Below are 53028 nucleotides of genomic sequence, written 5' to 3'. Positions count from 1 at the left end.
CTCCAACCTGGCAATTTGTCTGTCCATTCTTATAGACTGTATAAAAACAGGTGGGCTGGATTTGGCCCACAGCAGGGGTGGGTTCCTGCCAGTTCTAACCTCTTCTATAGAAGAGGTTCCACAAATCTACAGTGCCATTTAGAACCGGTTCCAGCTCCCTCCCCCCTGCCTGTCCGCACATCATCAAGATGAAGAGCGAGAGGAGGAATTCTGGGAGTTGAAGTCCACAAGTCTTAAAGCTGTCAAGTTTGAACACCCCTGGGTTTTTTTTTTTTTCTAAAGGGTTATTGGTGCAAGGGCCTTGTAACTTGACAGTTTTAAGACTTGCACACTTTAATGCCAGAGTTTCTGAGCCAACATGACTGGAAGAAGAATTCTGGGAGTTGAAGTCCCCAAATCTTAAAGCTGTCAAGTTTGAACACCCCTGGGGATTTTTTTTTTCTAAAGGGTTAGGGGTGCAAGGGTCTTGTAACTTGACAGCTTTAAGACTTGCGTGCTTCAAATGCCAGAGTTTCTGAGCCAACATTTTGGTTGCTAAGCAAGTGCGTTGTTAAGTAAGTTTCACCACATTTTACAAGTTGGCCACACCCACCCAGTCACATGGCTCGCAAGCCACTCCTACCCAGTCACATGGCTCGCAGGCCACTTCCACAAAACAGGCCACACCTACAGAAGAGGTTCTAAAAATTTTTGAAATCCACCACTGGTCCACAGGTTGTAGTTTGCTGATCCCTGGAATAGACAATCTGAATAATGCCCTTTAAAAACTTACAGAGGGAGAATCAGTGTATGTTATATCATACATGATGATATAACATATGTATGTTATATGATGTACGTTATAAGCCCCAGGAAAAAATGAGAAAATCTTAGTTAAACAACTCCAAAGAATCAATTCTATGGAACTACTCATTCGTTTGCAACATTACATCCCGAGATGGTGATAGGAGCAACATGATCTGCTCTCCTTTAAGCAGTCAGAGCTGGTACTGGAAAGGGGAGGCTTAAGATGTGGAAGAAACTCTATGGTGCTTATGCTGACCAAGAATATTGGTAAGAGCAGGGATCTGTATATTAACCCTGCATAACAAGTAAACAAACTTGATTATTATAGAAGCATAATTTCAATAACTTCCTTCCAAGGTTATGGAAATCCAATAAGCACTGGATTCCCTGAAACTTTCCATTGCTTGAAAATGAAATGCAGTTTCTCACCGTGTTCATTGGTAAGTGTCAAGTACCAGGAAAATCAAAAGATCCCAACAGTTCACAAGATTTATTACAAGTTTAAGCTGTCTACAAGACCGCCTGCTGCCAATTACCTCCCAAAGACCCATTAGATCCCACAGATTAGGCCTCCTCCGGATTCCATCTACAGGCCAATGTCGTTTGGCGACCACCCGGAGGAGGGCCTTCTCTGTGGCTGCTCCGGCCCTCTGGAACGAACTCCCCGCGGAGATTCGGACCCTCACCTCCCTTCAGGCTTTCCGTAAAGCCGTTAAAACCTGGCTGTTCCGGCAGGCCTGGGGTTGACGAGTTCCCTTCCCTGCTCGAATTGTATGACTGTTGATTGTTTTTAAACTTTTCTCTGTATTTTGTTTGTTGTGTTACCTTGTGTGTACTACCCCCCCCCCCGGTTTGTTAGCCGCCCTGAGTCCCTCCGGGAATAGGGCAGCATATAAATGCAATAAACCTTTAACCTTTACAAGAATCTGAACTACTAACAGGCCAAGGAAAATTAGCAGGAGATAAGAATAGAAGGAACTCAAGCTAAGCTAGATTTAGATCTCTTGAGGGCCCAAAGAGATTCATGACTGATGATGCATTTGACTCCTCCCTCGGGCTCAGCCTGGTCATCTACATCGAGAATGTGCCCAAAATAGTACATGGATGGTGACAAATTGTGGATTTATGTTTTAAAATATTACTGTAGGTTCTCTTCCTTACAGGCAGAAGAATTCTCTGTGCGATGATGTAATTAGAATTTCCTCTAATCCTAATTCATTCCCATCTTCACTTCAAATTAATTAAAACCATGAAACATGGTTACAGGAAATACAAGAACAGAACAAAATTTTAAATAGACTTAAAATAAATAACCCTGCATATTTTCCATGAAAATATATTTAAAAAGATAACACTGCAGGTGGTTGTTGTGAGTTGCATCCTGTTTTACAACCTTTTTGCCACAGTTGTTAAGCAAATCCGTGTAGTTATTAAGTGAATCATGCAATCATTAAGGAAATCTGGCTTCCCCATTGATTTTGTTTGCAGGAAATCAGCTGGGGAGATTGCAGAGGGTGATCACATGATCCTGGGACATTGCAGCTGTCATAAATACATTCCGGTTGTCAAGCACCTGAATCATGATCACGAGACCGTGGGATCACGAGACTATAAGAGTTGTAAGTGTGAAAACTGGCCATAAGTAACTTTTTTTCTGTAACTTCAAACTATCACTAAGTGATTGCTTATAAGTTGAGGACTACCTGTATTTCTACCTGTGTGTATGAGGTGTTTGGCTCCACCCAATTTGCATCAGCCCTCCAGCCACTGTAAAAACCACCCCAAAAATTAAGACCTTCCAAAACTTGCCCTGCAAAATAATTTTCTACTTCTAAATCACAGCTTCCTGAAACCATGCAAATTGCTTGGCAATGATGAAGAAATGATTTGTCATTGCCTTTTTTCCGGGATATTTTTCAATTCAGATAAAAATTGTAAAATGAAAAATGATCATAGGCCTCTGGGATGTGAAATGCTACTGATCTCATCCTTAAGGCTCATCCTAATACCTCTATATCCACCCCAAATGATCCAGAAGTTCTTACTGATATTTTATCATTGCTTTAAGGTTTCCATAGCTCAGTGGCTGGTTTGGGTATGTTTAAAGAACACCCTGTCCTCAAGAAAGTAGAATATATAAGCTTGGGATCAGTGTAGGAAGTTGCTCTCTCTCCCATGCCTGACAAATAAGCTTCTGGAATTGGCTGATCACTAAGAAGGTCTCTTCTATGGACCTTAGATCCCAAAAATGTTCCTATTAACGTAGGCAATCTTTCAAATAATCAGGTACTAAACTCTGTAAGCTTTAAAGAGGAAACTATTGGCAGCCTTCCAAACTGCTTCTATGGGGATGCATTGCTTTGGAAGGAGGGATGGTTATTTTAATGTTAATAATTCAGTGTATTAAAAATGATATAACATTTTAAAAATGCAACATTAAAAAAGATAGCCGTGAACACTGGAATCATTGAAAATATGTTAGGTTTCTTGCTAAATTATTCTAATTATACTGTTATAAACTTTTATCAGTTGAATGAAAATTAAATCGATATTATTTCAGTGCAGTCTCTTTTGAATAATGCTTGATTTGTGATAACGTCATGGACACGTTTAGGGAATGGCTGGGGGATGGGGGGCCGATTTGAAATAGTTTTATTTTTTTACTTTTAAGTACTACTGGGTATTTCTTAATGGTCTCCTGTCCAGGAGTTAACCACTTCCAATACTGCTTAATTTTTCAGGATCGGCTAAGCTTGATAAAGCGCTGTCACCAACACATACATTTTAAGACTGCCTTTTCTTATGAAGTCCATGGGACGCTCTTCTCTGTTACTCTTTTCAGAGGATATATCACTCAGTTACAGGTGGTCCTTGACATTCAACAATTCATTTAGTTGGAGAGACACAGGCTGATAGATGGAAGAATACAATTCAAAATTAGCTAAACCTAATTAATTTTATTTGTAATAGACATAGTTGAATAATAATTGATAATGATAGTAATGTATATAATGTGGAGTTGATATGATAAATAATAATTGGATATGAGAAGGGAACGTTAGAAATATTTTGGACCATATACAAAGGTTATTAATCACAATAATTATCACTATTAAAAAATAAAATAAAACTATATACAGTTAAATGTTAACTAATATGGGGAAAATGTTATGATATACGATATAATTACATAAAGAAAGGAGAATGATAATAAACTATATACATGGAGGATGGAATTTTTGGTATTAAATATTATGGATGTTTAGCTAAAACAGGATATGAGGATTTGATGTTAATGGAGGATTTTATAAACAAGTAAATGAAATGCTAGCATGTGGTTATGGATTAAATCTTTGGCATAGTTAAGGATGAAATATGTTTAAACAACTGTAGTCAACTAAAAGTGGAGGTATGATGATGTCAATATGGTAAACATTTGAGTTAAGATATTTGAATTAATATGAATTAATGGAAGAGATGCACAAAAACATGTTGTAACCAGCTGATATACTTTTTTTTAATATATACTTGTGTTCTTTTTTTCCCCTGTTTTTTCTTTTTTTCCCCCTGCCTTGTTTTCTGTTTTTTGTCTTTTTTGTGTTTTGATTTTTTTTCCCCCACTAGTGTGGGTATGTGTTATTTATGTAACAAAATAAATAATAATAATAATAATAATAATAATAATAATAATAATAATAATAAACAATTCATTTAGTGAACATTCAAAGCTACAACAGCACAGAAAAAAAGTTACTTACGACCATATTTTCACGTTTACGACTTGCAGTTCCCCCGTGGTCATCTGATTTACATTGGGATATTTGACAACTAATTTATATTTATGGCAGTTGCAGTATTTCAGGGTCATGTGATTCCCTTCTGATGAGCAAAGTCAATGGGGAAACCAGGTTCACTTAATAACTTATTTACTAATTTAAGAACTGCAGTGATTCACTTGACAACTATGGTAATAAGCCATTAAATGGGGCAAAACTCTCTTAACAAATTTCTCACTTAGCAACATAAATTTTGGTTATAAGTCAATTATGGTTGTAAGTTGAGAACTACCTGAATAGTTTTCTGGGGGTGAAATTAGATTGCTCTTGAAATTAATACAGGTACAGTAGACCTCGATTTACGACGGATTATTTAATGATTGTTAGAAGTTTACAATGGCCTCAGAAAGTGTGCCTTATGGTCCATTAACTTTCTGGCCCATAAAACAGTTCCAGCAATTGTAAAATATCACACTCCTCCCTGTGGTCGTATTACTACATTTTAGGCACTTAGCAATTTGCTCACATTTAGGACCAATTGCTGCATCCTATGAACTCATGACCACAATTTGTGACATTTTTGCCAGTTCCCAGTCCCAGTTGTAGGATGAATTGAGGACCGCCTGTAGCATTATATTTGTTTGTCACTATCCAGCTACAACATCCCTTCTACATATTTTTTTGTGTATGATTTCTACGAGTTCACGTTTTCCTTCTGTGGGCAGAAGGTTATGTTTATTTGTGGATAAAGGGACTGGACTATTTTTTCCAATGGAAGGCGACCTCTGGTAATCCTTCTGAACCCTAGTACTGTCCCTTGTCTGCCTCCAAATCTAATTTCAGTGTGAGGATGCCATGTTACCATGCCAGGAACGCTGCAAAATGAATAGGAAGCCTACTAATTGTTGTCTCTCCTGCATTCTTTCTAGGCAGTTTTCCTGTATTTCCTAGAGATAGAGTGAGTACACATTTTGTAACATTTAAATAATACAAACTTTCCAGGAGTCCTCCAATCTGGAAAAATACATTCCTGAAGTGTATCTGCACTTCAGTCAGACAGCTAATTGTGTTATCATTTCTGTCAAATATACTAGATGATCTCATTTGAAAATACAAGGTGCTATGTCCTAGTATTTTGTTTCTTTAAACATGGCTGACTTACAGTTTTCCACATGACATTTCTTATTAATAGAATCCTGCATGTAGTGATGGATTCAGAGTCCAGACATCACAGGGTTCATTTCAAAATGCCTCCCTGCCTTTGCAGGGTTTATTCTTTTTATACAGTTTTTACAAGCAAAGTAATGAGCATATAGCAACAGCATTGTAATTGGCATATTCTCCTTGTCAATCTCTAAGAACATCCCACCCAGGGTAGAGTCTCACATAACTCAATAGTTCCTGGTAGTGCCTGGTGAAGCTAATTAAGTGAGCTCATAGGTTAAGAGGTGAACAGCCACCGAGATCATGGCAGTGTGGTGCACATGTCTTTACGTAATCTTTCCTCTATCCCTACAATGTAGCACCTGATAGTTAACAACGCTGCAAGTTCATGTAGAAGGTGTGCGGTTTTGCTTTATTAACACAATTATACATAACAAGCAATTGTCAACCTGGTGTTCAATTCATTTTGGGTACTTTTAATGAAATGTCCACATAGCTTCTTGGCAGCAATATGGAAATCCTATTTCCTTCCTCCAGGAGATGATAGATAGATGGATGGATGGATGGATGGATGGATGGATGGATGGATGGATGGATGGATGGATGGATGGATAGATAGATAGATGATAGATAGATAGATGATAGATAGATAGATAGATACACTATATTGCCAAAAGCGTTCGCTCACCCGTCCAAATAATCAGAACCAGGTGTTCCAATCACTTCCATGGCCACAGTTGTATAAAATCAAGTACCTAGGCATGCAGACTGTTTCTGCAAACATTTGTGAAAGAATGGGTTGGTTAAGGACTGTTTAATTAGGGAGTTATTCTCACCATCTCTTTGCGCATGTGGGAGTTTCCCGCCAAGGCTAACTGTCCATTCCATCCTGATGATGATTTTTGAAGATGTCTCCCACCTGACAGTTGGGTGAAATATGATTGGACTATGGACTGGGGTACCAAGGGGAGGGGATTGAATTTTGTATTGATATCTATTGCTTTCGCGCCTTTTATTCAGATTCAGCTTTGCTTCGCTTTTTTTTTGTTTGTAGCCAGGAAAAGTACACTTAATTCTGAAATAAGGAGTTGAGTGGTTTCTTTCTTGGTTATTAAATGAAGGGGCAGTGACAATAACACACACACATACACACACACACACACATACACACACACGAACATTTTAAACTTTGGAATCTGTTAATTTTAAGGATTGTTGGTTTTATTTAAATTTCTGAGTTTTATTATTGTAAATCACTTTTAACTATTCTGGGAGAAACCGCAAGTACAGTATGCTTGCAGTATGAAAATAAAATAACAGCACACCTAAATTATACAGTAAATAATCAGTGAACTAAGACATTATTTTAAATTCCTAAATACATAATGAGAGAAAAATGAAACCTATTTCAAACAACTCTAAGAATACTTTTAGTAAAACAGCTCCTAGTGTTTTCTCTCTGTTTCCTAAGTTCCACCTCAACTCTGAAAAGCCTTTCACGTTTTAGCGAAGGATAGATAATAACTATGATGAATAATTACACTGAGGTGATTTGTTTTGTAATGAAACTGCATATTAAAAAAATTACACCTAGATATACATAGCATCAGTCCCTTCAATTTTACCTCTTTTGATACTGTAGCACAGTGGTTCCCAAACTTGGCAACTTTAAGACTTGTGGACTTCAACTCCCAGAATTCTCTGGGAGAATTCTAGCAGAGCTGGCTGGAGAATTCTGGGAGTTGAAGTCCACAAGTCTTAAAGTTACCAAGTTTGGGAACCACTGCTGTAGCACAAGGGATGTAATCTTGGAATGTGGGATCATGTGAATACACACAGATCTGTGGCCATTTCTTTAGAACAGTGATCTTCAATCTCCAACTGGGGGCCGTGGGAGGGAGGGGATAGGGGATGGTTTCACATGTGCGTGCCGCTTTCAGAAGTGCAGCATCACACGCTCGCCCACCGCTTCCACAGCCCAGTTGCGAATGGGCTGCAGCCCAGCATGGACCAATGGTTGAGGACCCCTGATTTAGAAAATGTTTAATTTCTGTCTGCCCCAATAAGACGCTCAGAAGAGTGTGCATATTATTTCAATAAGGTGCACACTATTTTGAAATTGCAAAGACAAAACAAATTTATATTCTTTCTAAATGAGAACAGATTTTTTTTTAATGGATTTATAGGCCTGATTCCAATTTTTAGAGCAGTGGTTCCCAAACTTGGCAACTTTAAGACTTGTGGACTTCAACTCCCAGAATTCTCCAGCCAGCAGAGCTGGGAGTTGAAGTCCACAAGTCTTAAAGTTGCCAAGTTTGGGAACCACTGTTTTAGAGGAATAGCATGCTGATATTCCACAACTTAATTATGCACTGCATTGTTATAGCACTTGTTTAAAATTTAATTTGACAGCACTGCATAAATAAAGGCAAAGTAAGTAACATTTCATTTGTCTCAATCAACCTTTTTAAAACCATGAACCATCTGTTTACTCAATAGGGGAACTCTGAAATGCATTTCAAGATGTCTTGATGCATTAAGAAACTTATTTTGTGTACAACTGTAAAAGGTTTGGATTCAATGACATTTTTATTATTTTAATACAAGTGTGTAGATTAGAAGATCTGAAACATTATAAAGCAATATACATAATAAATAACATGCACAGTAGTCATGTTATATAACACTGGCTAGTATTCAAAATAAATCCAGTGACATTGGAGAAATCCATAAAAATGCTATCCTGTCTTCCCTTTTATGAAATTGTTCAAGTATAAAAAGATTCCCATACAGTCCAAAATATTAAATTTCTTTTTAGGTCAAGAATAAAAATTACAAATTATTGCAGTTTCACAGGACAAATGAAAGCAGCATTTCCTAGCTAAGGAACAATAGTTTATCTATGTAGAGATGAAACTGAAAAATGACCCCTTTTCATAGCAGAAAATACCAATAACCCACTCTAAAGGCATGATGAGTATTCCTTTATGGTGTTTGCACATACTGTGTTTAAGATTGGGGCTTCAGACTTATCATTAATATACCCGGTTGAGGAAAAAGTCCCAACAAGATCAGAAGGGCTTAAGATTCAACTCTGGATTACTGTTATGGTACTGGAGCTATTTATCTGAAACTCGGTCACCACATGAACAAACAAAAGGGTTTACAGGGAACTCATGGGCTGGACAAATATTGTGTTTCTCCGAAAATAAGACAGGGTCTTATTTTCTTTTGACCCCCGAAATAAGCACTTGGCTTTATTTTTGGGGAGGTCTTATTATTTTTGAGGTGCAGGAGGCGGCAAGCATGATCACCTCGTTGCTGCTGCTGTATTGCAATATTTTCGCGGAGGGCTTATTTTCGGGGGAGGGCTTATTTTAGCGCATGTGCTCAAAAGCCCGATTGGGCTTATTATCCTGGGAGGTCTTATTTTCAGGGAAACAGGGTACCATTGCTTTCCCCCCCATATTGTTCAGCCAATTCACATGGTTTCCCTATGCAGACGTTATTATGGATGTGTGTGGCCAATGATATAAATATAGCTCCTATTATACAGCACAGTAATGTTTAAATTGAGTCTTATTCCTCAATTGGTATGTGTAGTATTTTAACGTCTTTCAGAGTAAGTTAAGTTTTACTGAAAAACAGTAAAGTTTTCATCCAAGAAAACAGATATTCAGTCAGTGAAACAGCGGGAAAATCATGAAACTAGCATTTTAAAGATCAAAACTTTTCCAAAAGTTTTAAAATACCCTTACAAAGGTATGCTTATTGAAGGCAATAAGCCTATGTCAGCATCTTTAATTGCTTAGGTTATTATTTTATATTCTACTCCTAAACCTGCTAAATAACTTACACTATGAGATGAATACAATATTTTACAGTTTCACATCTAAAGTGGGTTTCTTTAGAATGCAGCATCGTACAACTTTCAAAATAAATATATCTTTAAATAGCATTACAATTAAGGCACAATATAGCTCACATAGAATTAACCTTTGAAGAATTGCAGTCTCAACAAGTAGCCGCATGGAAGAGGCCTATGTTTTGCAAATAAATACTTAAATAGGAATTAACTTGAGTACAAATCATTTTAAAATGCATTCCCTAGTACAGTTCTTAAATATTTAAATTCAGCAAATTTCTTCCTGCCTTTATTCACAAGCCATGAATAGATACAGTAAATAAAAGGAGAAAGCTGTTGTAGGAGAGAGCTGATCCTGTTTTAGAATCAGAATAGCTGACTGTAGCAGTCAAATTTCCCTAAAAGTGAAACAGGATGGGGAGAGGGATTAGAATGTGACAACCTCATCAAATGAGAACAAGTGATGTGTTCTTTCCAGAACGGGCTGTGTCATGGATTGTCTGTACAGCTGTTACACCCTTTAATTCCACGCCACTTGCTCCATAGTCCCATTCATAGAGAGGACAGATGAGAAAATAACTTTGATGCTGTCTACCCTTCCCCCCACCTCCCAAGGGTCATCTTCCTTAGTTTGTTCGACGCCCAATATGAGATTGTCAAAAAATATTTTTCTACTCATTCACACAAAATAGGCCTTACTGAAAAGTTGTAATGATAGCCAGCACTTTCAATATTTAAGTAATAATAATCTTCCACTTGATCATTTATGTATTGCTCACCTGAACTTTTTACCTGGATACTGTAAAATGCACCTTATTTTTTTTAAAAAAAAACAGCTTGCTTTTTTTTTTTTTTTTTTTGGTTACTTCAGCTATGCTTTTCATGATAAGATGATGCTTAGAAATTCTTACAATACCTTATCCCACAATATTATTCATTCTACGGGAGGTATAATGCTTTAAAAGACAGTGGTATTTGTTCCTATACTATTCTGTTGCATTGTAGCGTTTTTTTGTTTTGTTTTGTTTTTAAAGCTGGATAACTTAAAAGTTAATTATTTCTACCGAAAGGCTTGAAGGTAAATTGATAGGAATAATAACAAAGGGTGCTTTCTTGCAACGTCCGTCTGCTATTGCATACGATCTGTTTGCAGTTGCTGTGGCTGGTATTGGCCGAAAGCAGCTGCTGCAGCTGCAGCTGTTCCAGGCGCTGCTGCGGTGATAGGTTGCTGGACCGCGTAGCCGTATCCCCCAGCGGTGACATATCCTGCAGCAGCTGGCGAAGCTGCATAGGGATACTGGTCATAGGCTGCTGCTGCTGCAGCGGCCGCCGCCGCCGAATACTGAGCATACGCAGCTCCCGTGTAGTCAAGGTATGGTGTGGTGGAAGTAGCAGCTGTAGGCTGGACGTGTGGAATAACCACCCCAGGTTGCACAAAAGCCTGCGGATATACATAATGAGCAGGGATCCTGTTGAAAAACAGAAGATAAAGTTAGACCACTGGGAAACCTCACTCCCCCGGTTCAGAACTAAAAAACCAAACTCAAATTTAGTTGTTGTTATACGCATAGGGTTGCCACAATAACTAATTTCAGCGATCACCTAACAAGCTAAAAAGGAGACACACCGATGAAAATGGTTTGTTTTTTTTAAATAGTGTCACAGTGTTAATGCCAACTTAACAACACTGATCAGAATCGCTATAAAGGAACACAGCTAATTTTAAAATACTGATAATCTTAAAATGTACATTGGTTAAAAGAAAAATGAAAGAATCCTGGTTTGGGGCTGGAAGACGGGGTGCATAGCCACAGAGAAGTGACTAGTTTCCCCCCCCCCCCAAGAATTGTAATATACTGAGAGTTCATATGACTCTTTCCTTAGTATATATATTTTGGTAGCCTGCATGTTTAGTTCCATGGTCCAATACTGATGGTTTCCACCCGGCTTCTTACTTGTTTCATTGCATTACCCACATTATTCAAAAGTATTAGGGTAATAACTGTTTTGTATTGTGGCAATCCTACTTGAATTGCTATGCACACATTAATTCCTCTGCAACTTCAGTCATCCTTATTAAAAAAAATAAATAAATACATAAATAAAACACAGGCGACAAAAGGAGTTTAAATAGAAGTTCACAGGTGTGGTAAACACAGCAAGAATCACACTTGTCAAACGAACTATAGTGCAATTCACTCCGTCACAAAAGGCTATTGAGGGGAAAGCTACACAGATGCCATTAAAAATACATGACAGTGACCTCTCGGTAGATGTGGGTAGATGTGCATCACACTTCTGAAGAGGCCATGAAAGTCAAACCTGTTAAGACATATCAGGCCACGGAATCCTGTGCCAGTTCCCTTATTTCTATATAAGGCATAGCTTTGGAAGGAAATAGGGAGAGCTGGAGTGGAATTATGTTCAGGTAGATCTAGTGTTTAATAAAAAAAAAAAAAGGAGAAACATATTTTGAGGAACAACCTTGCTGTTATTACATACATACTTCTCCTTACTATTAAACATTACCTTTTTTTTTGTACCATTAGAAGCACAAGCAGGGCATTGTTGATATTTGTAATAAATATCATAAATATATATAGATAACAATACTTCAGCTGTGCTTTCAACACCCAAAAGCTTCAGGTTTACTTACAAACGGCTTGGTAATGGAGACTGTGGTTATTACGCATTAGAAGGGTGAAGCTGAAAAACAATGTTTTGCCTAAAAATCTCTAAATAAATCTGCATGGCTTAAAATAAACTCTGCTTGTTGCTACAGCTAAACAAATTGCTAATTCCCCATCTATATGTACATGGATTGATCTCTTGTATCTTATGTATCCAACCTATTACTCTCTTTGGAATAAACAGAATCTTCTCCAAAGTTTTAACTTGCAGCTAAAACTTTTATCAGGAAATCAAACTTTCCCTCCTGCATAATTCTGATAAAATCCAGGGAACACGCACGCGCGCGCGCACACACACACAGCTTCAGATGCAGAATGAAAGCTTTCAGCTTCTCATGCAATGTTGTAAGTTTCCTTTTCCTCTATTGCCCAGATTACGTCCGCTTGATCATCCTGTTATAACCAAATTAATACAGGTGCGTTGAAATGAAGAATATTTTCAATGTTCATACGATGTTGCCAAGCAAAAATTGTTTTTAGTTATATAGCATTACTGCATTGGAAAGTAATTTTTTGGACTTGAAATCCATACAGCTTTGCTTTGAAACTGATCACTGCCCCTTCAATGCCTACAATTCGATATTAAAGCTCTAACTAACAAAAATGTATCATTAGTTTCCTACTGTCCTGGGTGGGAAAACAGCGACACACATATATAAGAAGAGGTTATTGAACAGAATAATGACAGTCACTTAAGATTTTTTTTAAAAAAAATACAGCAAAACTGATTAATCTCTTATATTAAGGGTTCTGTAAAGAAATCTGTGGTATTAAAGTCAATAACAACTTTTGTTTTTATATGGTTTTAAATAGATATAAACCGTACATCAAGTAATTTGATCATAATGCTCATTTAAAAACAGATCAATTGCCAAGGATGATTTCTATCACATGCAGATCACTTTATTATATAGTTAAGTCATAGCTCTGTTCTGACAGAAGCATCATCATGGATTCTAAAGTTGTTTCCTTGTTAGATATCATGATGAATATATGTATTCAAGCTCTCGTAATTTGTTTCTATTAAGTCAAGAAACTAACAGGTGGGAGAATTATGAAACTTTACCCCTTTAGAACTCTGTAGCCTACAATGTGCATGCACTCTCTCCAGGCGCCCACTGTTATGCCATATCTCACATGATTGACAGCACAAGCTGCAGTGGGTCTATTTTTGATCATCTGTCATGCGACAAGAGCTTCCAGCTGAGTAAAATGGCTTTATAAGGCCAAAGTAAACGTCCATCTGTTGGAAACGCCAGCATGCAGAGATTGTCATGATACTAAAATGCTAGCTCCTTTTATGTTCTTCAAGGTCAAGAGGTTAAAGAGCAGCTTCTCATTAGGTTGTTGAGGCATCTTTGCACAATAGATTGAAAGATGTTCTTCTGAACTTACTTTTGGGAGAAATGCTGGTTTCCGCACTTTTTTTCCAGATTTTTTAAAGGTAATTTTCTTTGGTACATTAGAAATAGGCACTGAAACTAATCAATTTTCCTTCAAGATTACTATAAATACACACTAACATGCAAGTAACTCTATTGAACAGAGAGTTTTCTTACTTCTATCAAGCATAAATAAGATTTTTGATTTAGGTTGTATATATTGTGCTGGGTCCTCGTGGCATTACGTTGCATTTGATCTCCAACAAATACCCGAGGAGGCCTTAATTTATCTTTAGCTGTACTGGAATTAAAACAATATTTCCCCTCATAAAAAGCTTATCAGAGATACAGCTGCAGGCACTTCACTAACCAAGAGAATGTGGTGAACTCACTACGTATCAGTAACTGAAGCTGGCATGGGCAGGCCATTCTCCCTTCAGTCTTTGCATTCTGTCTTCTAGGGCCATTTTTTCCCCTAGGAAATAGGCTACCCCATTTTTTTTTCCCAAACCGGGGTCTCCCCGGACCAGAGTCGTGAATAACAGCTGACCGACAGTAGTGGTGGAACAGCTGCATGGTGGCAAGAGACAGCTCTCTTTCTGTTTCTTTTCCCACACCTGTTAGCTGTAGTTTAAATATGGGTTTCGTGTTCTTTGGAGCAGTTCTCAAACCATGTCTAGGAGTCTGGCAGCCCATTACAGGTTTAAGAAGTGTTCTGGAATGGCACTATTCTGTAAGAATGCTAAACTACTATGTTCAAAAGGAGTCTAGCAGACAATTTTCAGGCTCATTTTGAATTCACTTGTAGAGCAGAAAGGCAAAAACAGAGTTTTGATGGATTGCTAAAAATTATCTATCCAGCCATTGTCAGAACTTGCTGCCTCCCCAGGTTCTTTCCTATCCCAATGTATAATAAAGAGAATAACTGATGGGCACTTTCATACCTATGGGTGACGTGGTGGAATGGGTACTAGGAGGTGGGGGAAACAAAGCTGGAAGGACTTCCAACTCTTAACATAAACTCTGAACCATCAATATGGATAGAATCATTTTCCAGTTTAATGTCTATATCAGGATAAGCTCTGTCAGTGAGGACATCATATTTTATGCCAGCATATATATATATTTTGCTGGTTCAAGGACTAGTATGTCAGCTATAAAAAAAAACCTTAATGGGTCTCACTTTTGAGAAATCATGCATATTACAATATATTACTGTAAAATCTGGATTTATTCCTGTCAAAATAACTCACTTTTATGTGTGTGCTGAACTTATATATCTTATGCATTTTTATTCAGAATTCAACCCCTACTGATTTCAATGATTAATTATATTGATCTAAATATTTTTTGCGTGTATGAATACTATCACAAAGTTAATACTTTGGGCTAACTTACAACAGGCTAATACAAGTAATCTTCAACTTGCAAACTTTTGTTTAGTGATCAAAGTTACACCGGCACTGAAAAAAGTTACTTATGGCCATTTTTCACACCTATGACTGTTGCAGCATCCTGCCAGTCACATGTTCAAAATCCGGATGTTTAGAAATTGGTCCATATTTATCACAGTTGCCGTGTCCCGGGTTCATGTGATCACCTGTTGTGACCTTCTGACAAGCTAAGTTAATAGGATACCAGATTCACTTTACAACAGGGTTATTAATACAACAACTGCAGTGATTCATTTAACAACTGTAGCAAGAAAAGTCATAACATGGGGCAAAACCAGTGGTGGGTTTCAAAAATTTTTGGAACCTCTTCTGTAGGTGTGGCCTGCTTTCCGGGTCCACTGGTGGAACCTCTTCTAACGGGTTCGGTAGATTTGACGAACCGGTTCTACCGAATAGGTGCGAACTGGTAGGAACCCACCTCTGGGCAAAACTCACTATTTTGTTTAGCAATAAAAAATTGGGGTTCAGTTTTAAGTTGAGCACTACCTTTAAAGCATTTAGCATTTCCACAGAAACTGCAGTGGAATCAGACTATTTTAAGTGATAACAGATTTCCAGTAGAGTATAGACAGTCATGTATAAAAGCAGTAACATCACAGTAAGCTAAGATTTATTATGATAAGAATGACCTAGCCCCTTTCCAGAATTTTGGATTTTGCCTTTTGAATTTGACAGGGCATAAGGAAAATTTTGGAAACATTTACTTCTAGTATTCTTTTAATTAATTGCTACTCATTTCACGATATAAACCTAATTAAAAATAAGTTTGGTACTTTATTTTTACTTTTGAATGTATTATTTGCAGAAGAATTGGATGAAGGTTCCAACCTGTTTTCAAATGAGTCAAATTTAATTAACCCAATTAAGCATCAAATAACTGAATTTCATTGACTTGGAGCCTGCTTGAATGCCCAATTCTGTAAGTTGCACTGGGAGATTATGAAGTCCACAGCGTTTCAAAGTTAGAGATGATTACCTCTAATTTTATTATTTGATTTTGGTGATAGTTAACAAGATGTTTCTGTTTGCTATGTGCTACCGAGAATCGTTCAATGTGGGCAACATATAAATAATGTAAAATAAATAATAAAGTCTACCAGCAAGCACATAATCTGACTCATTCAGTGAATAAATCTGAGTCATTCTAACTGTGTTTTCCTCCAAATAAACCTGTCTTGATTCTAGCAATGTGTGAGACACAAAAAGCAGAGCAGGAATCTCCCTGGCACTCTTATAGACAATACTCATGCCAGTCAACACCCCTTCCCTGCTTTGCCCATATATGAAAAGGAACCTGTGTCAATATTTGAAGCTCAACAAAGCAGAAAGCCTTATCAAATCTGTTGAACTCAATCACCTATTCACAATCATGCCACTGTCCTGCTTTAGATTTAACAGCCACTGAAAAACTAGCAAGGCTGCAGGGGTAGCCCCCAAATTGTTGCTTCAGTTTTATCTCTGTTGCTCTGGTTTGTTTCCTATCCCTTCAGGGCTGGCAGGAAGTTATTTTGGGAAACAAAGAACACCGGGGGAGAATTACACTTCTCCCATCCTGCTTTCAGCAGTTCTGATTCCATTCAGGGTACAGGATGTCTGCATTTGGGTTTTTTTTGTTTTTACAAAAATGTAATCTATCTATCTATCTATCTATCTATCTATCTATCTATCTATCTATCTATCCATCCATCCATCTATCTATCTATCGTTGAGCAACCTCTGGAAAGGTAACCAGGATAATTACTGGTGATGGAAGAAAAAAAATGCAAACTGTTTATATATCATCATTGGCTATATAATCTGAGGTGACCACAGTGGATAATTTTCTTATTGCTTGTAAACACCGTTTAGTGGTTATTGAGTTAATGCAGCCAACTTGGGTACTTGACAGACCACCTACTGCCAATCACCTCCACACGACCTATTAGATCTCATCGATTAGGCCTCCTCCGAGTTCCATCCGCTGGTCAATGACGACTGGCAACCACGCGGAGGAGAGCCTTCTCGGTGGTAGCTCCAACCCAATGGAACGATCTCCCCGTGGAGATTCGTACCCTCACCACCCTCCAGACCTTCCGCACAGCCCTCAGAATCTGGCTATCCCGTCAGGCCTGGGGCTAAAGATTGTAACCCGCACGAATGGGTTGAATGTTGTGTTTTAACCATGTATTGTTTTATATGTAAAAGTCTGTTTTCCCCCCTTCCTTTGGATTGTGAGCTGCCCTGAGTCCCCCCAGGGAAAAGGGCGGCATATAAATAAACCTCTAAACCAGTGGTCCCCAACCTTTTTATCGCTGCGGACCAGTCAGCCTTTGATAATTTTACCGTGGCCCGCTGAGCGCGCGCAGGGGTGGGGGGGCGAAAATGGGGGAATACAAACATACTTTTTAAATCCACCTTCCCAATTCAACACCTGAATCATATCCCACCTTCCATTTTGTATGTAGATTTTAAGGAATAAACAGCTGAATTAATCAAGGTCAAAGATAAAAAGAGCAAGGGCAAAATTAAATAAGCCAGAGGATAGCAATGTAAAAAGAATACAGTATTAAGCCCATTCACTCTATCTAAGCCCCCCCACCTCACAAGGTTGTGGTGGGGGAAATAGGGGGTGGGAGTATTAGGTATCTTCACTACGATATATAAAAGGAGATACTATCTTAAATAACAAAGTGGGCCCCCACCTCCAAAATATACTAAAAGAAAAAAGATTCCATGTGCTCAACTAATTTTTTTTTAAATCATCACTATATTATGGACTACAGACATATATATATATATATATATATATATATATATATATATATATATATATATATATATATATATATATATATATATATATACACACACACACACACATATATATACATACATGCATATATACATACCGTACGTACGTACGTATATATATATAATGTCCAAATAACAGGAAAAGCGCTTCAAGGACCAAAGTATATTCCTTTTTTGCAGCCTTAAGAGAACTCTCGTTTTTTGAGGCTCAGAACCAGGCATTCTCATGGGCTGCAAAAAGGAAACACGACCCGGGAGCGCAGCCTCCAAGAGTGCATATCGCCAATAACTACGCGTGGGGGGAAAGGAAATGTGTTTTGTGAGGAAGAGAAAGAGCGCGCTTCACCGATGCCCGTTGGCGAAATTTTGGAAGAGAGGCAAGAGACTTCAGGCACCGAGCCCCCACCCACAACTGGAGCGGGCGGGAGGCAGGGAAGGGGTGGGCAAGACCGCCGTTTTTCCACTGTGCGCTGCAATAGCGGCAGCGGCGGCCTGAATCTGGCGCCAAAATCGCGCACCCCCCATCTCCCCTCAAAAGACCCCCCCCGCCCTCGGCTGCCCGACGTTCTCGCTCTCTCTCTCTCTCTACCTCTCCCGCCGTTCCTTCTCACAAGCCAAGGCCGGGCGGGAAAAAGAAGAGAGCAGCCTCCAAGGGCTCCGCTTCCAACGCATGGTCCGCCCCCTCCTCGCCTCGCTTCCAGGCGAGCCGACTGAGGCGAGAAAGGAGAAAGAGGCGGAGGCGTTCACTGAGGGGACGGCTGACTCGGGGAGGGGGCGGAGGTGGTGTAGTAGCGGGGGATTCTTCCTCCTCGCCTCACTTGCTCCTGTGCTTCCGCGCAGCTCCCCCCCTCCGGCGACGGCACTGCATGAGTGAAGTCGGCCGTTGCATGGCCCCCGGCCGCTGCGCGGCCCAGTGCCAGGTACTCCGCGGCCCGGCACCGGTCCGCGGACCGGGGGTTGGGGATCACTGCTCTAAACCTCTAAACTTCTCACCGGCTCAAGGTTGACTCAGCCTTCCATATGAGCCATATGCTGACTCTGTAAACCACTTAGAGAGGACTGTAAAAGCACTAGGAAGCGGTATATAAGTCTAAGTGCTATTGCTACTTCCATGAAGTTAATGTTAACACAGATTCATATAGTTTAAAGTATTATTTTTATCACAAGGTACCATGTACTTCTGTAACATCCAAATGTAGGCATTAAATGAAGAAATCAGAAAGATAAAAGAAAACCACTGGATTTAAAAAAAATCATCTTGAATTTTAAAAATATTTCAGTCCCTAGTAAAGTTATTTTAAAAAAATCAGCTTAAGACTCAGGTAAAGGATATATTATTTTCCAAAATAAAGTAACCCTAAATTACAGTAGCTAAACTTTATTACCATTTTTTATTATTAACATCTCCGCGAACACCCAGAAGGGATGAGGGAGGCTGTTTGAACAGCTCATATTATATTCAAGTAAATCCAACAAGCCATCATGTGGAGCAATTACAATTTTGCACATATATTCCAAGAAATAATAAATTCTGAGCAAATAAAGTTTTATATATTTAAAAGTTCCTAGACTAAAATAGGATTATTTTTTAGTGATGAAACAGCAAGATAAAACTGAATAAATAAAGATTTTATGAATATATGGCTAGCATCAACTGTTATGACAAGAACAATGGACTGGAGAACATATATGCAAAATAGGGCTACTATATCCATCTGGAGTCATCTTGGTGACGATTAGGTGATAACAAAGAGTTTGGGGTTTTTATATTTCTTTGCTGTCATCTGGATATTTGCAACCCAGATCCTTCATCTTATCAGAAAAAAGGTATTGTACCAAGATCCATCATTATCTCTGCATACTAGAATACCACATAGACAGCAGATGTTTTGAAATTTATCTTAAAAACAGTCTCTGAACTACTCATTATATCATAAAATCTTTATTGAGGTTTACCCTATCCTACAAATTTTTATAATATTGTTTTTCTTTATTATTATACTGTAATGCTTGCAATCTGACAGTTATTTTGGAGCACAGCAACATTAGTTGGTATGCAAAAAAAATCCTGAGGCCACATATCGCCATGCCATTCAGTTCAATGGTTCTGGAAATATGAAATCATATATTCTATAGCTGGAACTATTTCATTCTCTTTACTCGATGAACACACAATATTCAAGAATGCTGACTTTGACACCACTATTTATGCCACTAAATCAATGTAAGCATCTATAACATTTGCCTAATGTAGATGAACTGTAGAAAAGTGAACAAATGGACAAAACAGAAGATCTTGCCTTATCTTACATAAGTTGATGGGCTGCAACTTAGCTAAAATATCACTTTGAGATATTTGAAGTATTTATTTACTTACTTATTTACTAAGGAGCAATTTCTATTAAATTTAGAGGACTTAACTTTTGATACGGAAGTATGCAACTGTGTTACTTAAAGTAGTTTCTTTGACTAAGTAGTTTTTGGCTTTCAATCTCCATGGCTGCATGCCAAACTATACTTGTTGAATTTGCCTCTTTTACAAAACACCAGCCTTTTGCATATGGTTATCCTTCTCAATAGACTGGCTTAGCGCCAAACCACGTTTCAGGGAAGAGAAATCAACCTTTCCTCCCATACTATGATCCCAGCATGAATGGTCTTCCTGAAGCTGCAATTTCACAAAATAGCAAGTGTCAGGAGAACCAATGTGGGAGAAAAAAAAAATCCTCTTTTTTTGCACACTTCAATCCTGGTTGGGGGGGGAGGGGCTTCTCTAGTTGTAAAGAGAAGATAAAGGATCTTGTGACAACTGTCAGGATGATAGAAAATAATTTTCCTCTCACTCTATTTAAATAAAATTAGTTGCTTTGGTGAATTGTACTGTATAAATATTTGATTTAGAACAGTGACACCTCTTAAGGAAATAGGTAGGTGTTTATTTTGGTGAATAGCTAAAACATGTTTTGTATTTAAGAGAAACGAAAAAGCCAATTTAAGACATGGTTACACTATGAAGTTTTTAAAATATCACAGGTTTTTTTTGGGGAAAACCCTTGTGGTTTTTTTGTATGGTTGCTTATTGGTATTCAAGAAGAAAAATGGGCTTAAGATTTAGAATAAGAGTTTGTATGATTATAAATCTATTTAGCTTGGTATCTTGAAGCCTTTATCTTGCTTATCCACTCCAGGGGTGGGGTTCTCGCCCTGTTCCAACCGGTTCGGTTGGAACGGGGCCGGCGGCGTCCTCGTGCACGCGCGCGGTGCACGCATGCGTACTAGCATCTGCGTGACGCTCCAGCTGCTCCTGGAGGATCGCGCAGGCGCTGTATGCGTCCTGCGCATGTGTGGAAGCGCAGAACTCGTCAAAACCGGGTAAGGACCGCGGGCGGGCGGGCGGACCCTTCGCCGTTCCCGGAAGTTACTTACTTCCAGGTTCGCCGACCAACCGGTTCGCAGGGACCGCCGCGAACCGGTTGAAACCCACCCCTGATCCACTCCCTTGTTCTTCCTATATAGGCAGTTAGCTTTTCTGTTAATGGCAGACAGATTTAACATTTCTACATCTTTGCTTCCCCTAAGTTGACAAATAGTTGGGGAAATTAAAGCATTTTATAAAATATCAAGAAAATTACATATAATCACAGGCAATGAACTGGATCCAGTGTTGCATCAAGTGAAACTCCAAAAACTATGATCAATGGATGAAAGGCCAGCAAATATCACCTTTCCCAACAGTCTCTGGTGTTCCACTCCCCAAACCTGCAAATATGTCAATTTATCTGGGGACACCAAATTGGTGAAAATCGCTATCTGAAAAGGCACAACATTTTGCACTTCTCTCTCTCCTTTTTCCATTATAGCCCAAGCCCCTATCATGAGAATTCCTCTGTAGGGCATCAACTTACAGGTTGGAGTTACACGTCACACCAAATCATAATGTCGTTCATTATAAATAAACTCAGCAATTATAGTTTGTAAACCATGTTTTATGATTGTGACTAAAAAGTGGTTGGGTAGTTTATAGCTCAGCGCCTTGTGCAAACACAGTAACATGTAAATCTGGATGTTGTCTTTTTCAGTCTTCAGCTGGCTAAATACAATTATTGCTGCTAGTATTTCATGGTAGCAAGTTATAGTATTTCAAAACTGTTCTCCAGTTTCACCATGAGTTTTACTTAGCAAGGATTAGCAAGGAGAAAAGAGCGCAGAGAGAGTTCAAGCAGATTCCTTTTCTAGTTTCATCGTTGAATTAAAAAAAAAACCATAAGCTCTATTAAAAGTAGCACATGTTTAAAGAATACTGCAAGTTAAAGCTGATGAAAACAAAATCATTAATGGGAAAGTGCAAGTGGATGCGTATTGTTAATAACACAAAAGCTCCACATCCTTCCCAAAGTACAAAAAATAAAGTAACATGCAAGCAATGTTGAGCTTTCTTTTTTTAAAAAAAAAGAAAATAAAACGGTATCACACAAATTTAGCAATCACTACAAAATATGGTTAAAAAGAAGATAAATAAGTCGCAGGCTACAGCTTGAAAGCAAGAGGGGGGGAAAGAGGATTTGTTTTTTTTTTGTGCTCCCCTTCGCAAAGTCAACACTCCTCAACAAAAAAACCAAAATGGAAAAGCCACCAAAAACTTTCACTACAGCTCTTTCAATTAAACAAAAGCACACAGTTTAGCTATCAACACCACTTCATTACTGTAATCAATAAATAAATAAATAAATAAAAAAACCACACTGATATCTATGGACTATAGAAAGAAAACATACATGCATCGTTAATCACCATTTTAGCTTGTTTGTGTGTGTTTTGAGTCTACTGGTTACAGAGTTTAATTCCAAACAGAACTATTCCACCTCATATCCTTCTCATCAGTTATCTTAACTGTAAACGATCCCTGTCAGATTAGAAAGAGATAAATAACATTGAGTTTAGCTTAAGAAAGAAAAATATATTGTTGGGGGGTACACTGGAGTGTTGATTACAGGCAGACCTGGTTTCCCCACATTAACTTATCAGCACAGGACTGCTTCGCAGTGCAAGGTGCTGGGCACCCATCCCCCCCAGCTTTAACGCTTATTGGAAAACCATTAAGGAAGCGAGGGCATTTTAAATCTGCATATTTGGGAAAAAAAAGTAATAATTTTATTGCCAGAAGTCACATTACAGGACATTAACAAGTATACACTATTTGTTTCCCACAGCTAAAAAACCACAACAACAGGTTTAGAGACGACTTACCCAAAGGGTCTCTGGATTAAGGCTGGATGGAGCTGTTGAACCCCAAAGGCAAAACCTAACAACAAAACAAAGCACATTCTGTATACTGATACTCCTTCTGTTGCATTGTGTTGGCAATCTTTTACCTCTCTATGGAGAATTAAAGTCTATGAAATTAAATGGGACTTCCACATCAATAACCAAAGCGTTGCAGATTTATACTCTTAATAAATACTATCCTGGGATTGTTCTTAAAGAAAAGCAGGTAAAATGTCACTTACCTTTCATGAAAATGTTTTATACATGAATGCATTTTGTTTCATTTAATTAATAAATAATCCTGGTTTTCGAGGCACAGAGGCCAGACAATAATTATGTTATTTAGCTGCTTCCAATATTAAAAATACATGATTGAACATGACCCAAAAATTATTAATATGGCTGGTATATACCACAGAGTGTAAAATAGTAACAAGACTCTTGCATAAAGGATCCTTAGTGTTCTCTGAACGTGGTTGCTTTCTTGCAGATGTTTCTTGTAACTCTTGAGTTACAAATATTCTCCTTTACTGAGTCTTTGCATAGTTTGAAAATTATTTGTAAGAACAACTTTCCAGCTTGTGCAAGTAGATCCTCACTTTTATTTGCTGCTTAGAGTCGCCTCGAACCACAAGGTGGGCAGCAAATAAATGGGTAGCAATAATTCACTGAAACTCAAACCTTTTTTCATGTGTGAAATAAAGCCTGTAATTTTAACTAGTCAGCTTATTAAAGTTAATACACTCTTACAACAACAGCAGTCATTTTTGGGGGGAAGCCCACATACATAAAAAATAAGAGTCCCTGCGGATTTTACTCCTACTCATTGCCGACTATAGGGGGTGTGTGTACTCATTTCAAGGTCATTGAGCCAGTGGTGTCTGAAGACATTTCCATAGTCATGTGGCCAGCATGACGTTATGGAATGCTGTTACCTTCCCACTGAAGGGGTACCTATTTATCTACTCACAGTTGCATGTATTCGAAGTGCTAAGTTGGAAGAAGCTAAGGTAAGGATGGGAGCTCACCCTATCCTGTGGTGCTGGGCTCTCGAACCTAGGCTGCCAGTGTTCTAACCGACAAGCTCAGCATGAGTCAACCACACCGAATCCCGCCCCATATTTAAAAAACGGGGGGAAATCAGGCTGCTTTACCAAATAGCAGAAAGGTACTGCGCTGCTTCTGAATCATTTTTGAAGCATTCACAGCCTTAATAGTAATCTTTCCTTTCAGCAATATTAATAATATTATACCTCAAGATAAAAGACTTGTTATTTCTCATAGATCATTACATTTTGGGGCAGACATAATGTTCACAGTCTCCTAAACTTGGTCTTTGTATTTGATTATTTTTGTATGGATGTTTTTGTATAAGTTTATGCTACCCTTTTTAGGAATTGCTTTAAATATGATAAAGGGAGTAAGTTAACAATTTTGTCAGATGGCTGGCAGCCCTGGGAACTCTTGCCTACCTTCCCCAAAACTTTTCTTTCAAAACATTTCTACTGAAATTTCATGAGCCTGCAGCAGCCAAGTGTGAAATCTCACAAGATCATCTGCTGGAATGCAGAATTTTTGGGGTGCATTGATGCTATTTTGGGCTGTTGTGCATGACTCTTGTGTAATTGGGAGTTGCACTGGTATGATCTATGTTGTCTTTTTCTAACTAAAGGAAGTTTTGCAAAATAACTGATTGAGCCTGAATTATATTATGTGTTAATCTGGTTACTTGTTGACTGTGAAGAGGCAATGCCATATCATAGTTAAAACCAATGATGGAAGGACAAGATAAAAAAGGGATATTCATGTTCCCAATCTCTTAGTTGAGGCTGGAAGATTGGGAACCTTTATCTGTACCAAATTGGTTTGATCCTAGTTTGTTTTAATAAACCATTAACTAAACCAGAAGTAAAAAACTTTTTTCCAAGCTAATGCTATATTTGAATGGCCCAGACCTGTGTTAATAGGATAAAAAGCAAATTTAAATTAATGTCATTTGCATTTATTTAACTGTAATATACTACAGTTTATTATTCCCTCAATTTAGGCAATTTTGTTTCATAAAAATTACTTGGTAATTCACCATGCCAAATCATACTTTGCAGAAACCATGGCTTGCAAATGTGTATCAAATGAATGGGTTCTAATTCTGTTTTAGCAATTCATGGAATCAATTACTCCAGATTGAGAACTGTGGTATAGAATGAGCAACATACTAGCAAAAAAATGAACAAGGGGTTGAATTAAAGTCTGAACTGAATCAATGCTAAAAGCTGATACACATACAATACTATATATTCCCATAATAGTTGAAGGCATTTCTTAGTTTAGAACTTAAATATAAAGACAAAATAAGGGACTATTTTTAGCTTTCATGTAGTTTTAGTATTCATAATAAAAGTCTTTAACTTTGCATTTTTGTTTTATTTATTCATTAAATTTGCATGAAGCCCATTTCACTGTCAAGCAATTTTGGATTACTTATAGCATAAAAAAGCAAAAATAGAAAATATTAAAACATTATATATATATTACTTATAGCATAAAAAAGCAAAAATAGAAAATATTAAAACATTATATATATATATATATATATATATATATATATATATATATATATATATATAATATTGCCAATTACCTCCACTAGACCCATTAGATCCCACAGATTAGGCCTCCTCCGAATTCCATCCGCCGGCCAGTGTCGACTGGCGACTACCCGGAGGAGAGCCTTCTCTGTGGCTGCTCCGACCCTCTGGAACGAACTCCCCGTGGAGATTCGAACCCTCACCACCCTCCAGGCCTTCCGCAAAGCCCTTAAAACCTGGCTGTTCCGACAGGCCTGGGGCTAAAGAGCTGCTGCCCCCGTCTCGAATGGTATGACTGTCATGTGTTTTTAAATTATGCATTGTTATGTGTCGTTTTTAATTTTTTGTCTGTATCCCCCTTCCCTGGTTTGAGTTGTGAGCCGCCCTGAGTCCCCTTCGGGAGAGAAGGGCGGCATATAAATATAATAAATATAATAAACAAACAATTAAAATTAACAGAAATGAGGTAAGTTAGAAAGCAGAAGGCAACAGGGTGGCCATCTTGTGAACGCATTCATCCTATGTGATTTCTAGACAATTCCGTAATATTTTTATAGTGAATAACTATAACCAAAAGGATTAATCGATGCAAAAGAATTAAACCTGTAATTTTCTACGTAAGTGGGGATGACTTTGTGCTTTCAGTAGGAGATGTCTCCAATAAGAGGCTTAATGAGTTAAAGCAGGGGTCAGCAACTTGTGGCTCTTTCATCCCTCTGCTGTGGCTCCCTGTGGCCGGTCAATTCCACAATTGATAGGGCTTTCAGTTAGGACACATAGAGGAAAAAGGACGCCGTGCTAAGAGGAGACTCTATGGTGGGTGTAAATAAGTGTTTAAGGTTGCGACCCCTGGTTTAAAGAGAACATACATGTGCCTTTATTAAAAAGTCTATACCCTCTGAATTTTAGTGATAATTTGTTCATTTTCCTGACAGATCCCTAAACTCCACTATTTAATTTCAAATCGTTTATCTTGAGTTTAAACGTATAAATGTGGGGTAGAGGTTGACCATGGTTATTCCTAGTTACCTCAATGATGAACAGAAAACATGTTGATCTTGTTTGGAGGCTGATTTTAGTAATGAAAAAAAAACCTTCCATAAATAAGTTGGCTGGGAAAAAAAGAGCATAGTATTTCAGGAATACAACGTTGATAAAAAAAGAAATATCAAATAATAAGCAACTAAAATAACTCAGGAAGTTAGCCTTGGCAACACAGAAATGACACACACCAATGATGTCTGTTGCTCCACAAATTAATATAAACTTATGAATCAAAAATCATTGCAATTAGGCAAATTATTGATTTTTACATAATTTAGTTGGTTTCTGAAGTGCCTACGAGACATTACGGTGTTATATATGGTGCCAGAACATGTTGCTGACTATTATTGTAAATACAAAATAAAAATCTGGAAGCTATTCCAAGTTTCATTTTGAAGCATTTTGCTTTTGATGATTCTTAGAAATCAAAAGTTGACTACTGATGCTGGCAAATATTGTACTAGGAATATTAAATTTGATATTAAAAGAAAATTTATATTCTGAGTGACATAAAACAAAATGATTCTCCATTTAATTAGAATCTCTGATCAATTAAATAATTAGTCCCATTAATAAATTAGACTCTTCAATTAAAGGAGGACATCACATGTAGCTGACTCACCAAAAAGGAAGAATGTTGAATATTTGAAAGAACTGCTATATACATTAATCTCTCCCTGTAATATATAGAGGGAGACCATAATCGTTTGTACATTATTTTTAGAGCAGGTACATATACCTTGGGAAGAAGTAACTTATCCCCCTTTCATCTTCTGCTCCAAATGTCTTATGTCAGCTCTAGGAAGCTCTGGCCCACATTCTGCAAATCACATGACATTATGACTCTTGGACATAATTCTTACATTTGAACCAGTAATACCTATTGCGTTGACACAAAGTATCCTTAACATGAATTGGCCATAATTAAAATCACAGAATCGGGTGACGATAAAATGCTTCAGGACTATGTTCTTCGAGAACTTTTGGCTGTTCATTTGCCAAACCACTCATTCTAAAATTAGAAGGTAATAATCACAGCGATTACCTGGCTGCATAATTCTTGGTTTTGCTCCCAGGTAGGCAAGATTCACGTTAGCTTTTCTGCCATCAATGATTGGATTAGGATCTTTGCAGGCCCTTTCGGCAGCAGCTCGATCAGCCATGGTTACCTTGATAATAAACAGCAAAGGGTATCAAAAAAACGGTGACCCTCAAAACAACCTTCCAGATATTGTAAAACAATAGTCTTTCTGGTGGACTCTTTCAGATTAGAATGGTCAGGGATTCCCTTTTTGTTTTGTTCTGGTTTTGTTTCGGTATTTTTGCTTTATAGTTGGTTGTACTCTTTTATATATTGGCTGTTTAGTTGTAAGTTGCCCGCAGGTGTTTGGGTGGCCTATTAAATAAACAAACAAATAAACTCCCGGCATCCAAATGAAAATACAACTAGGCAGTATTTTTCAGTGTCGGAATTTTGGAGTCTCTCTCTCTCTCTCTCTGTCTCTCACTCTCTCTCTGTCTCTCTCTGTCTCTGTCTCACTGTCTCTCTCGCTGTCTCTCTCTCTCTCTGTGTCTCACTCTCTCTCTGTCTCTCTCTCTGTCTCTCTGTCTCTCTCTCTATCTCTCTCTGTCTCTCTGTGTCTCTGTCTCTGTCTTTCTTTCTCTCTCTCTCTCTGTCTCTCACTCTCTCTCTCTCTCTCTCTCTCTCTCTGTAATTAATACAATAAACACTTTTTAAAAACCCAGTTCTATTCGAAGCATTCTGTTTCCCGAAACAGAGGCACAGAAAGTTTGCAGTGACACAGTAGCATGTGCCAGCGTAGATAAAAATATGAACATGTCCCTATCAGTCTGCAGCCAGCTGGCTTCATCCAATGCCAAAACTTTATTAGCAAGTTTTCTTATACAGGCATGAAGCAAAATATCCATAGCACGCAGCAGGCACAGCAAACTCTTCAAAGAAGAAAGTATGCCCACCCCCCCACCCTCTAAATATCCCAGCAACATTGTAGTCGGTCTGTATTCATTGTGGGACACCCCCCCCCTACATAGGTTGTTTTTCCAGTGCCTTCTTTACACGTTGCTTAAGTTTGGAGGAAATTTACCGTTGGTAACTTTGCCTTCTGTACCTTTCAACCGAATAATCACAATTTTTTCAAGCCCCCTTTTGGAGGGGGGAAGAGAGACCGAGGCTGCGGGATTACTGTCCTCTCCACTCCCTGTCTCTGTCTTCCCTCCCGCCCTTGTTCAGCGATCACCCCCACCATCCCATTTACCCCATCCACCCCCGGCGGTCCCTTCTAACTTACAAATCCGTATCCCCGGGATTTGCCCGTCTGCCGGTCGGTGATGACCACGGCTTCTTCGATGTCGCCGAAGACCTCGAAATACTTCCGGAGGCTGGAGTCCGTGGTGTGGTAGGGCAGACCCCCGACGAAGATCTTGGTATACGTGGTGTCCTTCTGCGTCGTGTGCATCTTTTCCCCCCGAGAGAGAGAGAGAGAGAGACGGAGGGAGAGAGGGGGGAGCGAGAGAGAGAGAATCTCTCCCCGGCTACAAGACCAGCAACAAAAGGAAGGAAAAGAAAGTCAGGGGGAGAGAGAAGGGAGGGGAGGGGAAAGCCTCTTTCCTCCGGCTGCTAAAGGCGCCAACTGCCCGCTTCCAAGCAACTTCTCTCTCACCGTCCAGAGTCCGCTTTGCCCAGCCGCGCAGCAGCAAGTCCCTTTCGCCGAACAGGAAACCTGCCTTTCTCCCGCGCCGAGCGGCTCTGAGGGCAAACCGGGAAGCCTCGTCGGACGATGCCCTTGAGGTAGACGGTGCGGGGGGCCGAGGAAAGTGCCGGGAAGTCTTCCGCCGGCGGAGGCTCTCTGGCCAAATGTCACACGCGCGCGTCAGCTCCCCGTTCCGCTGCCGCCCCTCTCCAGCACGCCGCTCCCGCTTCCCCGCCCCGCTCGGAGGGGGCGGGTAAGCCAAGGCGGAGTCCCCTCCGGTTATTGGTCCCTTCTGTGGGAGAGAAGCCGGCAGGGTTATAAAAACCCCGGGTTGCGGGGACTTGGGGGGGGGGGGGAAAAAGAGAGCGAGGAAGCGGCCGGACGGCCTGGCCACCTGCGCGCTGAGCGGCGCCCTGGGGGGAGGAAAAGCGCGCGCCTCACGGGTCGTTCCCGTCGCTTGGCTGAGGGCGCTGCCAAACGGGAGCTCTGCCTCGCCTTCTCTCCGCCTTCCCTGTGAAAGCTCACGCGGCGTAGCCTTCTTTGGGCGTCCGTGGCGGAGTCCTCAGGTCCCCCCCTCCCCGCGCCCCGCTTCGCTTAAGAGCGAGCGTCGAAAGGCGCATGGCGGGGCGCAGAAGTTCGACCTCGGGCAGCCCTGAGGAGGAGGAGGAGGAGAAGGAGGCGGGGATTACGCCGTCTGCTGCCGTGCCTAGGGCCACCCTTCGCCTATCTGGTGCCCAACAGGCGCGCTGGGCTCCCAATTTCCCCGTTGGTTGGTTGCCTGGCTCAGCGTTGGCCGGCAACTCTCTTCCAACGGGGCCTACGAATTCTTCAGCCTTAGCCGACAGAGAGAAGCCGAGCTGCCCTTCTCGGGGCGCTCCTTGGAGTGTGAGTGGGCAGAGATGGCAATTTGGGTAAAGAGCCTTTACCTACTATCCTACTCCTACTATCCTGCCCCCCCCTCTCTCTCTCCCAGGGAAGGAGAGCGGAGAAGGCTGTGCAATGGCTAAGGAGGAGGGTTCCGCCACAAAACCGCGGGTGACAAAACCGTGCCGTCAAAATCGCGTGACAACAGCACTCCGACAGAAGCGCGCTGTAACATAACCCTAAAAATAACCCTAAACCTAACCCTAAACCTAACCCTAAACCTAACCCTAAACCTAACCCTAAACCTAACCCTAAACCTTACCTTAAGTTAAATCGCGCTTCTGTTGGCGCGCTGTTGTCGGCGTGCTTTTGACATTGCGGTTGTAGCGCAGCGGTGTCGGCGCGCTTTTGACGTTCGCGGTTATGTCGTGCCATGAAGGAGGAGCAGGCAGAATCGGTAGCAGCTTTCCCCACCCGCGTCCTAATCTTAAGGAGACGCTTCTTGCCCTTTCCTACCCCCCCCCACCTGTCAAAGAGGAAAGGGAAATGGACACATCCAGCAAGTGAAAAAGTGAGGCAACCTGCAATGGCCTTTCCCAATGGGAAACATCAGTTTCAGCCCTTGTCCAAGCCCATTAGATGCGCTAAAGACAGAGAATAGCAATAGCAATAGCAGTAGACTTATATACCGCTTCATAGGCCTTTCAGGTCTCTCTAAGCGGTTTACAGAGAGTCAGCATATTGCCCCCAACAATCTGGGTCCTCATTTTACCCACCTCGGAAGGATGGAAGGCTGAGTCAACCCTGAGCCGGTGAGATTTGAACCGCTGACCTGCTGATCTAGCAGTAGCCTGCAGTGCTGCATTTAACCACTGCGCCACCTTGGCTCCTTAGAGAAGGAAGAGGAAGCCCATTTCTCTTAATGTCTATGGCAGTGTTTCTCAACGTTGGCAACTTGAAGATGTCTGGACTTCAACTCCCAGAATTCCCCAGCCAGCATTCGCTTTCCCAATGGGAAACATCAGTTTCAGCCCTTGTCCAAGCCCATTAGATGCGCTAAAGACAGAGAAGGAAGAGGAAGCCCGTTTCTCTTAATGTCTATGGCAGTGTTTCTCAACGTTGGCAACGTGAAGATGTCTGGACTTCAACTCCCAGAATTCCCCAGCCAGCGAATGCATTCGCTGGCTGGGGAATTCTGGGAGTTGAAGTCCAGACATCTTCACGTTGCCAACGTTGAGAAACACTGGTCTATGGAGATTCTCAGCCATCCAGGTCATGCTTGTTCCAAAAATGCTGCTTCAAGAGGCAACTGGGCTTTCTGGCTTTTCTTTGAAGACATCTCGCTTTTCCTCCAAGAAGGCTGAAGAGGCTTCTTGGATGAGAAGCAAGATGCTTTGCCTCTTGGAGAAGCACCTTCGGGGACTCATTTCTCTTACCTGCCCCAACTCATCCTGTGATCTGGGCAGTGCAGAGAACTCAGCATAGCTCCCAAACTGTAGGCCAGCTTTCTGGAAAACACTGCAGATCATGCTGTGCTCCAGGCATGCTATGATCCAGACCCAACCAGCCCTTTGAAAAGCAACCCATGTAAGATGCATTTCAGTAGTGAAGCACAATGTGTAAAGTAAGCAGGAGTTTTCCAAGAAGAGATACACAAGAAGGGCTAACAACCCGTGGCACGACAAAACCACGCTCCACTAAAGCGCGCCCAATTAAACCGTGTCGCTGACGTCATCAGCAGCGCGACAACAGCGACCGCGGAGAAAAAAGCGCTTTGAAAGCAAGCCGATTCAAGTTAAGGTAAGGGTTAGGTTTAGGTTAGGGTTAGGTTTAGGGTTAGGTTAAGGGTTAGGATTAGGGTTAGGTTAAGGGTTAGGGTTAGGTTTAGGGTTAGGTTAAGGGTTAAGTTTAGGGTTAGGGTTAGGGTTAGGATTAGGTTTCGGGGGGTTAGGTTTAGGTTTAGGGGGTTAATTTTAGCTTTAGCGTTCACAGCGTGCTTTTTTCGTCGCGCTGTGATGACGTCAGCTACGCGGTTTCGTCGAGCGCGCTTTAGTCGAACGCGGTTTTGTGGTGGAACCCTAACAACCACTGGAATATCTAAAGTAGATGGGTGGACTTTTTTCAGAACAAGCTCTTGATATAAGTGGAACATCAGGGACCTAAATTAAAAAGCGGACAAGGACAAAATATTTATTAAAAGTTTAATTAAAAATTACATAAGCACAATTAATATGAGTTATTCCCATACCTTTTCCTTTGTCACAAAGAAAAGTCACAATCCACAGCAATTTTAAAACACATTAGGTAGGCCACACCCAAAGTTTTGGGATGTGCATCTAAGCTTCAACCAGCAGATTGTCTAAAAGCATCTCTGTATCATGGAATTGCCTGCCTCTCTCATGCCGAACCAAATGGTTGAGGGGAAATGCTGCTCTATTCAGCAGAATCAACATCCCAGATCAGATATTTATTTATCCACAGTGACTACATTTCATTGTTTTTCATTCATCACCATTTTCACTTAATACCTAGCCAGTGTTTAAAATGAGAGCTAGTTGCAAAATAATTATTTCTCTGGGAATGTCATCCAGAAAGGAGAAGACACACATGTGCAATTCGCCCTCCAGCCTGACACCATTCATAGTTGAGTTAGTAATAAGTGGTTGAGTTAGTGATAAATGGTTGGAAATGTATTGATTTCTGTGATGGTTTTAATATAAAACTTAGTAGCTTCTACTAAGAGCCAAGGTGGCGCAGTGGTTAAATGCAGCACTGCAGGCTACTGCTAGATCAGCAGTTCAGCGGTTCAAATCTCACCGGCTCACGGTTGACTCAGCCTTCCATCCTTCCGAGGTGGGTAAAATGAGGACCCAGATTGTTGGGGGCAATATGCTGACTCTCTGTAAACCGCTTAGAGAGGCCTGAAAGGCCTATGAAGCGGTATATAAGTCTACTGCTATTGCTATTGCTATTGCTTCTATCCGCTTGGGCAAAATTGGGGGTTGCTATTGGGAATTCTTGATCCAGCAGTTATGGATGAATTCCCCAAGCCTCAAAATCCATAGGAACTCACTCACTTTAACAAGAAAGTTCAAAATGTCAAGTGTAGCTTTTGTGCCAAAATAGGTCCTTGAGTGCCAGCTGAAAAGAGATCTACAGATGCAGAACTCCAAGCAATATCAACCAAATAATAAAACTTGAAAATTATTGACAATTCTCTTTCAGTTACCGTATGTTTATAACATTCGATAAAACAAGTGTCTTGTTTTATTTTTCTTGCCCACATTCGATGGATTTTTTTTTTTTAATAATTGTGATATTATTTCTATTTTACAATACAGTATAAAATGATCCTTCGGGATTCATCAGTCTACCAAATCTTGCAGATTCATGTTCAAGTGTAATCTAGTTTCTGTTGGAATGTACAGGCAGTCCTCGACTTACAACCATTTTTTTTATAACTCTTCAAAGTTACGGCGGCACTGGAAAAAAAAAAGACACAACTGCTTTTCACAGTGATGATCTTTGCAGCATCCCCAGGGTCAGGTGATCAAAATGTTAATGCCTGGCAACAGGTTTATGTTTGTGATGGTTGCAATGTGATCACCTTTGGCGACCTTCCGACATGCCAAGTCAATGGGAAAAGCCAAATTCACTTAACATCCATGTTACTAACTTAGCAATTGCAGTGATTCACTTAACAACTCTGGGGAAAAAAGTTCGTAAAAAGGAGCAAAATTCACTTAACAATTGTCTTGCTTAGCAACATAAATTTGGGCCTCAATTGCAGTTGTAAGTCATGAAGTACCTGCATTTAATTGTGTTCCGTTCCAGTGCTCAGAACAGGGACATTTCCTCCATCCTGCTTGCAACATCTTATTTCTAAACGTGGAGATGTATCTTGCAAATATGTTACAAGATTTTTCTTTTTTCTTAGGACTTCTGTGTTTCTCGGAATGAGAAACCAAATGCCAGCTAAAGCCTTTCTTCTATACTGCATCTCTTTATGCTAGGGATAGCAGATATATCAAAATATTTCTTATGGGTCCCAAATAAGGATGCTATTATTTTGATTGTGAAAAGATTGTGAATGTTTAACTTGGGGATTCTCTGGAAGTGTCCAGACTATAAAAGGTAGCTTTGTTTACTTGTAGTGGAAAATGAAATTACATAGATTGGATAAGGCAGGGCAGGACAAAACAGAGCAGAACAACAGAACAGAACAGTTAACTGGCAGTGTGCTCACCTGCATAATTCTATGTTTACATCAGTGGTGGGATTCAAATAATTTACCAACCAGTTCTCTGCCCTAATGACCATCTGGGTAGGTGGGGCTCAGTGGTCATGTGATCATGTGGGCGTGGCCAAGTCAATGTCACTCAGGTCGATGGGCACTTCGCCTTAGTTGTTACAATGGTAATAAGGGTTAACTGGTGAGGCAGTTTCTGTAAGCAGGGCAAAAAATATTAGGCTAGAAACAACACCAGAATGTTTCCTTCCTGCCTTCCTTACAGGATTAGCCCTGTAAAGTGGAAAAAAACAAAATATTTCTTCCAACAACCGGTTCTCCCGAATAGGTGCAACTGGCTGAATCCCACCACTGCTTTACATGATATATAATAATAATTTATTAAACTTGTATGCCACCTGACTGACTCTGTGAGTGACTCTGGGGGGATTTACAACAATCAAAGAAATTACAAAAAAAAACAATAAACGCCATAAAAAACAAAGATAAAAGATGGCACGTACACTAAAGATTTCACACACAAACACACACACACACATCATTTACATATTTAAAATAAATAAATATATAAGACAAATAGCTCTCTCTTTACTTTACTCTAGTAACCCAAATTGATTTAATATTAAAAATTAGAAGTTTCAATGTCAAAAAAGCTAGTTTTAATAAACATTAAATTTATAGTGCAGGAGTCCCAGTGCCCAGTCAGCAGACTGGTACTAATCCACAGCCTGTTGGGAACTGGTTTGCACAAGCAGTGGGTTAGCACATGAAACTCCATTTGCACAAGCGGCAGGCACACACACACAAACCATATCTCCACCCCTCCCGCCACTGGTCCGTGGAGCCAGAAAGGTTAGTGATCGCTGCTATAGCATATGTGTTATTTATATGTTGCCAAATAATATTGCCAAGTTATATTATATATAAATATATTATAGATAATATATCTCGTGACCCGTCAAAACCGCGCTTGACTAAGCCGCGCCCGATTAAACCACGTCGCTGACGTCATCAACAGGGCGACAACAGCCAGCGCGGAGAAAGAAGGGCGCTTTAAATAGCGCTTTGAAAGCAAGCCGATTCAACTTAAGGTAAGGGTTAGGGTTAGGGTTAGGGTTAGGGTTAGGGTTAGGTTTAGGGTTAGGTTAAGGGTTAGGGTTAGGGTTAGATTAAGGGTTAGGTTAAGGGTTAGGGTTAGGGTTAGGTTAAGGGTTAGGATTAGGTTTAGGGTTAGATTAAGGGTTAGGTTTAGGGTTAGGTTAAGGGTTAGGTTTAGGGTTTGGTTTAGGATTAGGTTTAGGGGGGTTAGGTTTAGGGGTTAATTTTAGGTTTAGGGTTTACAGCGTGCTTCTATCTCTGCGCTGTTGTCGCCCTGTTGATGACGTCAGCTACGCGGTTTAGTCGGACGCGGTTTAGTCGAGCGCGGTTTTGTGGTGGAACCAATATATCTATGTATTTATTATACTGTTTAACCACTGCAATCTTACAACTGTGGGTGGTGTACAACAAAGAAACAAAAAATAAATCACTTATTAGAAATGTAACAGTATTATATATCTAGAGCAGAGGTGTCAAACACAAGGCCCGTGGGTTGGATCCGACCTGCGATATGGTTGGATCCAAGCCAAGGGGCCATCCTGGAAAATGTAAGGGGCGGGCTAACATTGCTTCGGCTTAATCTACCCAGTGTGGCTTCGGCCCGGTCTACCCAGTGCAAAGAGTAAACATCAGGCCAGCCTGGCTTCAGCCCGGTCTACTCAATGTAAGAAGGAAACAGTGGGCCAGAAGTTTGGGGAATGGCGTCAAGCTGGCCACTCCCACCTCCTTCCCCCCGAGGTTAACCACAACCCTGATGCAGCCCTCAATGAAATTGAGTTTGACACCCGTGATCTAGAGGAATGCACCAATCAGTTGAAACCCAAATATTGCTCAAAAAAAAAAAGAACCTTTCCACTCTCTTATTGAATACAGTAAGGGAGAGCGATTTCTGAACTTCCTAGTCAAGATAATACATTCCTTAATATGGGGGCCACCTCCCGGCTTCTCCATGTCTGATGAATCTTGTATGAAGAAAGGACTCTTAGGAGTCCTTCCTAAGAGTTTAAAGTTAACCAGATGGTTAAAAATTATATACGACAAGGCAAGCAACTTCTCTGGTGACCGAAAAAGTGCCCTTTTTTCACGGCAACTGTAAGTTGAAAGATATACAAAAGCTACTTCTATGCAAAGTGTTTGACTTGAATTCGTTTCACAAAAGCTGCTATCTATAGTGAAAATGAAATAGGTAAATTACTTTTATTATCGACATCTTTTCAGATAAGATCAGAGGCTCAATTGCGCATTTGTGGCCACTTTTTTTTTGGTTCCCTCTGCAAATGTCCCTATGAACAGACACACATAAACCCATTTATCTGAATTATGTTTAAAATAATCCCATTCTAAATATATCTAGGTGATGGTATTTCTCATGTCTCTCATTAGAATGTTTCCATAGCAGAGTTTCCATAGGACTAATATGGTTTTTCTAGATTATGTTTCTATGTGATGTGTTGGCCAATCGTGGCACGACAAAACCGCGCTGGTCAAAATCGCGGCGATAAAATCGCGGCGCTAAAGCCACGACGTCATCACCGCCGCGACAACAGTGCAGCAACAGAAGGGCGCTTTAAAACGGCGCCACGGCAGAAAGCTGACTTCATTTAAGGTAAGCGTTAGGATTAGGTTTAGGGGTTTGTTTTAGGGTTAGGTTTAGGGTTAGGGTTAGGTTTAGGTTTAGGGTTAGGGTTAGGGTTATGGTTAGGGTTAGGTTTAGCGTTAGGTTTAGCGTTAGGGTTAGGGTTAGGTTTAGGGTTAGGTTTAGGGTACTAAGTGCTTGGGAATGCGCGATTTTGCCCTCCGCGATTATGTCATCGCGGTAGGGTCGCGTTTTTCCTTAGCGCTTAGAACGGCGCGAATTAGTCTTCGCGCTTATGTCTCCGCGCAGAAGTGCTTCGCGGATTTGTGGTGGAACCTTGGCCAATAGTCCAATAGAAAGAAGACAGAATGTCATGTTTCGAAATGTCACATGTTTCAAAAGAAAGGTTTTAGAAATGGTACTATTTTTATATTTTGCAGAAACTTTAAAAAAAAATTTATTAATGCTCAGCCTCACAATTTTGAAACCATCACAAATATTGCTATAAGGCCAGGCCATATTTAAATTTTTTATTAAGCAGAAATGTTTCTATCTGCAACTCTTTTTATTATTACACTATTACCATTTGCAAGATGACATACGTATAAAATGCCATACTTAGATACAATAAACTTTTATATCTCAAGAAATGAATTGGAGGTGGAGACCCTTTGAGCTGTATGCAACAACATTTCATTTTAATGAATGGTGATTAGTGTATAGAATGAGAATGTATGTTTAAAAATACAGCATGAAGCAATGCCTATATTTGTTATCTGACAGACGTTGGGTAGATTTAGACAGTTTAGATCTGAAACTTAGGATCCTTTGGATGTAACTTCTCTAAGTTTTAGCCAGCATTACTACCTAAAGTCAAACACAACTGGAGGCAGATGGGGTATGTGTGTGTGTAAATCTCAGGCTACATGGTTTTTGATCATGACCTTATCCTCTCCACCTTGCAGATGTTGGTCAATGGACATCCCTGACTGTGCAGGGTGCAGATTGAGTAAATATTTGGGGTTGGGTGGAGGGAAGGGGGTACATGTGTGTTCCTTTGAGTAAGTCTTGACTCTTGGTAACTACATAGACTAGTGCCTGTAGTTTTCTTAACAAGATTTTCAGAAATGGTTTCCCATTACCTTCCTCATAGAGATGAGAAAGCCAGATGGCTTTCTACCTGCAATGCGCTCTACATGGGGCAGCCCTTGAAGAGCATTCGGAGACTTCAGCTTGTCCAGAATGCAGCCGCGCGAGCGATCGTGGGTACACCTCGGTACACCCACGTTACACCTCTGCGAGCTGCACTGGTTACCAATCGGTCTCCGGATACGCTTCAAGGTGCTAGTCGTCACTTATAAAGCCCTTCATGGTATTGGACCTGGGTACTTGAGAGACCGCCTGCTGCCAATTACCTCCCAAAGACCCATTAGATCACACAGGTCTGGCCTCCTCCGGGTTCCGTCTACCAGCCAATGCCATCTGGCTACTACCCGGGGGAGGGCCTTCTCTGTGGCAGCTCCGGCCCTTTGGAACGAACTCCTCACAGAGATTCGGACCCTCACCTCTCTCCAGGCCTTCCGAAAAGCTGTTAAAACCTGGCTGTGTCGGCAGGGCTGGGGTTGATGAGTTCCCTTCCCCTCTCGATTTGTGTGGCTGTTGGTTATTTTTAAATGCTTGTATTTGTAGTTTTTGTGTTTCCCTTTCCCTCCTTGGGTTGTGCGCCGCCCTGAGTCCCACTGGGAATAGGGCGGCATATAAATAAAACGAAACCTAAACCTAAACCTACCTAAGGCAGGACTAGGATTCATTGTCTCTTGGTTTCTATCCAGTGTCTTTAACCACCACACATCAATGGGTCACATGGGGAAGTTAGAATAGGCTGGTGAAAAAGAAACATTAGTTACTCATAGTCAGAATTAAAATAAAAAAAATCAATTCTGCAGAGGGAAATGTTAACCCCAAAGTATGTTCTGTTGGAGTGCCATGCACATATAACACCGTAGATCACCTGAATAATTTAATCCATTGTCATTATGATATCAGCCTTTGCTCCAAATACTCACATGAATGGTTTATCTCATGCAGAATTAAACTATCTAATGTGTCTTTGGAGGATATGTTAAGATGGCCTTACCCAGAAGCTATCACTTACAATGAATGGCTTTAACTGATATACTTCTATATAACCTTCTATCAGAGCAGCTATGAACAGACAGTTTACAGGTTTACCAATTGCTTCTAATTCAAAGGTATTAACATTAAGTCTATTGTCAAGCTTTTTATTTATTTATACACACCAGATGCCTGTCATAGCAAAGAGAAAACAATGCTATGTAATCATTCAGGAGGCTGGTGAAGACGACAAAGAGCCTCTGATTATATTGCACTCTATTTATTCCTACCAATGGTCTGCTGTAGCATATAATAACACAAGACATTTGGAATAGGGCATTGTGACCTAATCATGAAATATAATACTGTACATATCTACTCAGAAATAAAACTCAACTGAGTTCCAGTGGGCTTTTATACATGTGTATAACATTGCAGCCTAAATTGAGGTTTCATGTGATATTTAAAACAGAAATCATACACCCTTTTAGATGTGGTTATAAAAAACAAATCCATTAAATAGGTTGTAGACACATTTGGTTTGTAGATACATTTTTAACTAATGAATATTAAATTTCATATAGTTCCACGAAGGCTTTGAACTTATAATTTAAAACAAACCTTCACCAATAAAACACATATATCTAAGTAAGTTCCCAGTAAATAGTTACATGCAAGGATAAACACTTGTGTCAAATTCTATGTCTCAATGAATTTCTATGTAAAAAAAAAAGCTCACACAACCTCTACATGGTAAACTTACACACCACATCTTTCTGCAAATTTGATGCCAGTTTACGATTTGTGTGAAAGTGTTTATAGATTCAAAATAAGTAAACAATGCATATGGCAGGTACAGAAATTTGTATGGACAGCCTAGCAATAAATTTACAGTTAAGTACAAGCATGAAATATCCCCCTTACCGTTAAGCATTACATTTTAATCAGGCCCAAAGTGGGTTTTGACGATGTTTCTGTTTTGCTTATGGAAGCCTGATCAATACTACCCAAAAGTTGGATTATAACCAGAGGTGGGTTCCTACCAGTTCGCACCTATTCAGTAGAACCGGTTCGTCAAATCTACCGAACCAGTTAGAAGAGGTTCCACCAGTGGACCCGGAAAGCAGGCCACACCTACAGAAGAGGTTCCAAAAAATTTTGAAACCCACCACTGGTGGGTGTGTAATGTCCTGCAGTTACCTATGCATTAATAATGATCTAGTAATATTTCCTTATACATTTTAGGGATCTTTCCTTACATAATACTTTTGGATTTCTAATTTCTGTTTCTGTTCGTTGGCAATTGCTAAAACCAATCCCACGTGAAAAAGTATTCAAAGCCTTCTTGATTTTAATTGTCAATTTATTTATTCCTGCACATTGTAATATTTATTCATTTACATATCTCTGTTTTTCCACTGTTGTGCAAACACAATTCCAGCAGCTGCTAACATGTGTAAAATTAAATATATATTATACTCCCTTTCAAATAGCCAACAAAATATTTCTGGTTTTAATTCCATATCTTGCTTTACGATTGCTTCTAACCACTAACTTCTGAATAGCTACGTGGACCGACCTAAGTACTAATTCATAATTTCATATCCGGTCACATGGGCGGCAAGCCACTCCCATCCAGTCACATGGGCAGCAAGCCACTCCCATCCAGTCACATGGGTGGCAAGCCACTCCCACAAAGGAGGCCACACCCACAGAGTAGGTTCCAACACTTTTGAAACCCACCACTGATTATAACCCAATCCCCTAAATTGCTGGCTCTCCTGGGGTGGGTATACCAAGACAAACCTCTTCTCTCAGTCATAACGTGGTTGGTTTTTGTTTTTGTTTATTGTTAGACTCCACCACCCCCATGTCATATCAACAAACAAGAGATAAAAAGAAACAATATTTGGAGCAAACCATATTTAATGAGACTTTTTCTTGAATGTAGGGACATGCAGAAAGATGTCACTTGATATCTTTAGCATACAGATAGAGAGAAAAAATTGTCTTGAAATAATAGAAAATACTTGTAGTTCTGGTTTTAGATTTTGGCAGTGGTTTGCTCTCCAAGCTTGTTTTAATTTAGTTTCTGAACATTTTGTTACCAGACTAGGTAACAAATCATCAGTTTAAAAAAATTGTCTGCCTATATTATTACATTTGCAGGAAATCTATAACAATTACCAATTTTAAGGTGATGTATTTGTGAAAAAGCTCTTTTTTTTCTTGTGGATGATTGCCATTAACATTATACTTATTTGCCCCAAGGAAATGGCAGGATCAATAAATAAAATCAAAGAACAGCTTTTATTTATACTAAAAATAATTTATTTGGTGAGAAATAATTTAAATTGGGTTGTTTAATTTTTAAATTCATTACTTAGCCTTTTCTTTAAAATAAACTCTGATCAACTGACCAGAGTTTATTTTAAGAATAAAATAATACCAGAATATCATGTGCAGGTATTTAGTAAAAGCTATGATGATCCCCTTATATAGGATGCAAAATTGCATAATATTGTGGGCTATATTTTGAGTTATATACAATATAGATTTCCATTCATTCCACTGCTTTCTCCTTACATTTTACCACTTACTTCTCAGCTCTTCCATAAATTTCAATAATAAAACATTTCATTAGTGTGAATGCTGTTAATGCATATAAATAATCATAGGTTTTGCTGTTTGTAGAAAGCACTGCCTCTTAGAATTTGTTATCCCTGAGAAATCGGCAAGTCCTTGGGAGTTCTACTGGTTGTAATGAACCGTCTGCTCCATGTCACAACATTTTCAAGAAGCGGGTAACTGTAGTGGTTTAGACACACCCCTTATCACGTCGCTTATCATACTTTACTGATTGTGGAATGCGCTTGTCTCCCTTTTTTGGTGAGATTTCTTAGTCTTGGGTATGCTAGGAGTGAAGTGCTTCAGAAAATACACGGGGCGCTTTACAAGGAGACTCGAATATCACCCAAGACTCTGGTTTTATTCTAAGAAAGGTCCCGTTAGGCCTCAGGAAAACAGATCCTCTCTATCTGGCACAGCCACAATTGAGATAGTAAGCGTAACATGATAATGCACAAATGTTCTGCTTGGCATTTTACATGACAAAAATAAAGACAGTGCCCAGCTTGAAAGTCACCCCAGAAGATATGTTATCAAGGCAGCAAATGGAAGGGGTGTCGCTCACAGGCACCTGTTAATAAGCGAGCAGTTTTAAAATTGATGATCTATGTAAAGGCAAATTCTTTTGGGAGGTTATCTCAGACACATATATGGCATGTAACATTCCTCTCACTCGCTGTTCTCTTGTGGTATGGAGGAAGTTGACAATATCACACATGTGCTGCTTCCCTGAAATTTGTATTTGGATTTTGTCAAAATTTTGATTATTATTTTTCTATCAACAATCTTAGATAATGCAGTAGAGCATTATCACCCAGTTTTTCTATTAATCAACAAAAACTTCCAGGACAGCTGCAATGCCACCAGATTTTGCTACTTTGTTTCCATCTCTCATTGTTGTGACTTTTTAACTGGGTAACACAGTGCAACATTTTTTGAACCAAGGGAGCTCAAATGGGCTAACTTAGGACATAATGTCTCCAAAATCTAGGACCAGGAAATAAATTTGGAGAAGATATGGCTGTTTCATTGTTGCTGCTGCTGTTCTGCTGATTTAGTCACATGATCCTCATTTGTCCCCATTGCGACAATTTCCCGGCCAATCTCACAATCAATCACTCACTCCCCACACAGCAGCAGCCACTTATCTTCCTGCGGGGAAGTGGAAGGAAGAAGGAAGGGAAGGAAGGAAGGAAAGACGGAGGGAGGGAAGGAAGGAAGGAAGGAAGATGTTCCTTGCCAGATTTCCACAAAGAAACTCAATGGGGAAGCCAGCAGGAAATGGAAAGTCATTTCTACTCCCACAGCTTTTCCCCCACCTTTGCTCATTCTGTTTTTCTATTTAGGTAAGGAAATATCTCTGAAACAATGACCCAATGGGGTTGGGGTTGTCTAGTCCCTTGGCACGACAAAACCGCGCTACGCAAAATAGCGGAGATTAAATCGCGTCACTAAAGCCGCGATGTCATCGGGCATTGCGGTTTTGTGGTGGAACCGTCTAGTCCTTCTTAAAGTTCAAATTCCAACTATATAAACATTGGTAGGGGGGTTGTATATGTTTCTTTTGTTGGTTGAGACTGTAATAAAGTTTTTATATAGCATCCCTAATGAGTAGCCTAGGTATGGATTTTCCCTGAATTTTGGTTTTCAGACACGCAGCCCTATCTTACCTATGAAAGTTAATCAAAATTATTTCCAGATAAGAAAAGGATTGTTTGGCTACCATTCTGTGCACTTGTCTGGGAGCGCAAGGGACACCTCTTGTCCTGTTGCCTTGCATTCTTTTATTCTACAGTTTCATTTGTGAAACTGAGTATTGAAATCAGATAACACCCCCTGAATAAATGAACAGGAATACGCTTAACAGGGGTAACTCTAGACAAGATGAGTTTACTAATGGATGAGTTCTTTGTGAATGCAAAAATGGGAGGGAGGGGGAAGAACTGGATTCTCTTTGGCCCTCAAGTGTACAACTTGCATTTTCCTGATAATTGAAGTTATGATTTACTACTCTGCCTGCAGCAATTTCCAATATATTGAAAGACAAATCTGAAATAAGAAAGCAATGGGGGAATTTAACTTTTTATATTAGGAAAAAATTAATCGGAATTCTAATTCAAATAGAATGCTAGATTGATGGGCAATGGGAATAACAGAACAGAATAAGAGATTTGGAAGGGACCTTGGAGGTCTTCTAGCCCAACCCCTTGCTCGGGCAGGAAACCCTATACCAGTGGTTCTCAACCTTCCCAATGCCACGACCCTTTAATACAGTTCCTCATATTGTGGTGACCCCAACCATAATATTGGTGTCTCGGTTCCTAAGACCATGAAAAATACATGTTTTCCGATGGACTTAGGTGACCCCTGTGAAAAGGTCATTCGATCCCCAATGGAGTCCCGACCCACAGGTTGAGAACCACTGCCCTATACCATTTCAGACAAGTGGTTGTCCAATCTCTTCTTAAAAACTTCCAGTGATGGAGCACCAACAACTTCTAGAGGCAAGTCGTTCCACTGATTAATTGTTCTAGACTAGAGCACTATCGTAGAAGACAAGGGCAATGGCAGTGCTGTTGTTTTACACACCAGACTTCAAACCTCAGTGCCAGCTGTAAACTGAACAGAAGACTCATTAAATTAGTCAGAGATCCCACCAGCAGACTCAATAAGTAAGATCTGCATGGGGAGTGGGATGCAGTCTCCTTCCCACCAGGATGTATATTCAGAATATTTTGTTACCAAGATTGTTGTTGAGTATGAGAGGGCACGTAATGTACTGTGAGCACTCGAAAATATCATCAATGCCAAGTTAGTAGCAGGACTGAATCCAGAGATCTCATAAACAGCCTCTGCTCATGAGACACTCTGCTTGGGGGGTGGGGCTATGTTTGTATATGACCCCTGTGGTCTCATAACCTCTTTCCAGACAGTTGGGAAGTCTTCTAAAATAGCATATGAAGCAGTGGTGGAACTCTAATGACTTCATCATAAGCTCACCAGCCATTTTGTTAGTAGTACATATACTTTAGATCCATGCAATTATGAAAGAAGCTAGACTAGATTTATGATATTAACATATTGGAGGCATGTATTTAAAATTTGAATATTCTCAAATTCAAAGAGTTGTTAAGAGCAGCAATAGCAATAGCAGTTAGACGTATATACCACTTAGAGGGGGCTGTAAAGCACGGTGAAGTGATATATAAGTTTAAGTTCTATTGCTATTCTATGTGTTGCCATTTGTGCACCTATAGCTCACCAGCAATACTGATAGCAATAGCAGTTAGACTTATATACCACTTCATAGGGCTTTCAGCCCTCTCTAAGCGGTTTACAGAATCAGCATATCGCCCACCAAAGTCTGGGTCCTCATTTCACCCACCTCGGAAGGATGGAAGGCTGAGTCAACCTTGAGCCGGTGAGATTTGAACCGCCGAACTGCAGATAGCAGTCAGCTTGAAGTGACCTGGAGTACTGCACTCTAACCACTGCGCCACCTCGGCTCAATGGAGAATCAATTGAAAATCGTCTGAAGGCAATAAAATCATATGCAATACAATGAAACTAGCACAGGAGCTAAATACATCACAATATTTTAAGAGGTTGGGTTAAAATAGAATTGTGTTTGCTTAATGAAAAACCTTCTATAGCAGGGTTGTCAAATTCCCAGCCCATGGGCCGGATGTGTCACATGCTGGCCACACCCATGCCCAGTTTAGTGAAGGGGAAACAAGTCCCGATATGTCACGTGACGCTGGCTTGATGGTGTGAGTTTGACACCCCTGTTCTATACGAATAAGAATCCTCTGAGGAGCCATGTGAAAAAATTTCCAAAAAAATTGCAAGTTATAATTAAATTATCTTTGGTTGCTGTGCAGCCTTTGCTCATGTCAGAATATGGAGGCATTACCAGACCAATTTCTGGGGGTGACCTCTTGGCTCCTGGCAGATTTATAGCTTTTCATATACAAGGGTAAAAAGTATTGTAAAAGTTAGTCTCAACTCTTTGGAAAATATTTAGAAAGGAACTGAGAGACATCGTTGAAGAACATTGGCCAATCTCTAAGAATTTTTCAAAGGAAGTTAACATAGGGCAAACAAGGTTTCCAGTCAGAGATAATGATGTTTGTCCAGGGGAATTCACACAACAGACCTCTCTCTAGTTACCGAAGGGAACTTTGGCTATAGATACCACTTAGAACTCTGGTAACCAATTTGTATTTATCAACACTCCTGGACTGGAAACTTGATTCTTCTTGGAGGAATGGAATACTGCCAGGACATGTTGGGCAAAACTTCTCTGGATCAGAAAGGTGATTACATAAATTCAAACTGATGATATATATAAAAAAGAGGAAACATGATAATTTATGACAGTGGTGGGTTTCAAATTTTTTAAGAACCTCTTCTGTAGGTGTGGCCTGCTTTGTGAGAGTGGCTTGCTGGCCATGTGACCAGGTGGGAGTGGCTTGGCAGTCATGTGACTGGGTGGGCATGGCCAACTTGTAAAATGTGTTGAAACTCACTTAACAACGCTCTTGCTTAGCGACCAAAATGTTGGCTCAGAAACTCTGGCCGTTGAAGCACGCAAGTCTTAAAGCTGTCAAGTTACAAGACCCTTGCACCCCTAACCCTTTAGAAAAAAAAAACCAGGGGTGTTCAAACTTGACAGCTTTAAGACTTGTGTGCTTCAACAGCCAGAATTCCTCCTCCAGTCATGTTGGCTCAGGAACTCTGGCCGTTGAATCACACAAGTCTTAAAGCTGTCAAGTTACAAGACCCTTGCGCCCCTAACCCATTAGAAAAAAAACCCCAGGGGTGTTCAAACTTGACAGCTTTAAGACTTGTGGACTTCAACTCCCAGAATTCCTCCTCCAGTCATGTTGGCTCAGGAACTCTGGCCGTTGAATCACACAAGTCTTAAAGCTGTCAAGTTACAAGACCCTTGCACCCCTAACCCATTAGAAAAAAAAACCCTAGGGGTGTTCAAACTTGACAGCTTTAAGACTTGTGGACTTCAACTCCCAGAATTCCTCCTCTCACTCTTCATCTTGATGATGTGTGGACGGGCGGGGGGAGGGAGCTGGAACCAGTTCTAAACGGCACTGTAGATTTGTGGAACCTCTTCTATAGAAGAGGTTAGAACTGGCAGGAACCCACCCCTGATTTATGATGCCATAATGCCAATCTGCTCTTTTGCCCAACTGTTTGATGCAAGTATGCAAACTTACATCGCAGCATTGTGATGCAGAGTCTCATTTGCTTTTTTTGGCCCATTGCAGCATTCGGCAAGCATAATATGGCAAGAAATGGACGATGCTATGCTTCTTCTAGCAAAGGAAAAGTCCATCTCTTGCCCCTTTTCCTATCAGAAGTATTGTACAATTCTGCTGTGTTCTGGGGGAGGGTAGATTGTTATGGCAGATGGAAAATTCTGTAACAAGTTTCTCCTTTCCTTTTTTCAGAGTTAGATGCAGGTGTTCAAGGATATGTGTTTCAACCTACTTTGTACAACCTGATCCTCATTACAAGTAGTTTTAAAGTAACAACGTGGTTTGATACAATAGTCAAATTGCACTTTCTTAAACGACTTTCATAATTGCAAAACTTTCCCACTATGTCCTTTCTGAAGAAAAGAATTTCTAGCTAAGTACATAAGTGACTTTTTTTTTGTCCCAGACGTTCTTTAGTAAATTGCATTTTTTCATTCCGTGAGACTAAACAGCTCTTTTACAGGGGAAATTCAGAGAATGTTCTGAATTTTTTAAAAACTTTAGTAGCAAGGTTTATATTCTACCCCTGATTAAACATTCTCTGGAAAATTGGAATAACCTTTAGGCTAGAGGTTTTAAACAATGCAGAACCATAATCTCCTTAAAATGATAAACAAATGTGCCTTACCATACAGAAAACTAATGCTTTCATTGGGAATAGTTTTGGCAAGAGAAAGGATATGTATATGTAATTATAGATATTGAATCAATATAAATATCATAATTGCCAATGGACTTGTAGAAGCAAAGCAGGGAACAAGGCCCAGAACAATTCTGTCAGTCTGTCTGTACAAGTTGGATCAATTAAAATAAATTTTATTTCTGATTATTTTATTCATGAATATAGCATACGTGAAACTTTTGCTTATCATTGATTGGGTGCAGATTGCGAGATGTAACAATATCTATTTCTCTTTCCTTAACTCAAACTGCCCAACTTAAAATTTTGCAAGTTACAGGATGTTGGAATATCCAGGCCAGCTGGAAATTTTAAAGACAGATCCTAATACATCTAGATGGAAAAGACTGGCAGCAAGATATGTCAATGTACTGTACTGTATTTTTTCCCCATCTGTTTAATCCTGTCTGATTCTTGGAGACTGCCTGGACAATCCCTTGCAGTTTTCTTGACAAGATTTTTCAGAAAAGCTTTCTTAGGGCTGAGACAAAGAGAATGGCCCAAAGTCACCCAGATGGCTTTGTAGTGAAGTCAAGAGTAGAACTTAAGATCTACAGCTTTCTACTTGATGCCTGAACCACCGTATGAAACTGGGTCTTATGGAATGTAATACATTTTATTTATTATAAATATAATATATCTATTATTAAATGTAATAAATCTATTATTAAATATAATAAATCTATTATTAAATATAATAAATCTATTATTAAATATAATAACTTTATCATTAAATATAATAAATCTATTATTAAATATAATAAATGAAATTTTAATAAATATTATTTATTATATTTAAGGAATCTCTAATTTCTCTCCCCCCATAATTCTGGAATTTGCAAAATACTTTAGATAAAATTCTCACCTAAAATAAAAATAATTGCTGGGATTATTTATTTATTTATTTATTTGTTAAATTTCTAGGCCGCCCAATCCCGGAGACTTACAAAGTTGTTGTTTGTTGTTCTTTAAGTAATTATGTGCCATATACTGCTTGAGGTTTACAGGTACCAGTTCAATAATATGCATGTAGTTCCATTGATAATGAATATCATACCAGTAAAATATATATATAGGGTGAAACTCTTTTTCAGAAAGTTGTGAATGCTCTCTAAATTGCTGACCAAATGGTAACCTGATGTGTTTCTTCTAGGCCAGTATTCTGGGCGAGCTTTAACACCCACAATGTTATTTATCACTTGTTGACAGATGCAAGCCATTTCAAGCATTCTTGTAAGGTCTATTTTAAGGCAAGCTAGGAGCTCACATTTTGGAATTAACACAGAATAGATATGTGTGGATTGTGGGAGCTGTATCTTGTCTGCCAAATAAAACACTTCGCATGTAAGATATGCCTGCTTCTTTCAGGTACAAAACTGTAGTTGGTTAATGGTCTAAAAACACTGCCAAAAGCATTCAAGCAGGGCCCTGCTGTCATAATTACACCAGAGATGTGGTAATCGCTTGAAGCAAGGGAAAATTCACCTCTGGAAGCTATTTCCTAATGTAGTGCAATGATCAAACGTTTACTTCCATTAGTTCCAATGGTTTCTGTCCAGAAAGGTTATAATTTAGCTGTTCTGTGAAAAATGCCACATGAATCTAAAAAGGTTGCATTAGTGTAATGTAAGTGTATGCGCCACCCCCCCATCCCCCTTGAAAGATGTTGGAGGCTTCAACGACTGCAGAATTTTGGTTAGACTTGTTTTGTATGGAGCCATAACTCCAAAGGCTCAACTTACATTGAACTTGACTTTAAACTACATTAAACTCCCAAACCAATTTTAAGATCTGGAGAGTTCTCTTGAAATCTCTAAACCCAGATATACCATATATATCCCAGGACTAGAACGGTCCTAATTTTGCATTCTAGTCCTGGTGTCTTGGCCAATTCAGGAAAAAAAGTCCCAGAAAGTATGGCTCTTCAGACTACAAAAGGGCGAGTAAAGATTTAGCTATGTGTTAAATTGTCTCTCTTGGCCTACTCAAAAAAACTAGGGCAGGCAATAGAGGAATGAGCATCTAAAGTAGCTAAACCTATGCTCTCCCTTTGTCTAGAGGCACATGGGTTTAATCATCCGTCACCGCAAACCAGGGACGTGCAGTCACTAGAGGCAAGGGAGGCGGAGCCTCACCAATCTCCTCAGGAAAAAGAAAGAAATTTAAATATATTTTTTTAAATAATTAAAGCCAAGATAGTTGCTACCAGATTCCAGCTCACAGTGGCTTGGTGTCTGCTTAGTGTTAACCAAAGCAGCAGGCGAGAGAACTCGGGGCCGGCGGGGTGGTGGCGGCGGCAGCAGCAGCGGCTACTTTAAGCGCTCCCTTGTCTCACAGCCGGGGCCGCTCCGGGCCACTGGCCGCTGACACGTGCTCCTGCAAGAGCCTCTGCGTAGTGCCGGGAGGCTGCGGAGAAGTTTCGTTCCGTTTCTCACTCAGCCTTCCCCCAGAGGCGATCCAGGACTTCCAGCGGCGGAGCTTGGAGAAGCAGCGGATGCAGGCTGGGACAGCGGGGGGGGCAGCGGGGCACTTTGCATCACGGGAGCCACCAAGCGCCTTTGCTGCAGACCCGGGCGCTTGGTTGCTCCCGCGATGCAAAGCCCCCCCCCCGCTGAGGCCGACCGCTGCCCTGCTGAGCTGTTTCGCAAAAGGATGCCCAGCTGAGCCTCACCAGGTATAAACCTCACCGCACGTCACTGCCGCAAACACACATTTCATGTCCAAATTAGCGTCATCTTACACTACCATCCTACCTATGCATTCAGGAAGATCTTCTCCAGGATTCAACAGAAGTATATTGTGTTTTTACAAAATACAGGGCCACTTTTGTCGGTGGTCCCCCAGTTTGAGGGAGTGCTACAACTAAAGTATTTTGGATTTTTAATCTGCCTGGGTATTTTTAAAACCATTGTTTTTGTTTGCTTTTCCTGGTTAGCACTTTTGGTTGTCTCTGAATTTAATATACAGTACTTAAATAAATTATTCATATTACTGAAATTTATTTTAAATCGATACATGCCATCCTGAGATGCTTTTGCTTTTGTGGATAAAAATGCAAGTTAAAATAATTATAGTGCATACATAACACCTGAATGCAGGGATGGCTGCTGGGGGTTCGCAGGGGTTCGGGAGAACCTTTAGCTAAGATTCCATTCAGTTTGGAGAACCTCCAAATCCCACTCCTGGCTGGCCCCACCCACCACACCCCTCCCCTCCCAGAAGTCCCCAAGTGGTCCGTTTTTGATGCAGGAAATAGCAATAGCAGTTAGACTTATATACCGCTTCATAGGGCTTTCAACCCTCTCTAAGCGGTTTACAGAGTCAGCATATTGCTCCCAACAACAATCCGGGTCCTCATTTTACCCACCTCGGAAGGATGGAAGGCTGAGTCAACCCTGAGCCGGTGAGATTCGAACAGCCGAACTGCAGAACTGCAGTCAGCTGAAGTAGCCTGCAGTGCTGCATTTAACCACTGCGCCACCTCGGCTCTTAGGAAAGTGCAGGGTGCATGCGGAGGCTCAAGGAGGGCGAAAAAAGGAGCCTATTGGAAGTTAGGGAAGGCCAGAAACGGGCCTGTTTTCAGCCTCCAGAGGGCCTCCCGAGCCTGGGGAGGGCAAAAACTCCCCCGGCCGTGGTGCAGAAGGCTGACTAGGCCACGCCCATCATGGCCACGCCCACCCAGCAACTGGGCAGAGAGCCCCTTGCTAAAAATTTTGAAGCCCACCCCTGCCTGGATGTATGCATATTGTTTTCTTTATAACAGTGTTTCCCAAACTTGGCAACTTGAAGATGTCCGGACTTCAACTCCCAGAAGTCCGGACATCTTCAAGTTGCCAAGTTTGGGAAACACTGCTTTATAAGAATGAAGTTCCATCTAAAACCTTGTGAGGCTGTTTATTCTTTATACTTAGTGGTAAAGAACAGAAAACATACTGTAAATGATATAAAATGTTTTTTCTATTCCAGTTTAAAAAATTTTAAAAAATCACCACAACTTTTCACAGTAGGAAATATTGCTTTTCTAACAACCAGGATTAATCTTTGTGTCAGGAAAAATACCTCATGTGAAGATTCACTCTGCAGCCAATGCTTTCCTGGGAAATATTTAGGCAGCTAAAACGGGCAGCGCAACACTAAGCAGAAATGCTTCTGTTCCGCTTCCAACCATCAGGCTAAGGAAGACTTTTACGCTGCCTTCACTTATCAAGCTGTAAACTGTTTTACAGGGATGCTAGTTATCTTCCTTTGGTTTCCCTTGTCAGAAGCGCACTGGAGTTTGTATAGAGTTTTGTGATGCTCAGATGTTGAGCAGAAATGCACCGTTTGACCTCTTTGCCAGCCAGCCAATTCGCTCTCTACAGAGAGCTCCATAAAACAAAACATATGTCTCTTTTCCTGTTATTTTAGAGCCCATCCTCAAATCCATTCGGCATTGACTGTATCTGTCTTAGATTCAGTCCCTGATATAAAAATTGCAATTTTTACTGTTCTTCCCACAACGGGAACTATGTAACTTGCATCATCTTAACAGAGAGAGAGAGACAGAGACAGAGACAGACAGAGAGAGACAGACAGACAGAGACAGACAGACAGAGACAGAGACAGAGAGACAGAGACAGAGACAGAGAGAGACAGAGAGAGAGAGACAGAGAGAGAGACAGAGAGAGAGAGAGAGAGTGAGAGACAGAGAGAGCGACCGAGAGAGAGACAGAGAGACAGACAGAGAGACAGAGAGAGACAGAGAGACAGACAGAGAGAGGGAGAGAGACAGACAGACAGAGACAGACAGAGAGGGAAAGAGAGACAGAGAGGGAGAGAGACAGAGAGAGAGAGGGAGAGAGAGAGAGACAGAGGGAGAGAGACAGAGAGAGAGAGGGAGAGACAGGGAGAGAGACAGAGAGACAGAGAGACAGAGAGAGACAGAGAGAGAGACAGAGAGAGAGAGAGACAGGGAGAGAGAGAGACAGAGAGAGAGACAGAGAGAGACAGAGAGAGAGACAGAGAGAGAGACGGAGAGAGAGGGGAGAG

General features: G+C 40.3%; 1 protein-coding gene and 1 long non-coding RNA gene across 3 annotated transcripts; one reads left to right on the top strand and one right to left on the bottom strand.

Moving 5' to 3' along the window:
* The first annotated feature begins 1164 nt into the window (after positions 1-1164).
* LOC116523638 lies at positions 1165-23195 on the top strand. Its single transcript, XR_004257095.1, has 3 exons — positions 1165-1226; positions 2275-2405; positions 23118-23195. It is a non-coding gene; the product is annotated as an uncharacterized LOC116523638 (long non-coding RNA).
* Positions 9118-29853, bottom strand: LOC116523637 (RNA-binding protein 24). 2 transcript variants are annotated; one of them, XM_032238764.1, is made up of 5 exons: positions 29486-29853; positions 29114-29357; positions 27850-27973; positions 23155-23209; positions 9118-11060 (listed from the first exon to the last, which is right to left on the bottom strand). In XM_032238764.1, exons 2-5 carry the CDS (start codon positions 29279-29281, stop codon positions 10721-10723), a joined length of 687 nt encoding a protein of 228 aa, XP_032094655.1. In that variant the 5' UTR covers positions 29282-29357; positions 29486-29853; the 3' UTR covers positions 9118-10720. The 2 variants fall into 2 exon arrangements, with proteins under 2 accessions (XP_032094655.1, XP_032094654.1); XM_032238763.1 differs by having other exon boundaries at positions 29114-29853.
* Positions 29854-53028: the final 23175 nt, after the last annotated feature.

The sequence above is a fragment of the Thamnophis elegans genome, unplaced genomic scaffold, assembly GCF_009769535.1.
Source record: "Thamnophis elegans isolate rThaEle1 unplaced genomic scaffold, rThaEle1.pri scaffold_76_arrow_ctg1, whole genome shotgun sequence".
Taxonomy (NCBI): domain Eukaryota; kingdom Metazoa; phylum Chordata; class Lepidosauria; order Squamata; family Colubridae; genus Thamnophis; species Thamnophis elegans.
This window is presented reverse-complemented; position numbering and strand designations above follow the sequence as displayed.

Bases quoted from the DNA above. Each gene is read 5' to 3' on its own strand.
- LOC116523637 (XM_032238763.1), bottom strand. From the start codon at position 29,281: ATGCACACGACGCAGAAGGACACCACGTATACCAAGATCTTCGTCGGG. The intron at 27,974-29,113 runs GTAAGTTAGAAG...TTTATTATCAAG, and splicing joins AATCCCGGGGATACGGATTT to GTAACCATGGCTGATCGAGC. The intron at 23,210-27,849 runs GTAATCGCTGTG...TTTTGTTGTTAG, and splicing joins ACCAAGAATTATGCAGCCAG to GTTTTGCCTTTGGGGTTCAA.